Genomic DNA, 71,277 nt, shown 5'->3' on the forward strand with positions numbered 1-71,277 from the left:
AACTAAAACAACACCGAAGACGTACTGTTACTATTGATGACAGTATTCATATACAATATTACAGTTACAATATAAAATACAAATGTGTAAACTTCACGTTGTCAAATAGTTGATCGCTTAGACTATATGAATGAAATTTTGAAATCCAAAACATATTAAAAGTTTCAAGTAAAGTACTAATTCCTGATTCATTAAAACCAATGATTTTTCAAGGCTGTATACTTCTATTCCACATACTCAGTTAAAATCCCGACTTAAAACATTATACATCGTTGTTTTTTTTAAAGATGGTACACCTAGATATAAATATACAGTTCTAGGTAGAGATTCCCCATACTTTGTAAGAAATAATTCCAAATCATCTTCCAAATATACAGAGGAAGATGTTTACAAAATGCTAGAATTTTTAATCGATAACATATTTGTCCAGTGTGGTGGACGTGTTTTTCATTAAACGATCGGCATTCCAATGGGAACAAATTGTGCTCCTTTAATTGCTGACCGATTTCTTCACTATAATGAGGCTAACTTTATAGCTGATCTGATCCGAAAGAAAGAATATCATTTGGCTAGATCCTATAATCTCATTTTCCGCTATATAGATGACGTATAATCTTTAAACAATCCTAATTTTGGGGATTTGGTACACCGCATCTACCCCAAAGAACTTGAGATAAAGGATACTACAGATACTGTGAAGTCAGCCTCATATCTTGACTTACACTTAGAAATCGATGGGAAACTATTGACCAAACTTTACGACAAACGTGATGACTTTTCATTCAGAATTGTCAACTTTCCTTTCATCTGGGGCAACATCCCTTCAGCACCAGAGTACAGAGTGTTCATATCACAACTCATAGGTTATGCTAGAGCTTGCCGAAATTACACAGACTTTTTGTATCGCGCTAGAACTGTAACAGACAGGCTTCTTGAACAGTGTTATATTGCTACAAGATTGAAGTAATCACTACAGAAGTTTTATGGTCGTCATCATGAACTCGTGGATCGTTATGGTGTATCCATCTGCACCATGAAAACTTATTTATTCAACGGGTCATAGTTTTCCTTTCCTCGTTTGTCTACCCCGGATTTGACTTTTTATGAGCAACTCTGCGGGTGTTTCTAGAAAAGCAGAGGACGCTTACAATACATGGTCTATACTCCCAGTTTTTAGTAGAGTCTGAGTTGCTCGTTTGCTTTTGTTACTTTGTATGTATGATTTTAGTTACTTTATGTTCTTTGTTGTGTATTTTGTTTTTCATGTCTGGTCTTTGTCCCTGGATTACATTCTTTTGATTACCGCTATAACCTTGGTTCCCTTGATTACCCTTCCGTATTTTATTTGCAGTTTTAAAAAGTTATGCCATTTTACTATTTTTGCAATAAGGTCCGCACAATAATTTCAAGCTTTCTTTTTGTAATAACAAAAATGCAACGTGACGTCACCTTCGGAGGTTTTATCAACCATAGGATGAGAACCACCAAAAGCGTTATAGTTCGAAACAGTAACATTCCCGTTATCCCACGTGATATACTCGTTGTTCGCTATCATTCCTTTCACCTGTTGGCATCCCGTGGTTTTATTATTCCTTATAAGGTAAAAGGGTGTGTCTCTTGGCAGATCAATTGGCGAGTCAATATCGCCATCACTTCTGTAAAATAACATTTAATACCAAAAAAAATGTATATCATTACATGAAAATATGTTGTTGTTTACACAATTAACATTGAAAAAGCATTAACGCGGTAATCACAGGTAACATAAATTAAGTCGAACATGTAGCTAAAGAGCCGAGCCTCGAGAAAATTGTCCAAATTAATTAACATCTTACTATTGTGTTTACTATGAAAATATATCTCAGATCAGATGTTCTATGCATTTTTTTTGCTGAATTTTACCTGACATTGCATGAGAAAATAAATTTCTGTCTCTTTTATTATGATTTAGAGGCGGACCCTTATTGTTCCGCCCTTTATTTACTTTTGAAATTTTCATTTTCGATCTTTTCGGATTTCCGTTCTTTGCTTCTATCGTTCTGATTCCTTTGTTTAAAACTTGTGTAATGTAACTAGCGTTCAAAAAATTCAAACATGTTGACCACGAAATTAATAAATATATGTATACCTGCAACAGAATTTTAAATCGCGTCCTCCCTTATATGCACTGCCATCCGGGGAATACTGATTACTCTGACTACAACTTGAGTGTGAGGCAGTTGTGTACTTCCACTGAACATAGCCATCCAAAAATCCTTGAAATGAGAAAAAGGATAACACATACAAAACTTAACGCATTTAAGAGTAATCAAGATTCGAGCGATAATAAAAAAGTATATTCCAAGGGTACAAATACTATACAGGGAAAACTTAAACGAACTTGAAAAAGCCCAAATTACTTGTAAAAAGAAACAACAGAAGTAAATCAGCAATCCGAATTTCACTAAAAGCCGGGAGCATATGCGTGTACCAATGAGGTAAGCATCCTATGCTTTTCCAGAACCGTATTGTAAGATGTCTAGCAATGTTTAAAAAATCCGCGTTGTTTTGCAAGCTCTGACAAAGTGCACGATTTGTGGCATTAAACTCCACACGCAAGTGCTGAAAGGATGTTGCCTAAGATGAAAGGAAAGTTGACAATACTGATCGAGATGTCATTGATCTTGTCGTTTGGCCACCAGTTTTCCTTTTTGACTGATCTCTAAATGTATGTCAAGAAATACGATGGAATTTACAGCGTCTGTAGTATTCTTTTTCTCAAGTTCTGTATGGAAGATGCAATGTATAAAATCCCAGAAACTAGGATTGGTTATCGATAATACGTCATCCATATAGTAGAAACTGAGATCAAAGTATCTGGCTAAACGATGTTTCTTTCTTTGGATCACATCAGCTATAAAGTCAACCTCATAAGAGTGATAGAATAAGTCATAGCGTAACGGAGCAACACTTAATCCCATCGTAATGCCGATAAATTGATGAAAAAAAAAACAAAAAAAAAAAAAAAATAAAAATAAAAAAAAAAACAAAAAAAAAACGCGTCGACATACGTATCAAATTTGAAGACCTTACAGCCTTCCCCCACTCAACACTTAGACTGTGAATCAGTGTGTTTTTGTTTTGTTTTATCAGTTTTCGTGCATTGTCCACAGCATCCATAATAATTTCAATGTTATTTAGTTCACATTTATGGAGCGTGGTTCTGGGTACTTACGACCTTAAGAGGGACAAAAAATTCGTTTTCTATGATGTTTAAATCTCATCTTAAAGTAAATAATTAGAATTTGAAATATTACCGTTTGGGCACCCTTGGTATTTAGTTACACAATAATTTCCTTTAGGCCATTTCATCACTTGTCTGTATCCGCCATTGTCTCTTTTAACGCAGAAGTATAGATAAATATATTCTCTTTCTTTTCTTCCTGAAATCATCATATATGATTAGTAACCTGACGTCAGTTTCACAAAAAGTCGTAAGTGTGATATTGATCGTAAATCATGACGTCACAATGCAATTTTAGTTTATGACGTCATTACTTCGATCAACTTTACACTTACGACTTTTTGTGAAATCGAGACCTGGTTTCTGTAACAGACCCTTCTGTGCTAACTGTAGGACAGCCGATGAGCGTGCATTTATGGAGAATGATTAATAGACACATCCGGAATTTATTTTGTACTGCGCCAAGCCTTACCTCGCGAAAAAATATGTACCGCAAGCTCCTCGACTTACCACGAAACATATTACAGAAATATACCTACATGTCGTTTGTTTGTAATACGTTTTTTATATACTCTCAAGAACAAGATATACATCTTCCCAAATGCACTCTTAACCATGAAAACCCGTTCAATTATTCTGTACCTCTGTATGTATTTTATCATCCTGAGAAACCAAATTCATACTTAGCAGAGGAATACTGCCCATATATGAAACTTCAACACTTCAAACTTCTGTCACATCTTTTCCATCATTTTAGCTGACAACACCTCTGTGTAAGTTTCATGGAATTTAAAAACAATACATGTAGTATATACATGTATACGTACATTTTGTCTTAATGAACATTCGTATCTTACAAGTTAACAAGTTGGTGAGTGTATATAGACAAAACCTATAACATCGTCGTAAACCGAAACACATGACATTAATAAATCTATTAAAATAACTACATTTAAACTAAGTAAAACATCAGTACACAGTATTTACATAAACAAAATATTCATTAATAAAAACATAAAACATAGTGGCAGACACACTTACTGACATTTGGAAGCTGTGGACTAGATATCTGGGGGAGTCCGGCAGATGCTACAACTGATTTCTAAATATTGAAAAAAAACTTTAAAGAGGTAAAAGATAACCTGGGGAGAGCCCAGCAGTTTAAGAACATAAATGTATTTGTGCAATCTGAATTGGGGATTATAATTCCAGAAAAATGGAATTGAAAACACCAAGACGAGTATAACGAGTGCCCCCAAGAAGATTAACTGTAGTCATGTTGTCCTTAGCTCTGTGGTCACCGCCTCGTCTGGGCTTCCTGCAGCTGCTGACACGTGTCTGGTGCCTTTAAATGTTTGAATGTCATTCGTAACAGAGTTCATGTCTTTCTCTAATGCGTAGACGTTGGCTGACAATTCTCGAATTACACTGAGAGGTTCATTATTTATATTTTGATTCTTTTCATGCACTACCGAAAGTTCTTTTTAGGCCATGATTATCTCAGCTGTTCCATCTGACGTCCCCACAGGTATAGTTTCAGTCATTCCAATATCTGGCTCTTCAGCTGTTACGGTTACCTCCCGTGTATGACCATATGATTTATACAATCAATGAAATCAAGTGGGATCGGCGCGCATTCCCAGGAAAACTTATTCCAAGTTTTGAAAGTTCAGTTTTAAGCTGATCAGCAGTCCAATTTTCTAGTAATGATAAATTATATCGGTAAAATTACGATGCACATAGCGACCCCCGTTGCTTGCCTTCGGAGGTATCGTTCGTGTGTTACAATAAAAATACTACGTGATTTACGTAACACATGTTATGAATAGATGCACAAAATGAACGTAAAACGGCTATTGAAGTCCAATAAATATGAAGCTTGGAAAGCTACATTCCATCAAGTGAAATTCACTGAAATTTGTTTGGGGTCCAGCTGCCTCTGCCTAAAATATTCCATGACATCATGCATAGGTCATATGACTTGTGCATGTCTATCTAAATATAACTGTGAATTTAGGGGAACCAGGAGGGGAGAACAAACGTATATAAACCAACATTAAAAATGTTCATAAAGTCCACAAATTTTTCGGTTTTGAATTCTATGTACACTAAGTATGTAACTCACAGTAATTGAGTTTAAGTAGCATCGAGTATATATTGAACATTTACAACATTATTGCATTCGTCGACTAACAAAATGTTTTACGGACGATTGTAGTTGGACCATGATATAGAGCAGATTTTACTCATTTAACTGGGGGTTGTCGATGATGTGGACAAATGGTGACACGGACTTTTGATGTATAAATGGGCAACTTGAAGTTCTAGTCAAAATAACTATATATGGCATTGGACCCCTAACCCAAATTCATAAAATGTAGGGACCATTATGGTAAATTTGGGATTGACCAACAACTGTAACTGGACATTATGCTCCCATAGACAACATCGCTTGGTTTCACTATGAAGCATATGGGAATTTGAAGTACAGTCAAAGACCAGTTCGTGACAAGTCGTAACTAGTGAGTGTACATAAATCATATAAAAACATGTACTTCCCAGATATTATTCACTAAGTGTACATTAGTGTTTTCTTACGAATGATTCGTACAAAGTCAACTTTTTTTTTACAATATCACGATCTCACAACAATGGTTTAATTTCCAAACAGAAATCTAACACGGAAAATTTCGATACGATGACAAATCAATTTTGACAATACCTGGATAACTGCATTTCCACAGACAGAAAACGTCGGTTAAACTAATAAAATACGATAATTTTATCCGTAAAAGATTGGATGCATTATTTTATTTCTCACCGATTGTATTTAATAGGACGTTGAAAAAATTAAATCGGCAAAATAAAAATCTTCTAAGTAAACGAACAAATCATTTCACAAATATTTTCGTTTATTTAATTTTCAATACTAATACCTGTAAAATGTCCGCTCTGGGACCAGTCATTCTTACCAGAGTCTGTGCACCATGTTACCTGGACACTATCCCAATGTACACCAGTTGGGCATGTCGAACGACCGTAAGGTTGTGACACTGTTTTCGGCAATGCATATGTACCCTCTGGCCAAACAGTGGGAACTTTGACTTTTTCGTCTAGATGAATAATTAGAGAAAGCAAAATGTCATAATATTTATTTAATGTAAAAAAAAAAACAGGTCTCCTCATAAACATAATCTATGCAACGCATTAAAATAAAATCCGAAATATCATTACAGAATAGTTACAGTCCACCTTATAACCAATTTGATTAAAATAAGACCAACTCATTGTTGAATTCAATAACTGCATGTATGATCTAAGAATACTCCATTCTACTTACTGATCAGGTGACCTTTTCAAAATCCTCAGGTGTTACCCTTTGAACAATACTTTCAAAACCACAAAAATTAAATTCTAATTGGCTGATCAGTAAGGTCATCAAAACAGAAGGTAGAATGGAGTGTTGTTAGATCCTACATGCGGTGACTGAATGGAAAAAGATATAGGTCTAATCTTAGTTAGTTGTGCTTCATAACCTCCTTCAATACGGTTTATGGATCTCACTATATAAAATTATAATATTAAAAATGGATAAAACGATAAACTGATCTCTCTCTGTATGGTGTTTTGGTCTACCTGCACTAACAACGTTTACAAAGTACTTTACAGAGCTGTAATGGGTGTTTGCGCATTTACGACTTTTATGCTAAATACTAATACAATTGAAAGATTTTATATTTAAAACGCCAAATTAAAGTTGTGACGTGGTGCTTTATTTACCTAACAGCGATGATAGTTTTTTTTTCACTTATCTATATTACTTTGTTTTGTCAACTTTAGAAACATCCGATGATTCCACGCATGGTTCAAAAATTGTATGTAGGCATGAATGAAAAAAATCAACATATTTTTTGTATTTTTACAAAGATTGTTTTTTTTTTTTATTAAAATTCTTCATCAATTAAGGAATGGAAAACGTCTTCAATAGTTGAATTTTCTTTAGCATTTTAACAATTTTTATTTGAATTGAATCTAATACTATTTCTTTATACTGAGGATGTGATGCTGTTCGAAAACATAGGGCATGCAGACATCAGTACCACTATTGTAGTGGGAGGTGCTTTCCAAAAATACAAACTACATTTTTTTTCGTTTTTTCTCATTTATTTCACGTTTAGAATGGAAAGAAGTATAAAAAATAGCACAACACCTGTGTTTCTTTCCAATTACATTATAATAATACAATATGACGAACCTTTCGGTGTTTCTATATTTTCAGTATATTCCCGTAGCGCCTGTACAATTAGGTTTTTCTTTTTTATTGTATCCTCAACTGTCGTTTTTTCAGTGCATAAACTCTCCATGATATACTTGTTGAGCCGTTCCCAGAATTTCCGTTGCAGCATCATGTCAATACTAACAAGTTTCATTGAGATTGGTTCGGGATCATCTTTTGTTCCAACATTCAAACGGGACAGATAAGCTCCTACCCGATTTTTATGAGAAGGATGTGAGTTAAATACTCTTAAGTCAATCTGTTGTTCTTTCATATCTGCCGTTGTGAATATTGCTTCCGGAATCTAAATTTCGGATGCATTTATAAAACTAGTTTAAACACGTTAAAATAAAATAGAATTGAATAGTTAAATGTGATTATACATAGTGCAAATATATTGTATAGTTTTTTTTTACAAATAGAAAAGCATTTTGTTTTATTTTTAACTTTCATATAAATGAAAAAAAGCATCAATTATATATGGGTAAGAGTAATCAAGGGAACCAAGGTTATAGCGGTAATCAAAAGAATGTAATCCAGGGACAAAGACCAGACATGGAAAACAGACATACACAACAAAGAACATAAAGTAACTAAAATCATACATACAAAGTAACAAAAGTAAATGCGCAACTCGGACTCCACTAAAAACTGAGTGCACTGGACCAGGTGCGCCGGTATGGTAAGCGGTAATGAAAGAATAGGCAAATCGGACTCACCAAAAACTTTGGCGTATAAACAAATGAATATTGTGTAATTATATCCTAGCATAGCTATGTATGCGAAGTAAAGGTACATCTTCTTAAAGTCGGCATTTCATCTAAAATGATATGATAACTACGGCGATTGTGTTTACATTGGCTTCAAAAGTGTTACGGCAAAATATGGCTGACAAATTTAAATAAACAAATATGGCTACTGGTGGCCGTCTTGAAAATCAGGCAACCTACTGTTTTTATGATTTTCAATAGCAGCAGAAAAATACTGAAGCAACGATGAAAAGAAATAAGAAAACGTACAAGGTCTTAACGTGAAAACAAGGAATAGGATTGATGTACGTACACAATGTAGGAAAGAAAATATAATTCTAATATATACTCAGTTAAACCTTACCGGTGCACCTGGTACATGCTCCCTGTTTTAAGTGGAGTCCGAGTTGCTCATTTGTTTTTGTTACTTTCTATGTATGATTTTAGTTACTTTGTGTTCTTTGTTGTGTATGTCTGTTTTCCATGTCATTACATTCTCTTGATTACCGCTGTAACCTTGGTTCCCTTGATTACTCTATAAAGGTGTTGACGTTTTGCTGCTAAGTCGGTCATTTGTCATTTGGATGCTAGAAACCCGCTCTTGAACAAACATGGAACCAGCAAGTACCTGATCTTGAATGTGTTCAAATAATGCTATATCCGAGATCTGGTAACGTCGAATTTCCTTTGTTCCAACTTCTGCAGCTAATACAACATGCTACAAAAGTAAACGATGAAAAAGACATATGCAATGTTACTGAGATCTGTACTACTCATTACGACATCGAGAATAGCAAGCTTAAAAACTCTTAAACAAAGAGCACAATCCATGTCATGTCAAAACTGCTTTAAAATATATTATTTTAATTTCTATGTGAAGACCTTATGAGCGAATCGATGTTAATACCACAAATGCTATCTTTAACAGTTTAAGAACAATATCATAGCTTTATCCCTTACTAATGAGGCTATTCAACGGTTTAATTAACTTATTGGGTAAGTATCAAGCTTTCCGTGCTTTGTATGGAATATTACCGTAAAACAAAGGGTGAAGATACCCGCTGGTATTAATCCTCTACAAGTACATCTGTATTTTAGAGTGAGTGCCTTGTATCGATTGAAACAAATATCCCTTTGATCGTTAATTTTGAATCAAGTTTAACAATATCAATTGTTTGTAGCGACATTATATACCGTATAGTAAGAATATTGTGCCACATTCCCGTTCGAGAAATCGGTAACACAAAAACTCATCAGATATAAGTCCAGAAAATTTACAATAATTTCCAGTGGAAAGTTTCTATGGACAGGGTTACATGTAGATGAATACCGCTAAGAATCATGGAAAATGTGATACATATTTTGTTTTTATTTTTTTATTTTTATTTTTTTGTTTAAAACGTTAAACTAAATAGAAATTAGCATGTGGTTTTCATATATGCCCTGCTCAAAAGACATAAGAGATATAAATTGTATAGGATGTACTGTAAAATTTAAAATAAGGGGAGATAACCCTGTAAATGACACTAAAATACACTAGAAATCATTGGATTTTCAATGTAAATATCTCATTAGAACACACAGAATGGAACAAATAATTATACTTTTCATCAGATAGACATATAAAGCATTTAAATAAAAAAATATAAAAACGTGTAGCTTTTTCATGTGTATTACATACTACAGAACTTGCATGATTCTTAGCTGGAGTACTATTTAATATGTGAATTATATACTTACAGTCCCCCATTTCTCTATGAACTCTATATATTCATTTTTATCATATGTTGGACTTAAACTGCAAACAGCAGCTGCAAACTCGTCAGTTACTGAATTGTATTGACCGCTGTAAGGGTTATATAAAGGTTGTCGGAACGAATCATACACGCAGATCTTTTGGAATTCCTGGACAATCAGATAGTTAGAAAATACGTGGTCTTCCATGTAAATACGCTCTGCAAAATAATAACTCAGTGAAAGATCTCAAAAAGTGGATTTATTAACAATATCATTGACTCTGATCAGTAATGTAGCTTCTTAAGTTACTACATATACAGTGAAGTTGATATTCATGTGAATATAGGACCATGACACAACCAGCCCAGCAATTGTGGAAATTTAGTAATATACGATTCATGAGACAACCAACACAGCAGTTATAGAGAATATCCTTGATACAATCACAGTAAATGATATAGTTTGGAATGTGGAGTTTTCATATCACACATTATGCGCTATTCAAGAGCTTGCTGTAGCTATGCAGACTTTTTCTACCTCGAAAAGCGTCTCACAATAATGCTTCCGGAACAGGGTTATGCTGTTACTAGTTTGGAATAATCAATACAGAAATTTTATGGTCGCCATCAAAAACTCGTGGATTGGATCGTTTCGATGTATCCATCTGCACCATGACAACCAAATGGTTCAATGTATCAGTTTTTCTTCCTTCTTTCGTCTACTCCGGACTTAATTTTTTATGAGTAAATCGGTGGCTGTTTTCAAAAAAAAATTTGAGGACGCTTACCCTACCGTTGCACCTGGTACATGCTCCCAGTTTTTATTGGAGTCCGACTTGTTCATTTCTTATGTTGCTGTGTACTTATTATTTTGTTTTTTTCCTACGTTTTTTTTATTGTGTGTTACTGTTTTCCCTGTTTGGTTTTTGTTCCTGGATTACGTTCTTTTGATTTCCGCTAGAATTGGAGTTACTTGGAATGCTCCTATATGAGACAACTAACATAGCGATTATCATAATTTGTACATGCGACAACCACCCTTAATAACTGAGTTAAGTATATATGTAGTGAAGGACAACCAAACAAGCATTACAAATGCGTGTCCATATACAACAATACTACAGTACATGTATTTAAACATTTATACAAAGTATTGATCTTACTAAAGGGTTGTATCTTACCTGCACCTGCTACAACTACACAATTACGGTGTATTGATTTGAAATAAGAAAACAATTCATGGTTGAGACATAGAATCTGGGTAAAACGCCAGGGTTAGACGAGGATTTTTTTTCGATTCGTACCGACGTCGCATATCGTTTTATTTCTAGTCAATATACTTTTAGTGTCTTTAGACTGCAATGCTTATCACATTTTCATTCAAGTGTTTTTATACGACATGTTTATTACTGTTCTACCCCATCATTGACTCCGATAATGACGCTACGATAAACATGTAGTGCATGCATGATAAGAAAGTAGGAATAGCCAAAGTGTAATATACTGTCAGTGACTATATATCATTGGTAAAAATACTGCATTTTGGTTTCTCAGATAGAACGATTGTAGTATAAAATTTGAATAACATAAACGGATCAAAAATGAAACAGAAGATAATCAAAATAAGAGAATCAAAACTGCAATGTAGAACGTTCCATGCTGCAGATAGGTTGGTGAAAATACATACGTACTAAAACATGCAGGAGGTTTTTATTCATCGTTTGCTTCATTTTAAATTAAAGAATTCCTGTTATTAATTTCAGAGCAAGCACCTGCGTTTGTATAAACAAACGGCACTACAATGTGATTGTAATGGATCGAGTGTATCAGTTCGGTAATGATAGATTCAAAACAAACTTACGTGAACTAGACATGAAAGCCTTTCTTTCAACCATGTAATTCCCGTCACCTGAAGAAAAATGAAAAGAAATCAAGTAAACATTTAACAAGTTTAACGTTCCAAGGTACTAAAACTTCAATGTTCTGAAATGGGGATACTTTTACCAAGGAAACAGATCTTTACTTTTCTATGTATTACTAGATTAAAAAAAAACAGTTTAATGATTTTTTAATCAATTCTTACCTGAAACTTTAATTGATCCTAACAGTTTGTCTGTATACGCCTTATCCCCATAAAACCACGTGACATCTGATTTTTCTTTGCAATATTGTGAAAAGCGTCCATATTGTTGAGTAAGTTGATCGTTTTCTATGATTTGTCGGTCTAAAATGCCTGGATCCGGGCCTCCAGAAATAGGATTAACACCATCTGGATTACCAAGTACTAGATTGTATCCCTTACCAACGACGTCGGTACAGATTACGATGTCGACGAGGAGAAGAAACGTCCCTGCCCTTATCATGTTCATGCTGATTCATCATAGAATAATAATTAAAAAAAAAGATATTTTTTTGTTATCATACATTTCTTTTGAGGAGAATTTGTGTGCAATTGAGGTAGGAACAAAAAAAAACAGTGAACTTAATGATAATTTTCTGTGTTTGTTATTTCGTAATGTAAATTTAAACATTTATCTGTTGTGTACTATTATGTTTTATTGTGTATAAATCTTATACATATGTATTATGTTTTGATAAGGAGAACTTTTTGTTACACACATTTTTAACTACACAATATTAAGGTATGTTTTTTCGATACCTTAAGACTAATTCTTTAAAAAATCGATCGAAATGATACGCTTGTCCTCAATGACAGATATAGCCCATTTGTAAATTAATCTTCTTCTGCAGTCCACTAAACTAAAAACAAAACAGAGCAATTTGGACTAATGAACATATCAAGAATATGAAATATTATATGCCCTTCCGGTGCACATTGTTCAAGCTCAAATGTCTGAATGAAATGCTTAATTGAACGTTTACGGTGGTTGTACTTTCGGTTTCAACATGGTGTTTTTTTTCCTTGTTGTCTTTGTCCTGCGATATTCGAGTTATCAATGATAACTATTAAGTTTTCAAAAATGATACCATAAAAATCATAAACCACCTACCTTTTTTGTTATCCATTTATCAATATTGTTATCACTACACCTTGTGCTTTTGAGTAAAGTTATATGTCGTATCTAATCAGTGATTTTTAAATAATTATCTAAGTATGTCAATAAGTGTGGAGGGAGAAAAAATATTAGTTAAGATTAACAACAGGCAAATTGTAAAAATAACACAACAAATACATTTACAGGTAATCTATTCACACAAATCGCATGTAATATAAAAGATACTCAAGAATAATATTCATTACTTGTACCGCGCTAGACTTCTTGCAATTAGGCTTCTGGAACCGGTATATGTTGCTACAAGTTTAAAGATATCACTACAGATGTTTTATGATCGCCACTAAGAACGTTACGGTGTATTCAGTTACACCATGAAAACTTATTTGTCCAACGAATCATAGTTTTCCCTTCATCTTTTGTCTACTCTAGGCGACTTTTATGAGCAACTACTCGGCAGGTATTTCTAGAAAAGCAGAGGACGCTCGCCCTTCCGGTGCACCCTGTTCATGCTCCCAGTATTTAATGGTGTCATAGTTACTCATATACATACACGACAAAAAAAAAACACTTATCTGACAAGTTTTTCAAGGATCATTTCTCTATTTAAAACTTATTACTCTCAGCATCACAAGATTTATTAGGAAAATTTGCAATATTATTTTGGAAAAATAAGTTTTTTAACAGAGTTATCCGCCCTTGAAATGTTTATTTTGAATGCGTATCAATGAAATTATAATTCAATTTACCAAAATGATAAGGACAATTATATTTATTACCTTGATTCTGATGGTATAAATAGTCAAATTACACTTTCAAAATATTGGATTTTCCGTACTGTTTCGCCCTCTGCTTTTGTCAGTTTCTACGGAAACTTATACTTGAATTTTATGGGAACGAATATGATTAGAGGCAATAAATGCAAACGCAAAAAGATAACACCAAATTGTCTTTAAAAAGTGTAAAGTATTGTTGACATCTGAAAAATGAATATTGTCACGTTTGTTATTGAGATGTTGAAATATTTACTTTCTTGAAAACTTCAATAAAAAAAGATCAATAAATGGGGCAGGCTACTGCGTACTTTCATGTTATTTTCAGTACTATCAATAATAATAATGGCAATTGTATATCTTAAAGTCAGTGGGCCTTTACAAAAAAAGAACATTTTCTTGTTAAAATGAGAGAGAGAGAGGGAGAGAAACAGAGAGAGAGAGAGAGAGGACGTTATACCTAAAAAAAATGTTTATTTGCTATTAAAGAAAATATACACCCCTAACTGTCATCACTCGTCGATGTCATGAAAGAAAACAGGTCGGGCAATAAAATATAGAACATATCGGTCAAAGATATCGGTACTGTTAATATTGCCATTGTCTCAGGTAATGTATTTTTTCACCAACATTGCTGTTTCTTGTTGGCAATCAGTGGTGTTGCTGTTCCACAAAAGGTAAAAAGGCTTATCTCTCGGAAGAACAATTGACGAAGCAGTGTTACTGTCATTTCTTGTGCGGGGACACATGTTTTCTATAAAATCGTCCTATAAATGAAAAACAATAATATACCACGAAAATGCATTGAAAACAAAAAAAAGGTATCTACTGTATAAAATTTACTTTCACGTGATTGAAAACGTGAAAAAGTGAAAACAGCGACAAAACCATAAACTGAATGAGTAAAATTAATCATTCTGATAATTCGAACAATGTTTGTGTGAACTGACGTTTACAGCATGCTTTGTCTCTAATATCCCCTCCTTTAAGTACACATCATAAACATTCATTGACAATTTCCTTCATCGTGTCCTCAGGAAATAAGTGATTGGTACAAAGGTGGATTACAAATTAAAAAAAAATGTTGAAATGTAGTAGAAAAAAAATATTTTCTCGATGGAAATGTTTATTGATAACATGCTAAACCTTTGTTTTCGATGTACATGAGAACTTGATTTTTTGTAAGATTTTTTATCTTTAGATTTTAACAATATGACGAAACATTTAATGTTAAAAAAGTATTGCATTTCATTTCCAACACTAACAAATGATGTCTGTCGTGATCGATTTGATATAACAGCTTTCCTATGACTTTCCAAAATAAAGGATTAAAATAAAACAAACCAACCAAGACAAAAACACATACAGAACTTGTACATAGCCTCAATATAGTTTTCAAAACTTCTTTCATGCTTTTATTTTGTTCCACAATAAAGCATTAATTGATGACACTTAAATCACTAATTATGGTATTAGCAAATGTAAATTCTGCTTTTGAGGTAATTTGACATAAAACACAGCCTAAACAATTAAAATAAATTTTAGAAAGGAACCTTTTGTGACTATGTTTTGAAAGCTTTTCTGGGAGCTACAAAATTGTATTTGAGCTCTTATCATTACACTTGCAATGCAAAAGGTGCCTCTGGTGGAACAGAGCATGCTATCCTTTTCGGTGCACCTGATAAATGGTGTGTCACTTCAAGTTATTTTCAAATAGTTCAAATAGGTAGTATATGTAGTTTGGGTTTTTTTTGTGATGCCACGCCTTTCCTAATCTTTAAGGTATTTTTTTAGTATATAGTAGCATTTTATTCTGTTCACTACATTGCGTAATTGTAAATTGTCTCTGTTTCCATGTTCAAGCCATGTTGTCGTATTTATGGTGTATACATATGAATTTACCCATTATTGATGCTTCTGAATGTTTCTGAGTTTAACAACCATGGAATAAGTTTTCTTCTACCAGGAACTCTTTATCCTAAATAGGACGAACGAACATATTTTCATAATATGCTCCTGCCGATTTAAACGATAACTGTCATTATGAGATGTTTTTAGATAGATTATAAGTGATAACAGAAAACCCAACTCAGCTCAGGTGCGGATCCAGGGTTTAAGTTAGGGGGGACGTTAATTGAATTAAATGCCGTGCAAAGCAAGGCAAAAACATTATGGGGTGAAACTAGTGGTGAATTATTTTTTCTTACCGATTTGGGGGGGGGGGCGTACGACCGGTACGCCAGTCCTTGGATCCGCGCCTGCAACTATATACCGATTTCATCCGGAGGGGACATTCAAACTTCTTTCAAAACAGTTTGAATCAATCATAAAATTGAGGCAGCGATGGTTGCAAACAATGAATTTGATGAATAGAAAACTATTTTAATGATTAAGTTAAACACTTCCGCTTTGACAAATTTACTGTACCTCTTTTTTATCCACATTTTTTAATACTTTACTTTCTTTTAATCACGTCACAGACAATTTATTGTAAAAAAGACAAGTTCTTAAGTGCAATGACAATTGAGTGACGACTGACTTAGATAACAATGGTAAGATGTGTACAGTGAAACGAATTTAAACGGAACCATAATCAATCCTAAAACATGTCGTAACCCCGACACCTTCTAAAGTCTCTTTACATCGGACCATTAGAAATCCTAAAACTTATCTTAACCCCGACACCTTCTAAAGTAACTTTACATCCATTAATTTGAATGTATTTATTTATATTTTGAACCTCAGTTAACCGAACATTTGTCAAAATTACACACATTAAAAAGTTAAAAAGGATTCGGTTTAAACAGGTTGCATCATGATATGGAAAATCAATATTGGTTCATTTCCGTAAACAGTCAAAGACAAAACAAATATATATTGTCAGGAAACATTTTTTCTTTAAACACAAACTTAAAAAATGAAGAAAAAAAAAGAATGATACACATTTTATAAAGATTTTTGATAATGAATACCATTTTCTGGACAGGGCATGATTACCGTTTTTGAGAACCTGAAGTCACTCCCCTTTTATAATGCTACTGCTTTACTTATTGATGCATTCTTGTTGTCCTTATCTTCAATCTTGATATTTAATATTTTATTCGAATCTCTACATTGTGTAAGTAGATCGTATCTGTTTCCTGTTTTCACGGTTGGTCGTTTTTATGTATTTAAATGATCACACTGCTGACGCTGTGGTATTTCTACCGATATTTATGTAATACTGACTGAATTAAGATCATCCATAACAATACAGGAGGTGATACAAATAATATTTGATAGAGTAATCAAGGGAACCAAGGTTATAGCGATAATCAAAAGAACGTAATCCAGGGACAAAGACCAGACATGGAAACCAGACATAAACAACAAAGAACATAAAGTAACTAAAATTATACATACAAAGTAACAAAAGCAAATGAGGAACTCGGACTCCACTAAAACCTGGGGGCATGGACCAGGTGCACCGGTAGGGTAAGCGTCCTCTGCTTTTCTAGAAACACCCTCCGAGTTGCTCATAAAAAGTAAAGTCCGGGGTAGACAAACGAGGAAAGAAAAACTATGACCCGTTGAATAAATCAGTTTTCATGGGGCAGATGGATACAACATAACGACCCACGAGTTCATGATGACGACCATAAAACTTCTGTAGTGATGAATTCAATCTTATAGCAACATAACTCTGTTCCAGAAGTTTATTTGTTAGATTTCTAGCGCGATTCAAAAAGTCTGCGTAGTTTCGGCAAGCCTGGCATAACGTATGAGTTGTGATATGAACACTCCATACGCAGGTGCTGAAGGGATGTTGCCACAGATGAAATGAAAGTAAAGTTTGTCGTAAAGTTTGGACAATAATTTTCCATTACCATCGATTTCTAAGTGTAGGTCTAAATATGAGGCTGACTTCACAGTGTCTGTAGTTTCCTTTTTATCAAGTTCTTTAGGGTAGATGCGATGTATCAAATCTCCGAAATTAGGATTGTTTAAAGATAGTACATCATCTATATAGCAGAAACTGAGATTGAAGGATCTAGCCAAACGATATTCTTTCTTTCTGATCAGATCAGCTATAAAGTCAGCCTCATAAGAGTGAAGGAATAGGTCAGTAAGTAAAGGAGCAGAATTTGTTTCCATTGGAATGCCGACCGTTTGTTGAAAAACACGTCCACCACACTGAACAAATATGTTGTCGATTAAAAAATATTAGATTATCAACCAACTTACACCAATATTTATAGAAATGCCCAACCTTTATGAACCAAATATTTCGACAACTGGTCATTACGAACTGGAAATTCCTACAGCCGGTCATTAAGACATCACAGCCTTGCATTACGAATTTCAAAACAGGGCATCAATACGTGGCCATTATGAACTAAATCAAAATGCCGTACATGCCTAATAATTCAATTAATTAGGTTAGGATATTTAAGGTTGCTGAATGATGGTGCTGGTACTAGATACACTGAAATATTAGGTATGTTTAATCTTGAGCTTTAAATTTACGATTTGGGGGAAGGGGGGTTCTTGGAAAAAGGCAACTCGAAATGAATTCTCGAAGCGGGAGCAAATACTTTTCTATACAGAAATGCTAAAAAACAAAGGCGACTTCCGTGTTTTAGTGGTTTTCAAAGACGAAATGTGCTGTCAAATCTCATTCTTTTGCACGAATCGAGGTGTTAATCTTCAAAGTACATTTCTTTTCTCTTTTTACTCACTTAACTTGTGCGCTCTCTTAAAAGATTTCCAACAAAAATAGCTTGATTCCAGATCAAAATGCACTTAAAAACACGGTTTTTACGTAAGAAATGGCCAAACCATTTGTTTTTTTTTAAATTTCCTGGGTCCCATACCAGCTATAGGACAGTATCAATAAACCCAAGAACGATGACGGAAAAAACCCAAATATTTCGTAAATTATGGACGTCTGAAAAGTCATGGTTATAGAGATGTCGGGTATCGGGGGACTGGTCATGTGATTAATTAACTCATGATCTTAATCTTGTACTTGTCTATAAATTTACGATTTTTTTTTGGGGGGAAGGGGTGTTATTGGAAAAGACAACAAAACTTTAATGATTTATTTTCATAAATATTTGATTCATTGAGATATGAACTTTTAATTAAAGTGAAATCATATGTATTGACAATAGATTCTGACTATGTCCTGAAATAAAGTTGGTTAATAAAAGTATCAATGCATAGCCTTTTCCATATTAACCCTGTAATATGCACTTCGTATTAATAATGGCCCTCGGCACTGCATCGGTCCATTACAGTCATCCTTGGCCATTATTAATACCTTTGGCATGTTACAGGGCCAATATTGGAAAGGCCATACATTAATATTATATTAATATTCGCTTCCATTATTTTAAGGAAAACTTCAACTAATTATTTGAAATGTTCTATTTGCAAAATTTAAAGCTAAAAATTTATTTTACAGAAAAAAAATAATGTGTCATAATTTGTTCACCATGGGTGCATAAAATAATTACTTCTTCAACACAGGTTCAAAAAATGAATAGATGCAGGGTAGGTTTTTTAATCTAAAAATATAGAGTGCAAGCTTTGTAAAACAAAGTCTTTTGCCAGGAGTTTTGTAATTCAGAATGCTATTTTTGTGTAAATGTTGACTTTTTAGACAAATGTTATTTTTTATATTCTACATAAAAATTCTCATGAAATAAGCTTTGCTTGTTTTTGTCATTTTGCTTTATTTTTATCTACAGTTCAGTACCAAACATGCATTAACAAGACAGAAAGTTTAGAAGGCATATATTCAACATGTAAATTAGGTGGTTGCCAAATTTGTTTTAAACAATTAAATTTTGGGGCTACTTTTGATGTTTCTGGACATTCCCCTTTATTTTACATTCAACTTGTATCTCAATTTTTGATGTTCATTTTGAACAAGTTTGGTTCCTTTGAATATTATTGTATGCACAAATAGATGCTACGTCTGTTAAAAACGATACATTAAGTTGAATCATTTTTACAAAACGTTCAGAAATGTTAAAGATTACACGATCGGTGACTAAACCAATTTATGCTATCCTGTTTTTAACATGGTTTTTCTTGAATTATCTACATGCTAATCTTATAAGTTTGCTATGATCTACATCAAAACCTGCAATACATTATTATAATTTGAATCATGCATAAAAAGATAAGAAAATATTCGGTTGACATGAACTAATATTTTTTGCATGAATATTCTATGATACATTGTGTTTTTTTTACGAACCAAAACCCAAACTTAACATGTATGATTAAAATAATAAATAAATGATACATTGTAGTATATACAAATGATTCTATGATTATCATATAATTAACTTCTTATAATGATGTATAATATTGTTTTTAAGGGGCTTATAAGGATTTTCTTGTCAGTTACTAAAGATTATTGGATTGCCTTAAGCGGACACCTTTCATCTAGGTGGAGTTGTATTTGCTTTGTTTTGTTAGTTTTTGGTTTTATTTTTTAAATATTCACTATTTCCACCTTCGTTAAATAAAAATCGAGCACCGTGTGGTTATCATATGTGACCTATTTAGTGTAAATCAATTACCATCACTATGGACAATTTTAACAATGATTTATGAAACAGGTACAAACGTCCCATGTTCATTTCATCTGTGGTTGAGATAAATACATCATATTGATAAAAATATGAATATCATAGATTTCTTTCATATTTCGTTTAAAATTTCATCAAACATTTTGAATTTTGTGAACGGCGTTGTAATATTTTGTGCGGTTTTGGCGGGAGAAAATCCGGAATTGAAATTACCGAGAGTATTTCACAGTATGCATTATCGACAATTTTTACACATGTTGTCTTCGATCGATTATATATATATATATATATATATATATATATATATATATATATATATATATATATAAATTGATACAGGGAAGATAACGTAAACTCATAGAAGCACTGTAGAGAATAGAGTCGTCACATTCTGAGACATTGTATATGATAATACTAATAATAATAATAATCGTAGATGATTACTTGACACAGGCAAATTTAATAATCAGTATTCAGCAACTTTCGCTTTTCTACCAATACGAGTTTATTTCGATAACAGTGGAACTATTTCTAAATGCATGACAAGCTAATCTTTGCACCCAATCGTATAACTTTAAACTAAAAATAAAAAAAAAACAGTTCAATTCATATTTGTGAAAATTCCCAAGCCTAAGGTTCCACATTACATGGTGTTTCACAATTGCCGTAAACACAAAGAACATATATCATGTCAGTTGTAAGTAAATTTATTTTAATTGGACTTTAACAATTCAATAGGAAATTATATACAGTAAAGCAGATAACACTTCAGAATAGAATTTGCTTGATTAAATGCCCATTACCTGTTGACCTTTCTAAGGTAGTTAATCGGATAATGGACAATCAACAGAAGAATATTCCTTGAATTTGATTATTTTACTTGTGGTAAAAGAAGCCGGTAAATTCAGACTTTCACATCTTTATATGAATTGAAAATTATATTTGTTTGAATTTCTTTATGTAAGAAAAACTTTCAGTTTTGTTTGCCTTTTTTAAGCGAGTTCAATAGCAAAACTAATGCTTCTGATATTCATCTAAAGTGCACCAAAGTAGCCTCTAAAATAATTATGTTACTAACTATGCCTGCTGTTGAATGTATATTGTTTAGAAGAGAATAGTGAAATGTTCAAAGATATTTATAGAAGTTTTAAATTAGGATTTCTATCTCTTTGAAGAACTGTAAAGTTATCAATTGTTTGCTACCTATTATATTAGATCCCCGGCTAAAAGGAGTGTTGAACATTTTAAATTATAATGCTATTCAAACAATAGCTCCGGAAACATGTGTACCATTAACGTTGTCAAAGGGTAAGGGAAATAGCACAAAATAAGCTAGCTCAAACATTTTATGTGACGATAACACTGTCATGTATACGTAATGGTAATTTATAAGACTAAATTGATTCAATAGACACGACAAGACACGTGTAACTAGCCATCTTTCCAAGACTCCTGCTGATCAGGTGTTTGATAGATTAAGATAATTAATATCATAGTAAGGGGTAATTAATTTATTATTATTTCCACAGACAAAATTAGATAAAGAAATTATGTGAGTGGATTATAATATGTATTTTCCATATCTGGTCTTTGTCCCTGGTTTACATTCTTTTGATTACCGTTATAACCTTGATTCCCATGATTATTCTTAAAAAAAGCTAACTCCAACATTTTATGTAAAGAAAACACTGTCATGAATACGTTCAGCCTTAATTGATGCAACAAACACGATAAAAATGTGAATTAGGATTAGAAATAATGTCTACTTCAGCATCCATTTTGTTTGCTTACTAATATTTTGACCCCTAAAAACTTAAAATGTTCATTTTAAACACAACTTTGTTAACTGACCAAAAACATTCGTTGTAACTGACAGTCTTAAAACATCGAAGTATATCTTGTGTTTTGTGCGTTGAGTTGACCACATTTCGTCTACCTTAACCCTACAACACCTTGACATTGACATTTTTGACTAACACAACCTTAACATTGTTTAGATTTTTGTCTGTATCAGTCATGGAACGACCGTGAATGTTCACACAATGTATCAGTCATTATTTGTTTGTAGTGCGTGCGACTAACGGGTTAACCCGATTATCGAAAGACCACAAAGCTACATTCTCGCGTCGATTTACGTGTACAACACCTCGAAGTTATAAAATGGAAAATATTGCATTCAATTCGAATTTATTTCGATAAATTTATTCGAATATGATATAATGATGAAATGTTTTTTCGGAAAAAAAAATTGAAAAGAATCAGTTTTATATCATGCAAACATACGTTAAAAGATAATTTCAAAAATAATCGAAAATGACAAAATTATTATGAATGACAGCAAATTTTGTTTTGATGTTTCTTGTTACTGTGATATGTGTGTTCATTTAATCATTCATTTATTCAGAGACATATTTTATTTGATTTAAATCAAGGTAATATTAAACCAATACTAATGTGTATGAAAATTCCCAAACCAAATATATATATATATCCTTCTTTGTCGTTGAGTAAGGTGATTATATAACCGTCAATGAAAATATACAAAATATTATTTTGGAATAAGGAGTCGTGTCCCATAATATTTTCCAAGAAATATTGTTTGGTGAATTTTCTAGAAAATATATTATCATTATGAGAAAATTTGTATATGCGGGATTTTCACTTTGAAAACGACACTAATACTTATAAACAGGTACAATTACAGAAGTAGAATTAAAGATTAGCGACTACGAAATACAAAGTCATAAACGCTGAAACGCCAAGATAGAAAGAAGACCCTTATAAAAAGATGGGGACAGTTGCAGACATATATTTAAAATTAAAGCAAAGAAATTTACTATGTGCAACAGAAGGTTATGTGTGTCTTCCTATAACGAACATCTACAAGCTGCTCTTGTCAGTGGGGTCCTGTCAGAAAAGTAGGGGTCTTCTTTCTATCGAAAACACCAACAGTTTGCTCGTGTATGTTCGGTTTAGTTCGTACAACGCAGAAGAAAACGAGTATAAAAAAATCAGAATATTCGCGTTTTTCCATGCTCCCAGTTTTTGGTGGAGTCCGAGTTGCTCATTTACTTTTGTTACTTTGTGTGTATGATTTTAGTTACTTTATGTTCTTTGTTGTGTGTGTCTGTTTTCCATGTCTGGTCTTTGTCCCTGGATTATATTCTTTGATTACCGCTATAACCTTGGTTCCCTTGATAACTCTTCCATACGGACTCTGTCGTTGCAAGTCTTGAACCGTCATACGATTAGTCTCGGCTTGTTCCCTCGCTTCAATAAAAGGGTGAGCTCTATAGAAATCTACAAGGCTATATAATTTGAGTTGCGCTGTCATTAATTATTTTATAAAATCACCGGTTTCTGCCCTTTCTTTGATTTTGTGTTTATCTGGAATACCTATGAAAATCATATGTTCTTTCATGGAGCGCGTTTGGAGGCCAATATAGAGCCCCTCGTAGCTTTTGTACTATATTTGTCAGTTTGAATAAATGACAGCACATCATTCTGCTTTCTGTATAGATGACCTTTTTTGAATTATCATGGTTTTCCCTTTGAATAATGCTTCAAAGCATTATGATAATGCAAATCATGAACGATGAAATATGATGATTTGTCGAGAAAGGTAATCAGAGCAGAAAAAATGAATAATGTATTGTTAAACGTAGTAAATGGATGGAACCATTGATAGGCATAATTTGAATTACAAAGGTTGATATTTCTTCTCATTAACATTTACCTGCCATTTAGCCGTATATATCCTTTACAGTGACTGCCTTAAACAATTTTTGAAAACGGCCATTAGAATTACAATGTCATCAATTTTAATTCCTTTGGAACCTAAACCAATAATAGAGGAATACAAGTTAATTGATATGAATCTCATGGACATAGTAAGTAGACGGAGACCCCCGAAGGAGTTATTGCCACTGTATGCAACCGATCGATATCCAATTTCTGAACCAAAACTAATATTCTAACAGATATAAGTAAAACTATCAATATTAAATTCATATAAAACCTTAAGTCTGAAAAAACTTTGTTTAAATGTTTTTGATTATTCCTTCGTGTCATTTAGTTAGTTTTTGTCTGTATGTTTCATTTCGGTTAATTTTAATGAGTTTAGTTTTTTTATTTAGGTTTGCAAATATGCAAACAAGAGTTTTATTTTTCCTAAATCTATTAAGAAAGAACAACGTTGTAATTATTTAATAACGCAGAAGACGAAAGTTCAAAACCTTCCCTCCTGAAAAGCGTAATGTTTGTGACCCGATTAAAATAACCTGACAGAGTCGATTTCGGTTTACTGGGAACATATCAACTTTTCGAAAGTTAATCTACTTTCAGTTTTATATTTGTTATCGTTGGTTTCTGTATCATATTCATTATCGCTGTATTAATTTATTTTTATATGTGATATAAAGACTTTTTCATGTTTTCAGGCTCAGCCTATAATGTAATATTTTGGCTATATAAATGACATTTCGGAATTTTAACCCATATTTTTATTTGATTCCGACCTGTTGATTTCGACAAAACCTAACTGTTTTAAATTATTCCCGACTTGCGGACCAACATTTTGTCAACATTTATCTCCCTTTGAGTAGGTGTTTATTCGGAACACATTAGGTTTTCCATCCGATATCGACGATACTTTAGAAAATCTCGAAAGTCAAAAGGGAATTTCTCTTTCTACTGACCCTACTGACCCATAAATTTTCTTTACCCGGGATACAAATGAAATCATCCTTATGTAACCTACCAACAAAATGAAACACCCTGTAAATTTTAGAAACACCGTTGTGTTTGTTTGCTGGGGATGCCATTTTCATTCGAGTTACCTCTTTTTCTGCACCCGAATCCGAACATCGATTAGAGAGACTTCGAAAATATACCTGCTCTTACGGGAGGTAACTCTGCTAAAACAAGATAAAAAATGGCTGCATCCCGAGCTGCTCAAGTAGGGAATAGCGTCAAACGATTATGAGGCTGTCCATGTGAAATTCAAGCAGATCTTATGATATGGGTGACACGGGGTAAAGTTTATCCCATGGTTTTTTGTTTTGTTTTCGTGTAATGTATATATATTATATGTATGTCATATAAGATACAGATTTTTAATAGGCAATGGATGGACCAGAAAATGATTTTAAAGTTTCCTAACAAAGCATTAACCAACCAAATTTCGCTCAAATTTAATTTATTCCTTTTTTAAATGAATTTCAATGCTTTCTGAGTAGTTTATTCCTCTTTTAACTCTTGCAGTTAATAAACATAAATCATCTTAAAATATGTTACAAGATTTTACAAGGTTTTGGCACAGAAAATATGAAAATTACCAAGGAACATATCGATATGAATAGGAAGAATGATAAAATACACAAACATACTTTATGTAAAGTTTTCCTCGAAAATTTCCATCTATACTTAGGTGAATACTCAGTAATACTAAACCGTACTACTTATGACATGCACACAGATACGGAAAATAACATGCCACTAGATATCTCCACGAAAGATTCAATTGTACATGTACAAATAAATAACACCAAAAGGACACAAGATACGATGATAATGTAAGTTAGTATCAAATTACGACAACTCTACGAAGAACAGTACTGTTTTTGTATTTTTTCTAATGTAATTGATCTGTACATATAATACAGTATATTTTGTTCTTAATAATAATTATTTAACAGAATATCACAATGTTTTACTTAATTTGCTATCATATGTGTTGGAAAACTGATCAAAAGGGTTTTCAAAGGCTATAGAAATAAGTTGTGTAAATATGTCGTCTACAGTATCGTAGAATGTTCCATCGTTGATGCATTATGGCACAGGTAGGCTCTTTCTTGTAGCTGTTGGAAATAGGTAATATAAGTATATTGTTTTCTATTTCGTTTAATAAAAACTTGAGATTTGTATATACTTTAGGTCTATGTAAATGTGTCTTTTTAGCATGGTCGATAGTTCGCATACCACTGGACCTAGATCAGCCTCGTTTTGTGTTTTAATTACTCTCCGATTTGCTTCAGTTGTTATAAGTAAAGTATTTATGTAACAATATGATTGTTTGTATCCCAAAAGACGTTTTTGTCGTGCAAACTTCCTCCTTTTTTAATATTACCATGAATTTACAACCGTTTTTAGATATGAAACTGTCCAATTAATGCCGGCTAAATCTCAACTACGATATTATGTATTCATAGGTGGAAACAGGAAAAGTGCACGAGGTATACCCTCTCATGTTGATAAATTTGTGAATTTGAAAGCAAAATTTTCCTTTTTAATGATATAATCGTTTTGAATAATTGTTTATGCAGTAACGGATGCCTTGTTTTGCGAAAGTTTATATACGATTCAGTAATGTTCATTGCTTCGCTTCTAGAAGCGATTGAAGCATTGTGTTTCATGTGATATACACGCCATTTAGAAAAGTCTAAATTACGTACATGCAATCTGGAGCTGCGACTTAAAAAATAATAATTTATAGCACGGCATCTTTGGTCAATCGCTTAACACCAGTGTCGGGGCAGAAACGATCCGATTCACCAAATATAAGCAAACATAAAATGAGTATGTCAGTCCCTCGTGAAAAAGGAAAGAATATGAACTTTAATCTGCAAATTATAAGGATAAGGTCAAATTTCCCAAACTGTTACAAAAAAATTCGAACTTGATGTATCAAATTATGCTTATTGATATGCAGCCGACTTTAATACTTTTATAGTTTTTTTTATATGGTCTGTAATAACATTAATCAGGTAGCTAAGAAAACTATTCAGTTTAATAAATTTAAATGCATTCACGTTAAAAAAATAGTTTGTAGTGCAATTGTATGACGAAAATTCTATGAATAGAAAAACACAGTGTGGATACTGTGTGTTGATCTTTATATAATAGTTGTTTTTCAGCCAACATCAGTATTTTTTATCTTATACAGTCGTTTACATTGAACTGCCAAAAGAAATAGCATAAATTAGAAAAGATAAGAATGAAATTTATTTCATGCAAAATCAATTTTATCAGCATTATAGCTTTTTAAAAGCGAGTACATTCGCGTGAATCAAAGAATGATTTACGAACCAACAACTACATATATGACACAGCAAAGCACTTAGAAATATTTTACTTTCTACTATTTTACTTTTACATGTGTTAACATTGATTAGGTGCTGATAGGTGTCATAATTGTCATCTGGGTTTCCGTTAACCACAATAAATTTTACAAGTAGATTTAGGGCGAAAAGACACGTTAAAATCAGGATAGGTTGATTTTATAAAATACAATAATGTCCTTTATTCATTTCAAATACATATGGGCTTACCAAAACAAATGTCAAAAAGGTATAGAAATTCATAATAAGTAACTTTCATCATTCATAGTAAGTTCTACAAATAAAAAAGCCTATCTAACCCCCATCCCCAACCTTTCCTATTTTTAAGATTATTTATTTCGAACTATCCTACTTAAAATCTACTATAGATACATTTTTGTACACTTTCTTTACAATTTTTATTTTCAGTATATATGACCAAAATAAAACAAAAACAGAATCAAAAACAAAAATAAAAGAAAAGAAACAAATACAGCTTTAATGTCAGTCTCTGTAAGAATCGGGCAGTGGGTGAAACATGGTTTGAGAAAGCCCACTGTTTTGATAGTTTAATTTGACACTTTCACCACCCGAATCTATGAAAAAAGACAATAGTTTTCATATCATGCTGGACCATTGAGTTATAATTTCATTGAAATGCACTGAAAATGAACATTTCAAGGACTGATAACTTTGTCAAAAATGCTTTTTGTTGAAAATTTTTTGAATAAATCCAATGATGCAGAGATCAAATAATGTTTTGTTTTTTTGGTTTTTTTTATTAGAGAGAAAGCATACTTGAATGATATTTTATTGTCAGATCGGTGGATTTTGATACATGCATATTTCTGATTTTTCCAATTTTGCCTGTTTCTTACATTCACTTACACTAAAATACACTGATTAGACCGATCCATTGTTTGAATCTCTTGAACTATAACAATCAATGTTATTCATACTATTTTATCATATAAATCTATAAATAGATGGGAATTTTCAGTGTAATTTCTGTAAACAGTCGGATCAAATTACTTCCTTGCCCATTACGCGAGACCATATTTTCTGTGAGTATGAATAATCATACAATCATTGCATTAATAATCATATGCTTCTTGATGTGTATCAAAATAACTTATTTCAGTACAGAATAATTATTCGGACAGCACACTGTTATTTGATTTCTTGATCTTTTCTGTAATCATCCACGGCATTAGCCTTATGGTAGCAAATACTGCGCAGTAAACATGGTAAAGTAAACAATATTCCTAAATTACCATGCATAGACGATTAGCGACATATAAAGAAAGATAAATACCAATGATGTGCAGATTTTGTTTACTCTTTGTTAAATTTTGATTTGGGTTCATGTCAAATGATCTTTTCAAAAGATATCATTCAAGTGATTGTTCGTGCATAACGCTAAATCATTACAGTCATTTAAACTGTACACATTATAATAACTTCCTTTTTACATTTGAGCACCCACTAGGTAAGAAGTAAAAATCTATATGGATGGTAACTAGGTGTATACATACATTATCAATTCACTTAAATACGCCTGTCCGTGTGATAACCGGAAGGGTTTAGTCAAGGAGGTTGAAAACAACTTAGGTAGTTACTGATATATCAAATTCGTTCTTCCTTGTAGTTTAAATATATGATAAATAAATTGACGGTGTAGATAATAGAACAGATTAGTATAACTATACCCATTTTGCAGTTCGATTCTACTGAAGTTACATATGTTAGCTTAACGTGCAATCGACAAGGGATAAAGGATAACAACAAAATTACCGAATACTTATCCAATTAATAATCAAGTCAAGTCCAAAATAATTATGGCAAAATATATTTCACACCACCGAAGCAGCTTGTACATTTGTACCGCTATGGTCCTAACTTGGTACAGGCATTTCAAACGATATAGTGGGTTAAATCTAGGTCTAACAGCGCGCTTAACCACCTCTTCCATTGCGGCATGACTATATTAGTGGTGATTAAACAGCATTTGCATGCTATTGTCATAATTGGTAAATCAGACCAAAGAACAATTTACCAAAAGAAAAACAAACAAACAAACAAACAAAACCAAACAAACAAACAAACAAAAAACAAACAAAAAAAACAAACAAAAAAACAAACAAAAACAAAACAAAACAAAACAAAACAAAAAAACAAAAACAAAAAAAGCAAAAAACAAAAAACAAAACAAAAACAAAACAAAAAAACAAAAAAAAATTACCCATTGGTTTAGAAGAAACTGAGTATTTTCAACCAAGGACTGATATAAAAAAAAATTGTAAGTGACCTCTAAGGAAACAGTTCTTGATATCCTTGATTCAGGAGTCTGATATGCAGATATTTATAAGGTTCAAGGACATCTGAGTAGTTAGTGCTTGCTCTAGCGTAGCGAATCTATTGTAAACTATAAACACCATATGCAGCAGATGCACAGGTAAGGAAAATTTGCGATATTAAAATTGAAGTCGTCTCTTTTATCATACATTTTAGTGCTGAGATGACCTATGTTGTCAAATTCGAGATGTAGGTGAACGGACTGTTTTTGTTGTCTCCTTCATCTCGAGGTCTGGTGGATATATTGACGGTATCCCTTTACCAAAAGAAGGATTGTTGATGGACAATATATTATCAACATATCTGTATATAAAGTAAAAAGGATTTAGCATATTTTGAATTTTAATTCTTTACGAGAGTTTAAGAAATTCAGTCTCGTATGAATGTAAAAATAAATCGGCAAGGAGAGGAACACAGTGCCCATGAAAATGAACTAATTGTTAAAAAATAGGTCCTCCAAATGTGAAAAATGTGTTACGAATGAGGAAATCAATCATATCGCAAACCTGCTTTTTTGTGTAGCAAACTTTGCTCTTCTGCCATGTTTAAAAAAGTATATGTGGAATTAAAACCGAGAAAAACATAATCTTTTTTTACAGAAAAAAAGTACGAAAAAAATCCTTTCAAACGAGATGTGGTATGAAACCATATGAAAACATATTTCCGATGTAGACCCGGGGTTACGGGAGCAGATCAGGAAAAGTATTGTTTTAATGAGAACTGGGGTTAAAAATAAAGTATGTGACTATAATTATGTGGGAAGTTATTACACATAAGAATATTTTAATTTGATGAGACACCTGCCATTTGATTGGTTTGTTGACAAAAATCAACATTGTTTCAATTGTATGAACAAACTTGCTAAATAGGCCGCGCCCACCTTTTACGGAACTACTTTTTGTTTGTCAACATCCGAAACAACGTTTTCAGTCACATTGTAACGTTGAAACGTTTTTGTGACAATAAATTATTAACTAACTTCATGTCCGCCGGATTTATGTCAAATTCCTGCTTTAATAACTGTGTCTTCAATTTTGGAAAACAACTGAACATTTCCCAGTGATGAAATGACAGCGTCTTGCCGCTGATTTTAAAATGGCGGCTAATTTGTTTACTAGAATTACTACACGGCGGCAAAATTAAAGTTGCTGATTACTCAGTCTTAATAAAAGTGATGGACATATCATTTTTTTTTAATTAAAATATAATGAATGTATTCAATTTCTGATTAGTTTTTACGCTATAACCTAATTTGGGTCCGTTTATGCTGAAACATATTCCGCTTCGCGTTCCTCGTTCTCATATTATTTTTATTACTCTGAAAGGACTAATGTCTTCATATATTTGAAAAGACCTTGTCTATGTATTGCATGGGATGGCGACGGTTATTGAGCAAATAATGCTGCAACGTCTGTAAATTTGGGTAAATTTTATTTATGACGTCACCAAAAAAAACGTAAAAGACCGTCATACGTTTATGACCATGTTGATATTTTTTTTTAAAACGTTTGTAGTCTAACGTGCTTTGAAGCCCGTCATATTAGAAGATGTGATTTCATATCATTTGTCTTTCGTTGAAACGCACAATATCAGCGTTGCAATGACCGTTCGTTTAAACGCAGTGTACGAGCGTTCGAAGAAGCACTTGATAGCTATAGAAGCCTTCGTTTACTTTTATGAACTCATTTTGTCTCTGTTCTTTATTCCGTTATTATTCTTATATTTTATTTTATAATTTATTGTTTTCCCATTAATTTTCTTTTCTATTTTTTCTTTTCTTTGTCCAATAATTGTTAATAATACAATTTACATACACTAGAGTGATAACATAGGTGACGGATTTATCCGGGACTTACAAAGATTGAAGGCTACAAATAAGTTCTTCTGTCACGAAAAATGAGCTAGATTGCAAATCGCCGACATAGTGCAAAGCAATAACACATTTTTTCATATGCACAAAATGTCATTTTAACCAGGTCGATTGTACCTTTGGTAAAACCTCATACTATGTAGGTTTGATTAGCTTTTATTCTGTTTTTATTTGTTTTCACGTTCACGTTATCAGATGTCAGCTGAAAATGACGTCAATTTCCTATTTCATTCATACAGTACAAATCACAGTGTAAATGTAAGACATACTATGAGCAACGTCTCAATATTAATAATAAAGACAGATTTGGAAGTATTTCCTTATGGAAAAATATGCATGGATGGACACAAGTTCTTTTTAAAATAACATTTACATGCCATTCTGTACAAACAATACGCACATGACGTTAAACGTGCAGTTACGAGACACTTTTTCCTGTGCAGATCTCGATTAACATATAATACACCAGCTTTCACCTGCATATGGTTTAATATTTCTCAGTTGTAATTTCTTTGTAAGAGCTAGTGGCCACTGTTCTGACTCCTTGATGCACCGTCTTGCCCGAGAGACCAGGTTTAGACCAAAACTACGAAAATATGTCCCATACGTTGCCTGGAGGGTTTCCTAGTTCTAAATTTTGTTAAGAAATATACTGTTTCTGATAGATGGATTGCAGATGATAGATTTTCATAATACAATTATCATCATAACCATTTCGACTACTTTCACCTGATTACAATTATATGCTGCCTGTTTGTATTCCAGTATACAGGAAACAGGTAATCGTTATGGAAACAAAGGTGTAGCGTTAATAAACATGTTATAACATTTTATTTTTATCAGAAATACATGTGCTGAGTCACGATCAATGCGATTGTTTCCAACTTGTGCCTTGATTTTGCCGTTTTTGTTTTTTGACTATTTCCCTAATATTGCCTAGAGTTTACCTATCCTTCAATTTTGTTACTACAGTATACCCTTTGTTAATACAACCAACAAAAATAAAAGGGTAAGAATGTTAACCGAGGCTTGATCAATATTTGAAAGGTTACATGCGTAAAACTATAAGATCTACACTAGACAAAACCAAAATTAAGCGGTCAACTCCGAACCCCCTAAAAATTGTAAGAACGTTTTCATGAAAACATATTTATGCAATTACGTGCCGATTGAACTTCAACATTTTTTTTTATTTGTTGCCACTGATTTGAAAAGAATTTATTAATATCAAATGCAAGTGATACGATTCAACATTGACATACTATATAAATAGGTTTGAGACAACGTCAAATGGGAATAGTATACATCATGTTTTTTACCAATGAATAACTATTCATAAAATATTTTCAAGTCTTAGCTTGCAAAACACTTTGTAAATGATTTGTATGACTACATGTATCGGTCTTTGGAGTTGGGTTTTACTTTTATATATTCATACCCTGTTTACCATAAATGCAGGTCTACAGGTATAGTTGAGATGTCACTACCTAAAAATTTTACATTTTACTCAAGGCGAATTTCCATGAGTTCCGAACAAAATACTAGATGTATTATATTTAAGATGTAAATAAACAGCGTCAGTATTGAACAACATTCCTTATCGGTATTGTGGTTTTGATAATACTTTTGGAAGACTACATACACATGCAAGTAGCCGTTCCATGAGCTTTCTTGTAGCATAAACATCTCGTCCACTATTATTTCTTTAACTCATAGTAGAGAAGATTTCGCACTCTATTTTTTTCAATTGAAGTGTTATATGAACACTCAAGTATTCATTATTTTATTAACGATGTTAGCTGGTCAAGTTTAGCCAATGTTTTCCAATTTTTACTCCTCTGGTTTTATCCATTTTGATAGCATTTATACCTTTTGTGCAGTTAACCCTCCTTTTTTCATAATATCATTAAACACAGTCACTTTACATTTTTTTTCGAGAATCTTTTTATGAAATCCTTATTTTTTTCTTTTCATTGTTTTTAACACATAATGGTTTTTAAGTTATTTTTGTGTGTCTATGTGTGTGTGTCTGGAAATGTTCTGGCGTGAAATATCTTAACATATTTTGCAATCCTTGTCATTCTTGAAGAGAACTACCGTAACATGATCAAACGTAATGTCCTCATTAATAGTAAAGAAATACCAGATAAATGACATTTCCCTTCAAAATTATCATGTGCCTGTCATTTGTATTGTTTCAGAGAATTTTGTAAACAAGTTTGGATGACCGAATGCAGATGAAAAGTTCAAACCACAAGAACAAAGACTTTTTATCGGGGAGTGCTTGTGGCGTAAATTATGTTCTATTAGACTTTTTGAATAATTTAAAAGGACCCAATTATAGTACGAGAAGAGGATACAGCAATACACAAACGAAATGTAGGATACATTTGAAAACAAGACGGGGTCGGGGGGAAAATATTTTTATGAATACTGATGCGGTATCGACAATATTTGATTTAAATTCACCAAAGAAGAAAACGAAAGACTCGGATCATGATTTGTACCAACAAACGGTTGTATTTATCGATTTTATCTACAATTTATCAGATGTAATAGGTTATTGCTTACACTTATTTCAAAACAATCTTAGACCAAAATTGGCATATATGTGTGATGCTTTACTAGAAAATATAAGTAGATCTAACTCATGCTATAGGCATAGGAATTCGTCTTTAGCACAAAATCCACCAATAAAAGCAATTCAATTGTGGAATGAAATAATACACCTTCTTGAAACATACGACAGTTTTGTTGATTTAGCAGAGATGCTCGGTGAAGATCAGATTGAAAAAGGTTTTTCAATTATCCAACGACGAAAACAAATGTCCTCAAAATGCAAAGTGCATAAAAAGCAAGGCGATGTAAGTGCTAATTGGTCGGTTAAGCTGTCAGCAAAGACAAGCCAGCTCCCTAATGATATCCGAATTTTAAGACAGTTACCAGATGGTGATCAACAAAGGGTTTTACCTTCAGGCGGAAGAATATGCCTACCAGTATACCAGTTACTAAATAATCCAAACCACCGTTTACAGACATACAGCGCATGGCCTACGAGTACAAAAGTATGGCCAGTCCAGCTTAATAATGCAGGTTTTTATTTTACAGGCAAAGGGACAATTGTCAAGTGTTCATTTTGTGGGATCGAGACTGCAGTAGGTTCATGGCCAAAGCCAGAAAAACCGGAAGTAGTTCATTTTAAATTGAATAATAATTGCGAATTTTTACGAGGTAATTTTCCAAATTTAGAAACAGAAATTACTAAAAATTGCAGTGCTGTTGGAGAAAACCGCAACGCGCTGTGCTTGGCTCCTAACTATGGCAAATCAATTATTATAAAAGAAAGTCATGAATATACCGCTCATAAACAAAATGGTCAAATGGACAATACTTACGACGGATATGCTACTGAAAGACCGATATCACTTGCAATGTCTCATGAAACACCCGCTGATTATGATCATAATGATCACAGTGGCAATACACAAGCGAGCAACAATCCTCAAATCATAGACCGTGGAGTAGAAAATATCTGTTTATCTGAACGTGATACGGAATCACAGTGGCAGGACAGAAATATTGATACATCGACTAGCTTATTGCTACCTTCCCACAACGGCTTTCAAAGCAATGATGGCGGACTCAGCCGCGTTGCAATTAACACTTCACACTCGTCTACAATATTTATAGATTATCCCTCTTCTACTGATATCCCAAACAGAGAATATGAACCGGAATTCAGTCATCCAGAGTATCGTTGTTCAGAGCAGAGGTCAAAAACATATCAACATTGGACAAAAGAAAATATACAACCTTCAAACAACCTTGTTGATTGTGGGTTATTCTTTACCGGTATGTGTGGTTATAAAACAAATGAGTGCTTTACAATGTCACGTTCTATTTTAGACTCCTTTAATTTACAAAAAAAAATATGCAATGTATACAACGAGTTAAGTATCATCGTGTTTTCTCGATGGAAATCGGAATTGCTCGATTATTTTCGCTTCATTTTGGCCGTACGTTTGACCGAAATGGGAAAGAACGAGCATATCAGATTGTTTTCTTGGCGTGAAAGACATAATATTTCCAACGAAAACCATGCATGCAACTTCGATGTATCGTTTACTCGCAATACTGGAGTGCGGTCCAAGTAACATTATAAATGTTCTTTTCTGTACGTTTTCATTCGTCCGCACAAATCATGTACTTTTAACGTATGATCGAATTTAACAAATAAACCCCAGCGCTCTCAAACTAATGTATATTTCAATGTTATCGGATGTTGTAAATGCGACAATAGATACAGTGCCAATTCAATAATCGGTCATTTTTAGGTTTTTGCTGAACTAGATAACAGTCAGAGATATTTTAACTAGATAGGCATAAATGCTGATAAAGCTAATTTTTATTTTATGCTATTTTTTAACGATTTCAGGCGAGGATGACATCGTCCGTTGTTTCTGCTGTAATCTTGGACTCTCCGAATGGGCAGCAGACGACAACCCTTGGACAGAGCACGCAAGGCATGCGCCAAGATGCTGGTTCTTACGGCGACAAAAAGGTCACGACTACATCGACAAGGTTCAAAAATCCTGGCAAAAAGTAAGCACTACGTTAACAATCGACTAAAGAGCAGACAAAATAGATAGGAAATTATGTTTTAAAAGTAGTTTAAGTGATTCAAAACTAAACGAATTATAATAATATAGTGTATGGGAGAAAAATTATAATTACATGTATGTTCTCTATAAAGTAAAGCCAAACTTTGTGTGGAGATTTCTTCATAGGAGGTTTTCTTTTAAATATATTAATCAATACAGAATGTGTATTCGACCAAATAAACTAAAAAAAAACTTGATTTCGCAATATACTCTATTAGAGGAAATATTGGTAACACGCATCAAGAACTAAAATACCCTTACTTAGAAACCATACTTTATCAGAACGTGCATTTTCACTTTGCTCGGCATTTGATACTAGTAATTACCCAGCCCTGACCCGATATCCAGGATCCGCCAAGTGCACTCAACTATTATCTGAAATAGTACCTTGGCGTTAGACTGAATGTTTTGAAGTACGAAGCTTTAATTGTTTAAAGGTTTGGGTCCGAAGGCTCGTTTCTCAAAAGGATTTTTATTCTGAATGTTTCTTAGTCCGTCTATATCTTAATATACATGGGCACAGCGAATGGGTGATACATGTATAGATGTATTTAAATCCTGATGCCTGTTCGTCAATCTGACCACTTGCATTTTTGGTCAATTAATTAAAAAAAAACAGTACCTGCTTATCCAATGGTTTTTAAATTTGAAAAGCTCAAAGTTATCTTATGACATAATTGTATCACTTTTGGTCTTTTTGTCTGCTTTTTTACATGATTAACTATGTATACTTTTATGGATAGTCAAAACTAGTCATTTTGAGATGCAGACCATTGAAATTGAGGCAAATGACCTTCCAATGTATAAACTTACGAAATAGATTTGTGTATGTACAAGTTTCGGATTATGGAACCTTAGGACTACAAAACTATGGGACAAATGTTAACTTTGGACCAAGAAACCTCTGAAGGAATTAACGTTTGGGCTAATAACCGATTTTCAGGCTATCATGCAATCCCAATTTATGACAAGCTTATGACGTTAAACTAAATTGTACATGTAATAAACATTTTGAATCTAGATCAGGTTTTCTTTTTAACTTTAATACCGGCGTTTACCACAGGAAAGCAGATACTGTTTCCTCTCGGCTCCGTCCATCTGTCACGTGCCATCTGTCCATCCATCCGTACCCCCATCTGTAACTCAAAAGTGTTACTATTATAACAATTATATTTACATGTATGTATTTTTAGAAATATAAACCAATCAACGCAGCGTTCGATGATTATCAATCACGATTAGCAACATTTGGTGGATGGCGGGAAGACATTGCACAGACACCGGCAGATCTTGCCGATGCAGGATTCTTTTTTACAGGTTTGGGAAATAATAAGGTTGCATGTTAGTAGAAAATTAACACGACCAACTTTTTCCCCATATTTGGATAGCAGATTTTTTGCAAGCCTAAGTATGATGCAGTCACCTTTGTTTGAATATACATGAATTCATCTTTAACTAGCTTATTGCTGCTCGGACGTTAAACCCCAACAAACAAACAAACAAACAAACAAACATCTTTAAATAGCATCCCTACCTGGATTAACCATACCTCAAAATGTGTGTACATTGGAGTCGATCATAAGAAGAACTTCACATCGAACTTACGTAACAAAGCAATTAACAAGCTTAGTCAGTGGCTGATTCAAATATTCCGAAAGGGAATGGGGCACTGACTGACCTAAGAAAAAATATGTCCTAGAAATTCAGATTACTAGTAATGTTCTTCATATTCATGAAAAGTCTAGCATAAGGGTGGAATGTCCTCCAGAAAGAAAAACGAAATAATTGAACAATATATATATAATACAAACAAATCTTAGATTGGCTTTTGTTAGGCAATGATGAGTCTAATGTGAGTAGATATATTACACTACGCCAGTCCAGAACAAAACAGATTTTGTGTAAAGTCAATGTGTTCGTAAAATATTGTATGCACACTTCTGGGTCTGCTGATAGATGTACAACTACCGTAATTATACGTCATTTATCTCAGACGTTGTGAAAGAAGAACACTTACGTAAACAAACACGTTCAAAGGTATTGAAAACAATCTAAAATTACATGATATCTCTACATCCAATTGCAAGCGATGTTTGAGCGAACTAACATTGTACTAAAATGACATTGGTGCTCAGTTAATTTACTTATTGTTAAAATATGAAACACAATCTTGACTTCGGTTTATTACACAGGAGAGGAGGACATTGTACGGTGCCATTACTGTGATGGTGGACTCAGGAACTGGGAGTCAGGTGATATACCGTGGGAGGAGCACGCGAGGTGGTTCCCCAGATGTAAATACCTCGTAAAAATGAAAGGGTTGCGGTACATTGAAAGCATAAAAGAAAAATACGAGGTTAGCATTCATGTATGTACATATACTATGTACTATTGTTGTAAAGTAAAATTCAATATACGATCGATAACCAGCGTCTTCAAATTTGGCTCTCTCTCGATACACGAATTATTTTTGTCCATTTGCATAACCATTTTTTGGACAAATTTCAAAGATCTTGCCAATAGTTGCAACTTACTAAGCTTTGAAAATAAGTTTTACGACTATTTTAATATATCAGGACCTAGAAAACTCCATGTAATCCCGTTAGAATAAGAACGTTGTGAATTTAGGGTCAGAAATCGTAATAGGGAACATGCTAGCATACACAATCATGTAATTGTATCTGTATCATATCGGTCATATTGTTGTAGAATGGCGTTCCTACAGCTGCCGCTGAATATAAGGAAAACACTGGAGGTAAAGTGTCTTGTAATGATTTATTATATTATCTTGTTATGATAACTGTTTATAAGGATTAAAATTGGTCACTGGCTGATTTTTTATAGGCACTTATCTTCCGATGAGATCGGGACAAACACTGAGCATGTTCTCGTTTTCGTTTATAGCAAAAAAATATAGTAATATAGCATGCATATATATATATATATATATATATATATATATATATATATAGAAAGGTCTGAAAAAATTCCCAACGATGTTAGAACTGTCAAATTTGTGATGCAACTTTTTGGTCGTTCCCTCCGCGGGACTCGAACTCGTACTGCTGTGACATCTATGGCAACACCGCCTGCACAAAGTCCAGCGCCCTAGACCACTCGGCCAGCTAGGCTATATAAAATATAGCTTTCGCTGGCCGGGTCATTCCTCCTCGTAGGTTTAATCTAGGGCTGTAACTTAGTACACGATGTATGGTGGTACGGGACAATTCATTTAGATGTTAACATGTAGGATAGAGGATCAAATTAATGATGCATGTCACAACAAATCAATATTATACAACGTTTCAAAATGTGACGACTCTATATGCTACACTGCTCCATCGTATATATATATGTACGACAGATAAAATACTACAAAACTCCAAACAAACTACATGAACATGTCATTTTAACAAGCTAATATTATATTTATAGAAAACAGTTTATTAGAAACAGAGCCTGTGAAGAGCGTACAACGTATGGGATTTTCTTTGACAGTAATCAAGGCGGCCGTTAACAAATATGTACAAACTCGGGGTATGATACTTACAACTGTGATCTATTAGATTAAATTATTGCAGGAAAAATAATTCCATTGAAAATCAAGTAAGGGAATATTGCCCAAAGATGTAGCCACATGCAACTATATTTAAACAAACTAGAGAGATTTCCCGTTTGGTACTAAAATACAAATTAAAACGCTCCACAGTCTCCATGAAACTTTTATAAAATCAATATTTACTTATGTAAGCTCCCTTATGTGGTACATCTCTTAAATTACCTTCATGGTCATCCTCGGACTATATTTTGTAGAAGAAATATAATCTAAATCTAGTGCGCAGACCTATAACCGCTCAATGATTTACATTTAATGATTTATTGTGTATCACTCCCCTAACTGAATACTGGATGTAAAAAAATAGAAGGCATGAGCACTACTCAATACACTCCGCGCACAATGTTTTCCTTTGTACTGTACTAATTTGCATAAAGGGGAGGTGTTAAGAACTGATTGCCGCTTTGAAAGGTAGCCGACCAGAATCCGATGAATTCTTAAATTCAAACTAACATGTAGATTATTCTTAGTATGCGTCGTTTCGTTCTTTATACGACGGCAAAAAAATGCGTTCGTACAACGTCATGGCTCAGTCATCATTCTCGTTGTCTGTGGACACTTCGTTGCCGTGCCAAAAGTTTAGTTGTGGTTGACCAATTGTTTTGACATTTTGATATGATCTTACTGACCACAAATGGGGTTAGGTGCACCTACCGTTTTAAAATAAAGGGTCGCAATGGATAATTGTAGGTGTTGTATTAAAACCAATGTAGATTGTTCGTTTTTCTTGCAAGTTCAATGTTCCTATATAACTCTGGTAACGAAAGTATCAGAAGATATGATGCATTTTGAACTGTTTTCGAACTATAAGAGGTCAAAGAGACCCCCCCCAACAAAAAAAAACAAAAACAAAAACAAACAAACAAACAAACAAACAAAACAAACAAAACAAAAACACAGAATCAGATATCTCTGAGGTTTACGAAGTATAAAGGGTCAAACGGACCACATCCCAAAAAATGGACTTTTTTTTATTTTATGGTCTGGTTTTGAATCTTTTCCTTTTTTTGAATTTCAAATTTTGTATGAAGTATTGTTTCAAAACTAGTTGATGTGTGTTTAATAAATTGTAAGTCCCAATGCTCAACGGTGTCAAAAAAAAAAAAACAAAATTGTGTCCACACTTGTCTCAACTATTCATGGTTCGATCACTGTGGTTGTATCATGCTGCGCTCCGCGAAGATTTTTATTTCTAACGCATCAATTCGCAACATGGGTCGACGAAACTTTGGCGGCAACTGGGTACAGAATTATCGTTTTACATGTATGCATGCAGACGAATGTTGTCACATCAGACTTGGAAAACAAAGTGAAATAAAGCGAATCGGGAATATTAATTGAAAAGGGCAGATTTAGTTTTTATATCCTTCCGGTTATAACATAGCCCGTCTTCATTTTTTAAATGTTAATTTTTAAGAGGAAATTAGGTACATGTAGTATCGAATTTCAAAATATTTTAATTCTTCATTGAATGCTGTTGTTTCTTACTCAACCCGTCGATACATGTATGTGTACATGTATATTATGGGATTCATTTATAATACATGTATTTACTATTTTTTCATTTATTTTGAAGATGAGATTGAAATAAAAATAAGGAAACAGGACGTTGATTTTGAGTCAACTAAATTACGCATTAAAAATAGTTCAGGAAATAGAAACTATGTGTTTCTAACACTTGAATCATTTCAGGAAGCAGAAATTTTTCAGAGAGCGATTTAGTTGACATTATCTTTAAAACTCAGACGTCTTCATGTACACCAAATAGAGGTATGATTAAATCTAACGACAACTACGTTGCAACGAGTTATTAATGATTTTCTTTTAATGAAAAAAGAATGTTGAGATGAAAGAAAATCACCGAACCGTCACAATGCACACCCAATATTCAGTTAAGTGTAAAGTAAAGTGTATTAAATCAATCAACAAAACCAAAAATACACGTACAACAAAAATGAAAGTAGGAATTAGGACAAGTGCTACATGTAGTAAACTATGATGATAAATCCTTTAATTCTATTTCAAGCATTATGGGAACACGAATGAGACCGTGGATGAAACAGAACTAAGAAAAATGTGTGGGAATAGAAAAATTCCACCACGCTTAAGGTTACTTCAGAGTCTAGTATAAATACAAGTCATTACACAAATTGTGCAAACATAACAATTGTTCATACATATATATTTATGTTTTTATGTATCTTGTTTAAGTGTATTGTAAATCCTGCAGCTTTGGTTAATCTATACTGATCAACATACTATCTGTTTATTCCAATTCCAGATGCATTGCAAACATACCGACCTGTTCCCGAAGAAAAAGGTAATATACGTATGCAGTTAATTGTTATCCGCTAGAATTATGGTTCCTGGACAGTAATGCAAATTATATACAATCGCCTCCGTTATTGAACGTATTCTGAGCTGTTGTTCGCATGCATGTACATTGTTATTTTCAATTTTCAAAAAATACATAAATTACGGACTGCTCCCAGTTGATCTGTTTTTTGCATGGGATTCACAGAGATAAGACATGTAACATTGTTGATTGTCTTATCTCGTGGGAAAATTTATCGAAATTAATTAGCCTCTTATAATACAATGTTGTCCATAATTATTCGAAGAAATATCGGGAAGCAACCGCTGATAGCGGCAAAATAAACATACAGGGATCCTAGATTCTTATACCAGTACCATTGTTCCGCCATAAGTTCAGACATGTATACATATCCATATAAACTATTTACCTGGTAATTCTAAAAACTAGTAACGAGAGACTATTGCAGTAATTTAAAATAATAAATTTTGACCACAGTAAAATTTCTATTGATCCAACTGCGTATAAACCGAAAACCCGTCTGCAAAAACGGTTTAAGTCCCAACGTTCCAATTCAATTTATTTATTTTAACCTGTGTAAATCGAACACCTGATTAAATCGAACAGTTCAAATTGGGTTCGGTTTGAACAGGTTTTACTGTTTATATAAGTCATGCCGATGAAATATCATATTAATTCATTAAAACTTCATATGCGTCAGTTAAGTTTAATTTCGTTACTTTAAAGTGCTTTATTTTTTTCCAGATATAAAGAAATTACGGGACATCAACACTGAACTAAAAACCAAACGCCTATGTGTTCTCTGTAAACAGAATGAGCGCCAAATGTTATTTGTCAACTGTGGCCATAGAGTCACGTGTGAACAGTGTTGTAGATCCATAGATTTCTGTCCTACATGTGACAAACGTGTCAAGAAAGTTGTCAAAACATTTTTGTCATAAATAAAACAGTTGAATTATGTATATAAGTATCACATATGTTTATCCATACGACCTTAGAAAGGAAGAACAGCGCGTATTCATAGGTTTTTAAACGATGATTCGTGTAAAAAATGGTCTCCAGGCTATTGTTCACTCTTTTCTCCCCAAAGTTTGAACATAAAGTTTCAGACAAAAAGGGATAGTTTTTGAGCCATAGATATAGTAGGAGCACTACTGCGGAAACATCATGCATCTAATTATGATATTTGAATGACAACTCGTATCTTCACTGTCGTATTCTAATTTGGAGAGCTTCATATCAATATTTTTAATACGCATACTCATATAAGTAAAAATCCATTAACAAAGCATTTCCCTGAATTTCAAAACCAGCACTTCATTCTTGCCTCTACATGTTTTACAGCATACTTTATAAAAAAAAATATATTGACTAATACCTTATTCCTCTTTTGTATGAGCTGATTTCAATGAAAGCTCAGGGTCTGTGTTCATTTTTCCTCAAATTAATACATATGTGTTTCTATGGTACAGCTCTTTTGTCAGATTTATAACGCAGCTTGTCATTTTTGTCAATAATTATCACAGGATTAAAAACTATATTCCCAGACTTTAAGTATCAGTCTTTCTAAAATTAACACAGAAAGTGATTCATGCATGACAAGGAACCCACCGAATTCACTTTTCTTTCTTATTCAAAATCAGTTACAGACCACGTAACCAGTCATAGTTTTTCAGTTGGGTGTTATACTTTTGAGAAAAAAAATTATATAGATTGTATATGAAATAAACACTTTGCAAGAGTTATCGTTTTTTTTTCGATTTGGATGATTTTAGTGGGAGATAAATGTATGATAAATGTATTTTTTTCAAAAGTAAAAATATAGCATATGTATATTGAAAAAGCGTTGTTTGTTTGATGGGTTTTTCTCCGTCATGAGTATTTTTAGTATGGACAGTGTCTGAATTTTGTATGGACTGGTACTTAAAGACTCGCATTCAATGCAATTGACACCGTAAATTTGAAATTTCAAATGGCGGAATTCAACAATACACGTGATTTCGTTATCATATTGCAACTCGTACCTTATGCCAGAACTTGCCATAACAACGCAGACTTTTTGTATCGTGCTAGACGTCTTATAAGTAGGCGTCTGGAACAGGGTAATGTTGATACAAAATTGAAGTCATCACTACAGAAGTTTTATGGTCGTCATCACGTTATATCTATCTGAACCATTGAAACTGATTTGTTCAACGTGTCATAGTTTTCCTTTACTCTTCTAACTACCTGTACTTGACTTTTTATGAGCAACTTGGCGGGTGTTTGTAGAAAAGCAGAGGACGCTTACTCTACCGGTGCACCTGGTGCATGCTCCACTGTATTTAGTGAAGTCCGAGTTGCTCATTTGCTTTTGTTACTTTGTATGATTTTAGTTACTTTATTTTCTTTGTTGTGTGAGTCTGTTTTCCATGTCTGGTCTTTGTCCCTGGATTGCATTCTTTTGATTACCGCTATAACCTTGGCAACCTTGATTACTCTTTGATATCCGAAGTATATAGGATGTACTGACATACACATTTTTAAAATTCTTGTTTTGAATATACGATACCGAAACTGACAGGAATGAAGCAAATAATATAGTTTTGAAACGAGTTTGTTAGTTTTCTGTATTTTTTTTCTTTCTTTCTGTATTATTTCTTCTTTCTTTTTTTTTTTTTGTTTTGATAACATTTTATATAAGTTTTTAAACACTACAATTCAATAAGCAAAAATGAGAGACAGATAAGTTGATCGACTAGTTGGTCGACCAATAATTGTCGCAAACACACAATTCTGAAACCTTCGAGGCGATACAGAACAAAAGAGGTAGCATCACCGAATATACAGGAAGCGTACACCAAGTACATGTATACCTTGTTGCCATGCTAACAAAGATAATCTTATTGCTACTGCAGCTATGAATATGGCATATTAAAAGTTATGTAAGGCATTGTCTTATTTTTTTTTCTATATTTCAAGATTTTTTTACAACTTATTATACAATTTGATACAATTTAATACATAATGAACAAGATATCCGTCCTCGCGTCCGTTCATTCATTCGTTCACAGCTTTTTTAAAATGGTTTTCCCTGCGATTTCCAACATGAAATTCCTTTTTATATGTTCAAGTAATCCATATGCATATGGTTCCTAGAGTTAGGAACAGGGGTTACCTTGTTTAATTTGCTCAAAATTTATTTTTGTTTTTGGTTTTACACATTATGTAGACATTAAAGTGTTTTTTAAACACTGTTGTCAATGCACTGATAATCAATCTTAGTTGTTGACTTTTTGTAAAAGGGATATAATTTTATATTATTTTCTGAAGTCGTCTCTATGAACAAACAAATGCAGAAAATATACTCTCCTTGTAACTTGTCAGAAAATATTTCAATAGAGCCTGTTTATTTGAAATGAAGGTGAAAGCATTGTATGCATGAATCTTAATTCAATTCTTAAACGTACGGGTATTGAAAGAACTGAAGCAATAATTAACGATTCTGTGTCGTAAATGATCGCAACTCTTTTCGCCGAGAAGCTCTGAGGCTAGAAGCTAATAAATGTGATATTGGGCATCGAGTCCGACTACCGAGAACTGAGAAATCTGGATCACTGCGTTTAGTTGCCTGTCCTATATGAAATCAGTCAAATTCCAAATGCTTTTGTTTCAAAGTATAATAGAAATATAAAGTACAAGTAGTTTTCAAAAACACGTCTGCTCACGATTGAAGTTCCAACGGGAGTAATTTAACATGTAATGACGCAACTTTAAATAGGTAAAATATGTTGTAAAGCCAATAAGATTTGTTTTGGTTACTATGTTATTAGAAAGATATAACGGAAAATCCAGTTATAGTACACATGGACCATTTAAATAGAGAAAATGCATAATGTTTAAAATTCCATAGCCATAGCTTCAACAGATTAGAGTTTCTATAAGACAATATTCTTAGTAAGCTTTACTTTGATAACTGTACTATAATGAAATGTTCTTTAAAAATGTATAAATTGACTTTGAATTAAAATAACCAATTTATCTTTGTCTCACATTTGACGGAAACACTAGGCCTATTCGATACACAGTAGATTATCCGCTGCCGGGTGCATTTTCGAGCACTGACACTTTGTTTTGTCGATAATGGTCCATTCTGGGAAACACAGACAGACGTACACTAATGGTGAAGTGATATGAACGATGTCACATTCAGTTAAACAGTTTTATCACACTTCCTTCCAACGCTGAAAAAACATCGAAATCTAACTTAAATATAAACCTTTTACCACTTCTTATTTACATTTTGTCAGGGGAATTAACTCGGGCAAATTGACAAGAAAATATTACGGGATAATCTATTTTATATTTCCTTTTATGACCCTAAGTTTTAATTTTGAAGAGATCAAAATGGCGTCTTAAAAGATAGTTAAGTATTTGTTTGTTTACAAATCAGGCACGGGTAATTTATCATACATCAATAAAATCAATGAATCTATTCGAACACGTTTGTTACATCCAAAAACATTTCTTCATACCTTAATTTCCGTGGATCTGCTATACATCGTGAAATAATCTTCGACTTGTTAATAGTGTAAATTTTCTGGTGAGAAATTGTCTCTTACTTTTTCTTTTTTTCTAATAGCAGAACGTATCCAATTCTTATATAATCTTTAGTGACCAACGATTTTCAATCAATAATTTTTGGGATTAAGATATGCATGAATCATTAATAATACGCTTCTGCCTGGTTTTAAGGCAGAGTTACACGAAATACTCGCAAATTCAAAGGTGCATCAAATCAAACATGATTTTTTCAAAGTTCAAAATTCAGAAGCTCACACTATTCACTGGCAGTCCTATACAAATAGTCGAGCAGATTTAAGCAATAAATAAAAAACAAATTTCGTACGGTATGTACAAGAAGTGTTCTAAGATGAAATCGGTGCTGGTAACAAAAAAAACCATGACGAGTTGGAAAGTATGAAAGATGTGCAACCCAGTTGATTTCAACATTAAACCTTGATATTTATACATTTTGATTGCTACATGTATGCGTACCCCCCCCCCCCCATCAAACCGCAAAAAGATGACAGGCAAACGTCTCATATCTCGAATCAAAACTACAGAACAATATGATTGCATATTGTGACGAACAATTTTTCAAAGTTAAAACAAAATTGTTGAGCGGTTTTGAAGAGTTAATCCACACAGTCAAGAGTGACGGACGGATGCACGGGCACATGATTGTATGTGCTTTGTGTCCGCGTTGCGACGATGGACAAAGATACAGCATAAAAAATCTGTTGATTTTACCCTTCAGTAGAAGGAGACTTTTTTTAAATAGTGAACGCAGATTTATTTAGTTAAGTTTTGAAATATGTCTCTATAAGTAAATCCGAATGATATATGTATGTTTCAAAATCATGAGTTGCATTCCTTGAATTAATCGACATCGCATAGTGTATAGTACATGAAACACAGAAACTATAATGCGATATTCAAAACACGGAGGCTAAAAAATATAGTGCGCTTTCGTTTCGCCTTTTATCATTTTTTTTTGTTTTTGTTTGTTTGTTTGTTTTTTGCAAATGATTATAATTTTTCTGTTAAAGTACAGTTTAAATATTAGACTAAGGCAATACAAACTTGTTTTCAGGAAAGGGGTCAACCTTATGAATTCGAAAAAAAGTGAAATTAGAAAAAGTCTAATATTAGTTCGACCTTTTCTAATGTGCCATAGTTCGGTTTTAAAAATGCACATAAACTGATTTTTGACACTTCCTTAATGGTTATTTTTTTTTAAAAAATAAATATTGTTTGCTTCTTTAATCAAAGTTAAACACTGAATAACATTTAAAAAATTAAACGAGCCAAATTAAGTCCGATTTCTTCCCATACATCCATACTCATGCATATTTCCCATAGGCAGTAAAAAGAGAAGTGAACACACGTCACATATTAAAACCTAACCATTACAAACTTTTAGATAATTGCAAGATCTCTCTGTACTTAGAACGAAACGTCTAACTCCTGCTGCGCCATTTTGACATGTTTAGAGTTGTCGTAATGATCTCTCTATGTACTTAGACCAAAACATCTGACACCTGCTGCGCCATTTTTACATGTTTGGATTTGTTGCAAAGGTCTCGCTGTTCTTAGACCAAAACGTTTAATTCCTGCTGCGCCATCTTGACATGTTTAGAGTTGTCGCAATGATCTCTGACTCTCTGTACTTAGACCAAAACGTCTGACTCCTGCTGCGCCATTTTGACATGGTTGGAGTTGTCGCAATGACCTCTCTGTACTTCTCTGACTCATGCCGTGCCATTATGACATCATGGTTGGAGTTATTGTAATGATCTCTTTTTTCTCCTAGCTGTAACAAATATTTCATTCCAGTGAAGTTTTACGAGGTACTATGTAAAAACCCAGGCCCTGAGTTGCACATGATAAATATTGTTTTGTTTTTTTTTTAAATCATCTATTTCATATCATAAATGAATCCTTTCCTGTATGCTGGTTTTTGATTAACTGCAACGGTTTAAGAGGAAGATTTACGCTTCATGGAAAAGTGGAGATAACTTTTAATTTTGTACAAAAGCTGATGGCTTTGTTGGGGAACTTTAAAATCGTTTTCCGAGCCATCCATTGTCGCTTTAAAGAAAATCTTTTAGTTTTTTTATAATTTGACATAAAATAATATTAACATTACATTGGAACATTCAGTGGGATAAATTTACCATGTGCTACCCATACCATAGGATCTGTCTGATAGTTACATGGACAGCCTCTTAAAAGTTTAAAGAGAAGTATGAATAAACTTAGAATTATGGGTATTACTTTGAAATCTTCTAAAGTACATTTCTATCATTTTTAATGCATTTACTGAAAAAAAGAACAAAATCAGGTGAAACTCATGTGTAATACGTGTGAAAATTATGTGAAATATGTGAAATAATTTAGCCTTTGCATGTTCTGTTGCGTCTTTCTGAGTAACGTTTTACAAAAAAAAAAATACTAAAGCAGGTTTCATAGTGTTATATGGTACCGTGGCATAATTATCCATTTTATAGGTTTTTACTATGACAGAAAGTGCTTTTGATCCTTTAACTAAAAGAATTGTCTTTTTTGGGGTGAATTAACCAATTTTTATTTCACATTCGAAAATCTGTCAAACGGAGTATCCTTAGTTTCATACATGTACACGGGCGACATTTCATTTCAGAATTTTTTCTTTATTATCAGCTTCAAATTAAGTTTCATTTTGAAATAGTAATACAAATATTATCAAGAGCAGTCGTATGAGGCTAATTATTAACTTACATTAATCTAAATTATTCAGAAAGCAAAGTAAATCAATATATCAAATGTAAATATTTCTATGTGTTTCTGAGGGTTTATTTATAAATACAGTATACGCAAACTAATTCTCGTAAAATTGGTGCAAGTTTTCTCCGAGCTGTGCTGTATTTTTTACTTCCTGGTTTTCAGTATTGTACATTTCATTGATTACTTTGCAGTGTCTATTATGTTTCTCTTTCTGAAAAACAGAAGTTGCTACAGTGTGTCATATATTAAAAAAATACTACAACGGGTCATGTATTCAAAGAAATACTACAATGGGTCATGTACTCAAAAAATACTACAATGGGTCATGTATTCAAAAAATACTACAATGGGTCATGTATTCAAAAAATACTACAACGGGTCATGTATTCAAAGAAATACAACAATGGGTCATGTATTCTAAAAATACTACAATGGGTCATGTATTCAAAGAAATACTACAACGGGTCATGTATTCAAAGAAATACTACAACGGGTCATGTATTCAAAGAAATACTACACTGGGTCATGTATTCAAAGAAATACTACAATGGGTCATGCATTCAAAGAAATACTACAATGGGTCATGTATTCAAAGAAATACTACAATGGGTCATGTATTCAAAAAATACTACAATGGGTCATGCATTCAAAGAAATACTACAACGGGTCATGTATTCAAAAAATACTACAATGGGTCATGTATTCAAAAAATACTACAATGGGTCATGTATTCAAAGAAATACTACAATGGGTCATGTATTCAAAAAATAGTACAATGGGTCATGTATTCAAAAAATACTACAATGGGTCCTGTATTAAAAAAATACTACAATGGGTCATGTACTCAAAGAAATACTACAATAGGTCATGTATTCAAAAAATACTACAATGGGTCATGTATTCAAAAAATAGTACAATGTGTCATGTATTCAAAAAAATACTACAATGGGTCATGTATTCAAAGAAATACTACAATGGGTCATGTATTCATAAAATACTACAACGGGTCGTGTATTCAAAGAAGTACTACAATGGGTCATGCATTCAAAAAATACTACAATGGGTCATGCATTCAAAGAAATACTACAATGGGTCATGCATTCAAAAAATAGTACAATGTGTCATGTATTCAAAAAAATACTACAATGGGTCATGTATTCAAAAAATACTACAACGGGTCATGTATTCAAAGAAATACTACAACGGGTCATGCATTCAAAGAAGTACTACAATGGGTCATGCATTCAAAGAAGTACTACAATGGGTCATGCATTCAAAGAAGTACTACAATGGGTCATGCATACAAAGAAGTACTACAATGGGTCATGCATTCAAAGAATTACCAAAATGGGTCATGCATTCAAAGAAGTACTACAATGGGTCATGCATTCATAGAAATACTACAACGGGTCATGTATTCAGAGAAATACTACAATGGGTCATGCATTCAAAGAAGTACTACAATGGGTCATGCATTCAAAGAAGTACTACAATGGGTCATGCATTCAAAAAATACTACAATGGGTCATGCTTTCAAAAAATACTACAATGGGTCATGCATTCAAAAAATACTACAATGGGTCATGCATTCAAAGAAATACTACAATGGGTCATGCATTCAAAAAATACTACAATGAGTCATGTATTCAAAGAAATACTACAATGGGTCATGCATTCAAAAAATACTACAATGGGTCATGCATTCAAAAAATACTACAATGAGTCATGTATTCAAAGAAATACTACAATGGGTCATGCATTCAAAAAATACTACAATGGGTCATGCATTCAAAAAATACTACAATGGGTCATGCATTCAAAGAAGTACTACAATGGGTCATGCATTCAAAGAAGTACTACAATGGGTCATGCATTCAAAAATACTACAATGGGTCATGCATTCAAAGAAATACTACAATGGGTCGTGTATTCAAAGAAATACTACAATGGGTAATGCATTCATAGAAATACTACAACGGGTCATGTATTAAAAAATACTACAATGGGTCATGCATTCAAAGAAATACTACAACGGGTCATGTATTCAAAGAAATACTACAATAGGTCATGTATTCAAAGAAATACTACAACGGGTCATGTATTCAAAGAAATATTACAATGGGTCATGCATTCAAAGAAATACTACAATGGGTCATGCATTAAAAGAAATACTACAATGGGTCATGCATTCAAAGAAATACTACAATGGTTCATGCATTCATAGAAATACTACAATGGGTCATGCATTCAAATAAATACTACAATGGTTCATGCATTCATAGAAATACTACAATGGGTCATGCATTAAAAAAATACTGCAATGGGTCATGCATTCAAAGAAATACTACAATTGGGTCATGTATTCAAAAAAATACTACAATGGGTCATGCATTAAAAAAATACTACAACGGGTCATGTATTCAAAGAAATACTACAATAGGTCATGTATTCAAAGAAATACTACAACGGGTCATGTATTCAAAGAAATGTTACAATGGGTCATGCATTCAAAGAAATACTACAATGGGTCATGCATTAAAAGAAATATTACAATGGGTCATGCATTCAAAAAATACTACAATGGGTCATGCATTAAAAGAAATACTACAATGGGTCATGCATTCAAAGAAATACTACAATGGTTCATGCATTCATAGAAATACTACAATGGGGCATGCATTAAAAAAATACTGCAATGGGTCATGCATTCAAAGAAATACTACAATTGGGTCATGTATTCAAAAAAATACTACAATGGGTCATGCATTAAAAAAATACTACAATGGCTCATGCATTCAAAGAAATACTACAATGAGTCATGTATTCAAAGAAATACTACAATGGGTCATGCATTCAAATAATACTACAATGGGTCATGCATTCAAAAAATACTACAATGGGTCATGCATTCAAAGAAATACTACAATGGGTCATGCATTCAAAGAAATACTACAATGGGTCATGCATTCAAAAAATACTACAATGGGTCATGCATTCAAAGAAATACTACAATGAGTCATGTATTCAAAGAAATACTACAATGGGTCATGCATTCAAAGAAATACTACAATGGGTCATGCATTCAAAGAAATACTACAATGGGTCATGCATTCAAAAATACTACAATGAGTCATGCATTCAAAAAATACTACAATGGGTCATGCATTCAAAAAATACTACAATGGGTCATGCATTCAAAGAAATACTACAATGGGTCATGCATTCAGAGAAATACTACAATGGGTCATGCATTCAAAGAAGTACTACAATGGGTCATGCATTCAAAGAAGTACTACAATGGGTCATGCATTCAAAAAATACTACAATGGGTCATGCATTCAAAAACTACTACAATGGGTCATGTATTCAAAGAAATACTACAATGGGTCATGCATTCAAAAAATACTACAATGGGTCATGGATTCAAAGAAATACTACAATGGGTCATGCATTCAAAGAAATACTACAATGAGTCATGTATTCAAAGAAATACTACAATGGGTCATGCATTCAAAGAAATACTACAATGGGTCATGCATTCAAAGAAATACTACAATGGGTCATGCATTCAAAAATACTACAATGAGTCATGCATTCAAAAAATACTACAATGGGTCATGCATTCAAAGAAATACTACAATGGGTCATGCATTCAGAGAAATACTACAATGGGTCATGCATTCAAAGAAGTACTACAATGGGTCATGCATTCAAAGAAGTACTACAATGGGTCATGCATTCAAAAAATACTACAATGGGTCATGCATTCAAAAACTACTACAATGGGTCATGTATTCAAAGAAGTACTACAATGGGTCATGCATTCAAAAAATACTACAATGGGTCATGGATTCAAAGAAATACTACAATGGGTCATGCATTCAAAGAAATACTACAATGGGTCATGTATTCAAAAAATACTACAATGGGTCATGCATTCAAAAATACTACAATTGGTCATGCATTCAAAGAAAAACTACAATGAGTCATGTATTCAAAGAAATACTACACCGGGTCGTGCATTCAAAAAATACTACAATGAGTCATGCATTCAAAGAAATAGCACAATGGGTCATGCATTCAAAGAAATACTACAATAGGTCATGCTTTGAAAGAAATACTACAATGGGTCATGCATTCAAAGAAGATCAATTTGGTTGCATACCTAAATTATTGCCTCAATGTAGTCTTTATCAATGTAGTCAATGCTTATTAAAAGTTTCCGAGTTCTGATATTGTTTAAAGACCAAGCAAATGTAGGTTCTAATAGCTACACCACTTTCACATTTGCAATTTATTTCGAATTTGGTTGAAACTGATTTACGATTTGTTACTATACAAAGAAATTAGGTCGGATTTAAAGACTACAAGAAGAGTAATGTTTGTGTGAGGTACGTCTCCAAACATAAGAAATGCTTCTGTAATATATTTATCCTTTCAATGTTCTTGATAATGATAAATTCAAGTTTCTTTTCCCATGACTACTATTGCAATATTTCTGATCTTACGACTGTTGACCCTATTTGACCTCGATATAAATGAAGAACTGTTATCGAACGAACATAATTTGATAGTCATCTATATATAGTTCATGTATGGTGAATCAAAACGATATGTTTTTGTAGACAATAAATTCATAACATCTTGTTAAATGATACTTTTTTATTTAAAATCATAAACACAACTGAGTAATTGAATACTCACCCAACTGTGAACAAACGACTCTACAACTGTTCAAGGATCTTCAGATAGTTCTGTCGTATCTAATTCTCTCAATCGACATTGTTTTAAAGAGGGAAGGCGGCACGTGATTTGCATTTACTGCAATGAAATGATAACACGACACTAAATCCTTTAATCTCAAGTTCAGCTATATAGATGATGTATTATCTTTAAACAATCCTAATTTTGGGGATTTGATACATCGCATCTACCTCAAAGAACTTGAGATAAAGGATACTACAGACACTGTGAAGTTAGCCTCATATCTTGATCTACACTTAGAAATCGATGGTAAAGGAAAACTATTGAACAAACTTTACAACATCATGAATCGTCAACTTTCCTTTCATCTGTGGCAACATCCTTTCAGCACCTGCGAATGGAGTCTTCATATTACAACTCATACGTTATGCCAGAGCTTGCCGAAACTACGCAGACTTTTGTATCGTGCTAGAATTCTAACAAACAAGCTTCTGGAACGAGGTTCTGTTGCTACTAGATTGAAGTCATCACTACAGAAGTTTTATGGTCGTCATCATGAACTCTTGGATCTTTATGGTGTATCCATCTGCGCCATGAAAACTGATTTATTCAAAGATTCATAGTTTTCCTTACCTCTTTCGACTTCTTCGGACTTTTTATGAGCAATTTGGTGGATGTTTTTAGAGAACGCTTACCCTACCGGTGCACCTGGTCCATTCTCCAGTTTTTAGTGGAGTCCGAATTGCTCATTTGCTTTTGTTACTTTGTATGTATGATTTTAGTTACTTTATGTTCTTTGTTGTGTATGTCTGTTCTACATGTCTGGTCTTTGTCTCAGGATTATATTCTTTTGATTACCGCTATAACCTTGATTCCCTTGACTACTCTTTTAAAAGACGGAATTTGGCCACGTCGATAGAATGCTGGACAATCTGTATTGCATCCGAATAGTGGAGAATACCTTCGACAAAGCAATGCTTTTACAATAAAACACTTAGATATTTAAGCACCTTTGTTTTCCATAATTCATTCTTTCAATTTAAGCACTGCTAGGATGTGTACAAAGCAGACATTTTCACGTCAAACCTACTGAAAAATAAATAGCCCATTTTACTGTTTTAATATACATACTATATCAACTATAGTAACATAGTAAACAAACATTGGACGTAGAGAAACGAACAACTCCTAGTCTACTACAATTATTTTGCAATTAACGGTATTTTTTTCTTCAAATGACCATCTGTGGTCTAATGCCAACATGAAACCTTTAAAGCCTGATATTTCTGATAACGAGTTAAAACTAACCAATTTCAATTTACCCTACAGAAAGGACAGAGCTGGAGACAAGTTGGGTGGTGGTGTATTAATTTATGTTAAAGATTCAATACCAAGCAAACATAGACCCGATCTAGAAATAGTTAACTTTGAATGCATCTGGGTAGAAATTACTATTAACAAAAGCAAAATATTATTTGGACTGTTTTATCGACCTCCAGATTCGCACGCCTATGTATGGGACAGAATAAATTTGTCTATAGAAAATGCACTAGCCACAGGAATAAGTAACATTGTAATTTGCGGGGACTTAAACGAGAACGGAAAATATGGGACTATAAGCATGTAAATATCGAACAATTTAAAAACGATTGAAATCAAGTCAATTGGGAAAATATAACGTTAAAAAACGATATAAATGATGTTATATATGAATTCTCGGAGAAAATAACATACCAAACAAAATAGTTAAAGTCCATTCCCAAGATCCACCGTGGATGACTTCCCGTATAAAAAAGTTAATTCGCAGACGTAAGCGTTTACACAACAAAGCTAAACATAAGAATACTATAGAATCATGGGACCGTTTTAGGGCAAGGAGAAACGAATGTGTCAACGCTGTTAAATTAGCTAAAGAAGACTATATGAACAAAACAAATTGAAATACTTGAAAATCCAACTACCACTGAAAAATATTGGTGGAAAATATTAAGGAACTTATCAGGGGCGCCTAACAAATCCTCTAACTATCCTCCCTTATTAAAAAATGATGAATTTATAGAAAATGACCGAGATAAGGCAAATAATTTTAATTTGTACTTTAGCCAATAAGCTCAAGTCGACGACTCTGAAGCGACATTACCCGACATGCCTCCAGACATTGTCCATTTACTAAGTAATATTAATATAACAGAGCAAGAAGTATTTGATCATTTGGGTGCATTAGATATATCAAAGGCAACTGGTCCAGATAATATAAGCGCCAGAATTCTAAAAATGGGCGCAAGAGAACTCTTTGTTCCCCTTGCTCGTATTTTTAATAAGTCCATACAGTCAAGTTCATTCCCAAATAGTTGGAAAATTGCCAATATTATACCAGTATTTAAGAGTGGAGACATGGAGTTGCTGAACAACTACAGACCGATCGCTCTTCTCCCAATATTAGGTAAAGCCATGGAGAAATGCGTCTTTAAACATTTTTACAACTTTATAAGTAGAAATAATCTTATAACTAGTGTACAGTCTGGCTTTAAACCTGGCGACTCTACAACAAACCAAATATTACACTTAACAGAGTTGTTTGGTAAAGCGTTAGATGCAGGGAAAGAAATTCGAATAGTTTTTTGTGACATAAGCAAAGCGTTTGATCGACTCTGGCACGCAGGTCTCATTTTCAAACTCAGAGCAATTGGCGTACGTGGTAGTCTTTTAAAATGGTTCATGAGTTATTTATCGAATAGGACGCAAAACGTTGTTATATCTGGACAGTCATCTGATACTTTTAATATAGAAGCAAGAGATCCCCAAGGATCAATACTTGGGCCCTTCTATTCATAGTATATATAAATGACATTGTCCGTGATACATTATGCAATATAAGATTGTTTGCAGACGACACTTCATTATTTACAGTTGTTGAAAACCCATACGCAGCATCCGAATTACTTAAAACTGATGTTGAGAAAATTCATCAATGGTCTAAACGATGGCTTGTAAACTTCAATCCAAAAAAGACGGAAATGACCATCTCCCGTAAGACTAGTAAGCCACGCCATCCCCCTATATATATGAACGATGAATTGATAAAGGAAGCCGAAACCCATAAGCATCTTGGTTTAACTTTTAGTGAAGACGGTACTTGGTGTTCACATGTAAACTCCTTAATAGATAAGGTTACCCCTCGTATTAATGTTCTAAGAAGTCTGAAGTTTAAATTAAAACGTAAACATCTCCAAACCATTTACGTTAGCTTTATACGACCCATCTTGGAATATACGGACATAATTTGGGACAACATTCCTCAATATCTTGCTAGTACGCTAGAAAGTTTACAAATTGAGGTAGCCAGAATCGTTACTGGTGGAACAAAACTAGTGTCTAAGGCTAACCTTTATGAAGATAATGGTTGGGAACCATTCTCAGTAAGGCGTCAAAAGCACAAAATTCTAAAATTTCATGAAATGTTTCATAACAAAACACCCGAATATTTAAGTAGCTTAGTGCCCCAACAATTATTACAAATTCACAATTATAATACTAGACGGACGACATTCAAACTGTTAATAGCAGAACGGCGTTTTATCAAAATTCATTCTTACCGTCGGTAAAAAAAGTTCTTCATGCCAGGCTAAGATTAAACTGTAGCGCTCTAAACAAACACTTGTTTAATCGGAATATTACTGATAATAAATTTTGTTCTTGTGGATCTGTAGAAAATAATAGACATTTCTTACTACAGTGTCCTAATTATACAGCTTTACGACAAAGAACTATAGACACCCTTAGTAATTATAATACCAAAATTCTTCTTTTCGGTGATCCTTCAAAAAACGATCGCGAAAATGAAAATATTTTCGAACAAGTTCAGAATTTCATTACTGAGAGTAGACGGTTTGCTCTGTAGATGCTTAGCAACATTGCTTCTCCACCCTAATATTTACGATTATGACTGCCTATCTTTGTTACATGTAGTTAACTGCATCTATTATATCTCCAATTGACCGGACTATAAACATAGTCATAGATATACTTCTCACACAATCGCAGCAGTTAGAATTACTTTTAAACCTTAATTTAGCTGATTTTTGCATTGAAGTTATGTTCTTAATATATGATCACGATTTATTGATGTTATAATCACGTTCTATCTGATTTTTTCTTCTGGGGGAGACGGATTAATATAAGGAAACTTGTTTCCGAATCCCGATTTCTTATTTATGTTTTGTTTTCTGTTATGCATTTTCTAATAAAATATGGTTTACACTAACATGAAACTACTAACCGTGGTTTTTTTTTCAAAATGTCATAAAGTGACAACACCTTGACTGTTACCCTTCCCTCTAAAAACAAACAGATAGTAGGCTGTAGTTATTGGATGACCAACTTGATCTACGGCAGACAACAAGTAAACATGGCCGTAACATAATTACAATTTATTTTGCCTCTCTGAAAGATTCGATTGGAAATCAAAAGAATGTTATATAAGGATAAAGACTATACAGGGAAAAAAGACAAGCACGACAAAGAACATGAAGTTACAAAGGTATTACATACACAGATGAAACAAACGTAAATGAGCAACCCTAGATATCAAGTACTTTCATATTAAGTACCGTATCTAAAATTATTTGAAAAATTCGAAAGTAAAATCTCTTCTTTTCTTCAAAAAAGTCCATTAATCATACGAAAAATGTTACGTTTATTGTTGTAAAGACCATGCATGCTGTAAATGTAACTTTTTATTATGGGAATTTCAACTGCTAATAAAATTGTTTTGTTTTGTTTTCACGAAAGCTTTTGATCAACTTATACCTTATTTGAAAGAAATTGATCAAAGCATAAAGTTACCTCGTAAAAAACATTAAAGTTGTAGCAAGGAATTACCGATTCAACTCGCCAACTACAGCAGACGCCAATGATGAGTTTTTATATATTGTTTTTATTGGGAGTGTCGACTCAAATGCTACAAAAAATGATTTTATGACATATGGCATAGCCGATATACATGTATCACTAAAATGATATGGTATGTTTTTATTAATAAAAAAAAAGCATTCACACAAAGGTAAACAATTCTGGAAATCCCATTTTCCCCATTGTTACATACAATGAGGTACTTGTCGTTATGCCAAACCCGTCCAAGCCAAACCGACTAAAATCATGAATAAGAAGATGATCCAGCCTAATCCTTAGCTCGATACATTTGTATTCTTGTTATGGCTGATTAATTTGTCTTTGAGGTTAAATCTACATATAAGATCTAGATTCGTGAGATATTTACAAATTGCGAAAGACTTTGATAAAGTAACCATGATCTTCAACAGAACATGTACGCTAAATGTTATAGCATGTTAAATACACTTTTGTCTTCTATTTTTAAACTATCTCACATTATTTCTGCACGAATTTCGCGTGCATTTCACCTGAATTTCAAGCAAGTATAATGTTTTTTATTAAAGATTTTTGGCTTTTTATATGGAATACGGGTTTCAGCGCATAAATTACATAATTAGGCCATTCAATTTTTAAAATTTGCTTTATTACATAGAGCCTGCGTTGTAAACCATATGCTTTTCCTAACAATTTTGTAAAAATTGCATCGGAATTAATAAAGTAATGAACACCAGCAATTCTAATTCAAGTTTATTTTGATTTACAAAACACATATAATGCCCAAACCACAGTGATAATAAACAGGTTTAACCTATAGCGGGAGGAGGAGCTAGGAGCTAGAGATAGATATGTCACTTGTCATATACTTGATGACGCCCCATGTCCAAGAATACTTATTACGACTTATCTGTAAATCGAGGTTGAAGGTTGTGAGGTCTTTAATTTTGAAACGAATGAAAGTTTTAAGTATGTCAATGAGTGCCAAGGCTATATCAGTTTTCAGAGACCCCGATGTAGCAAAAACATTGTCTACTATACATGACAAAGCCCAAAACAACATTGTTTTTGTCTGCAAAACGTTTTACATCCAATGTTTATTATCAGAGGTAGACGTAGAAAATAATAGCAATGATAAGACATGTACTGCTACCACACTCTCCAAAGAAGAGATTGTGGAAAACCATAAATCTGTGCTATCCTCTTTTGGTCTCTCTACCAAGGACGATGATTGTGATTTACCGTAAATATACTGGATTCCTAAACTCCACAAGAATGCATACAAACAACGTTTCATAGCTGGATCTGCAAAATGTACCATCAAATCTGTTTCAAAACTTTTAACTTCTATACTCACAACTGTCAAAGAGGGTCTGCAGTCCTACCACAACACTTACTACTCCCGTAGTGGTATTAATTCAATGTGGATCCTAAAAAACTCGAAAGATCTTTTGGAGACAATCAGTTCAAGACTATTATCTGAATATAATATCTGAATTAAAACTATGATTTTTTAACTGTATTTTTCTATTCCCCATACTAAGTTAAAATCCTGACTTAAAACCATTATACATCGTTGTTTTTTTTTTTCAAAAAAGATGGTAAACCTAGATACAAATATATAGTACTTGGTAGAGATTCCTCATACCTCGTAAGAAATATTTCCAAATCATCTTCCAAATATACATAGGAAGATGTTTACAAAATGCGGGAATTTTTAATCGACAACATATTTGTCCAGTGTGGTGGACATGTTTTTCAACAAACGGTCGGCATTCCAATGGGAAGAAACTGTGCTCCTTTACTTGCTGACCTATTCCTTCACTCTTATGAGTCTGACTTTATAGCTGATCTGATCAGAAAGAAAGAATATCGTATGGCTAGATCCTTTAATCTCAGTTTCCGCGATATAGATGACATATTATCTTTAAACAATCCTAATTTTGGGGATTTGATACATCGCATATACCCAAAAGAACTTGAGATAAAGGATACTACAGAAACTGTGAAGTCAGCCTCATATTTTGACCTACGCTTAGAAATCGATGGTAAAAGAAAATTATTGACCAAACTTTGTATATTTGGAAGATGATTTTGAATTATTTCTTACAAAGTATTAGGAATCTCTACCAAGAACTATATATTTGTATCTAGGTGTACCATTTTTTTTTTAAAAACAACGATGTATAATGTTTTTCAGTGGGGATTTTAGTATGGGGAATAGAAGTATACAGTGCTGAAAAATCATAGGTTTTAATGCTATTCTGTATCCATCTGCACCATGAAAACTGATTTATTCAACGGGTCACAGTTTTCCTTTCCTCGTTTGTCTACCCCGGACTTGACTTTTTATGAGCAACTCGACGGGTGTTTCTAGAAAAGCAGAAGACGCTTACCCTACCGGTGCACCTGGTTTTTTAGTGGAATCCGAGTTGCTCATTTGCTTTTGTTACTTTTTATGTATGATTTTAGTTACTTTATGTTTTTGTTGTGTGTGTCTGTTTTCCATGTCTAGTCTTTGTCCCTGGATTACATTCTTTTGATTACCGCTATAACCTTGGTTCCCTTGATTACTCTTCCATTTACAGTGTAACCTGTCTAAAACGAACCTGTATTATTCCAAAAACTGGTCTAAAACGAAACCCTATTTTTCCGAAAACCTGTCTGAACCATATAAAGTCCCTTTATAAGCATGCCTTTATGTGATTTTTTTTCTGCTAAATCCAACGCTTGTCTACAGTGAACCAAGTTTAAAGTCCTTAAAGGCATCGTTTAAAATACATTGCATTACATGTTTGTATGGCAAAAGTTTCACATAGTTTATATTGACAAAAAATGCTGCATTTATTTTATTAAGAACTAAAACAATGCATGTGTGTGTAACAGTAACTTATAACTACTAAAATTGGAAAAAATGCTGTTAAGTTACACTAACTTTTATTACTACTAACATTGGCAACATTGCTGTTGTTTTACAGTCACTTTTATTTCTACTAAAATTGAAAACATTGCTGTTGTGTTACTACTAACATTGAATACATTGCTTATGTGCTACAGTTACATGTTACACAAACTTTTATTACTTCTAACATTGTGAATATTGCTGTTGTGTTACAGAAACTATATTACTAGTAAAATTGCAAACATTGCTATTGTGCTACAAAAACTTTTATTACTACTAACATTAGAAACATTGTTGCTGTGTTTCTACTAACATTGGAAACATTGCTGTTGATTGACAGTGTGTTACAGTTAATTTCATTACGGAACATTTGGAACATAGTTGTTGGGTTACAGAAATTTTTATTCTGATAACACTGGAAACATTGCTGTTGTCTTACAGTAACTTTCATTACTGCTAACTTTTGAAACATTAATGTTGTGTTATTACTAACACTGGAAACATTGCTGTTGTGTTACAGTAGCTTTTATTACTACTGACATTAGAAATATTGCTGTTTTGTTACCATAACTTGTATTGCTACTAACATTGGAAACGTTGCTTATGTGTTGCAGTAACTTCTATTACTTCTAATATTGTAAACATTGCTGTTGTGTAACAGTAACTTTTATTACTATTACCATTGAAAACATTGCTATTATGTTACAGTAACTTTTATACCTACTAACATTGAAAATATTTTTGTAGTGTCATTACTAACATTGGAAACATTGTTGATGTGTTACATTAACTTTTTATTACTTCTTACATTGGAAACATTGCTTTTGTGTTACAGTAACTTCTATTACAACTAACATTGTAAACATTATTGATGTGTTAAAGAAACTTTTATTACTTCTACATTGGAAACATTGCTGTTGTGTTACAGGTGCTTATATTTAAACTAGCATTGGAAACATTGTTGTTGTATTACAATGTGTTACAATAACTTTCATTACTGCTAACATTGGGAACATTACTGTTGTCTTACAATAACTTTAATTACTGCTTACATTCGAAACATTGCTGTCGTGTAACAGAAACTGTTTGTTTCTGCTATTATTGGAAACATTGCTGTTGTCTTACAGTAACTTCTAACATTGGAAACATTGATGTTGTATTAATCCTAACTTTGGAAACATTGCTGTTATTTTACTACTAACATTGAAAACATGACTGTTTTGTTACTGCAAACATTGGAAACATAGCAGGTGTGTTACTTCTAACTCTGAAACATTGCTGTTGTGTAAGAGTTACAGGTTACACTAACTTTTGTTACTTCTGACATTGAAAACATTGCTGTTGTGTTACAGTAAATTTTATAACTTCTAACATTGTAAACATTGTTGTTGTGTAACAGTAACTTTTATTACTATTACCATTGAAAACATTGCTGTTATGTTGCAGTAACTTTTATACCTACTAACATTAAAACTATTTTTGTGTCATTACTAACATTGGAAACATTGTTGATGTGTTACAGTAACTTTTTATTACTTCTTACATTGGAAACATTGCTGTTGTGTTACAGCAAATTTTATTACTACTGACATTGGAAACATTACAGTTTTGTGACCTTAACTTAAGTTGTTTTTAACATTGGAAACATTGCTTTTGTGTTACAGTAACTTTTTATTACTTCTTACATTGGAAACATTGCTGTTGTGTTACAGCAAATTTTATTACTACTGACATTGGAAACATTACAGTTTTGTGACCTTAACTTTAGTTGTTTTTAACACTGGAAATATTGCTTTTGTGTTACAGTAACTTCTATTACAACTAACATTGTAAACATTGTTGATGTGTTGAAGAAACTTTTATTACTTCTACATTGGAAACATTGATATTGTGTTACAATTACTTATATTTAAACTAGCATTGGAAACATTGCTGTTGTGTTACAGTAACTTATATTTAAACTAGCATTGGAAACATTGCTGTTGTGTTACATTAACTTATATTTAAACTAGCATTGGAAACATCGTTTTTGTAACACAGTGTGTTACAGTAACTTTCATTACTGCTAACTTGGGAACATTGCTGTTGTGTAAAAATAACTTTAACTACTGCTTACATTCGAAACATTGCTGTTGTGTTACAATAACTTTTATAAATGCTAACATTGGAAACATTGCTGTTGTGTTACAGAAACTTCCATTACTGCTACCATTTGAAACATTGCTGTTGTCTTACAATAATTTTTATTACTGCTAACATTGGAAACATTGCTGTTGTCTTACAGTAACTTTTGTTACCGCTAACATTGGAAACATTGCTGTTGTCTTACAGTAACTTCAATTACTGCTACCATTTGAAACATTGCTGTTGTCTTACAATACTTTTTATAAATGCTAACATTGAAAACATTGCTGTTGTCTTACAGTAACTTTCTTTACTGCTAACATTCAAAACATTGCTGTTGTCTTACAGTAACTTTCTTTACTGCTAACATTGGAAACATTGCTGTTGTGTTACAGAAACTTCCATTACTGCTACCATTTGAAACATTGCTGTTGTCTTCCAATAACTTTTATTACTGCTAACATTGGAAACATTGCTGTTGTCTTACAGTAACTTTTGTTACCGCTAACATTGGAAACATTGCTGTTGTCTTACAGTAACTTCAATTACTGCTACCATTTGAAACATTGCTGTTGTCTTACAATAACTTTTATAAATGATAACATTGAAAACATTGCTGTTGTCTTACAGTAACTTTCTTTACTGCTAACATTCAAAACATTGCTGTTGTCTTACAGTAACTTTCTTTACTGCTAACATTGGAAACATTGCTGTTGTGTTACAGAAACTTCCATTACTGCTACCATTTGAAACATTGCTGTTGTCTTCCAATAACTTTTATTACTGCTAACATTGGAAACATTGCTGTTGTCTTACAGTAACTTTTGTTACCGCTAACATTGGAAACATTGCTGTTGTCTTACAGTAACTTCAATTACTGCTACCATTTGAAACATTGCTGTTGTCTTACAATAACTTTTATAAATGATAACATTGAAAACATTGCTGTTGTCTTACAGTAACTTTCTTTACTGCTAACATTGGAAACATTGCTGTTGTCTCACAATAGCTTTATGCACTGCTTACATTCGAAACATTGCTGTTGTGTTACAGAAACTTTTATTTCTGCTAACATTGGAGACATTGCTGTTGTGTTACAGAAACTTCCATTACTGCTACCATTTGAAACATTGCTGTTGTCTTACAGTAACTTTTGTTACCGCTAACATTGGAAACATTGCTGTTGTCTCACAATAGCTTTATGTACTGCTTACATTCGAAACATTGCTGTTGTGTTACAGAAACTTTTATTTCTGCTAACATTGGAGACATTGCTGTTGTGTTACAGAAACTTCCATTACTGCTACCATTTGAAACATTGCTGTTGTCTTACAATAACTTTTATTACTGCTAACATTTGAAACATTGCTGTTGTCTTACAGTAACTTTTGTTACCGCTAACATTGGAAACATTGCTGTTGTCTTACGGTAACTTTTACTACTAACATTGTAAACATTATTGTTGTGTTACAATAAATTTTATTACTACTTATATTGGAAACATTGCTGTGGTGTTACTACTAAAATTGGAAACATTGCTGTTGAGTTACTACTCAAACTTGAAACATTGCCGTTGAATTATATAACCTACTTACCGGTTATTGGACTTGCTCCCTCTATGGTCGTTTAGGCGTGGCTATATTCCGTATGGAACTTGTCTTAACCTATTTAATCTAGAAATACTATAACTCAGGTTAAACAAATAAATCCCCGCTTTTAATGCTTATAGACAAATTTAATTTCTGCACTATCATTACAATTGCAGTAATGTGGTCCTAATATTTAATATTTACTTATGATAGATATCTACAATGTCCTCACTAACTGTACGGAAGAATGCCACACAACATGTAAAAATATTAAGTGATTTTAACAAAACAATTGTATTTTTTTTCATTTGTATTCAACAACGCTTTTGATAATAACATGATTTTTAAGGCAGAGAACAAACATATCATTTCATCATTAATCTTAGAATATGTTTTATAACAGTTGGCCGTGGGCACAGTGTATGGCTGATATAAACAGAACCAACTGTAAAATGCAGGGTAGTTGAAAATATTGAATTTGGAAATATTTAAAGCAAGGATATCTTTGTCTTAATTAAAAGGATAATTAACATATCACATGGTCTGTATGCATAAAATCCAGACCCCAATTTTGGAGAATGTTGAATTCGCACCTAGCATTTGCAATAATCCGCATCACTCTTACTCATTTTAATTCCCTTTTTATAAGTCTCACGATAGTTTATTAACAACTGAAACAGAATAGATCAGAAACGACCTTATTTAAAAATTATTTGCATCTTGTCGATAATCTGGTTCTTATATTTGTTATCAATCGAAATTGATATGAAAAAGTTATATGTTAAAAAGAGAATGAATTAATAAGCAAGAGACCCTTTACCGATTGATTTGTCACGAATTTAAGTTGAATTTTCCTTAAATGTTAGTAAACATATGAATAAGGGTATTAGATCTAGAGTTTGTTTTAGTTCTACGTTAATCGTCCTTGACACAAGTACAATGTATGTAGCAGTCTGGTGGGAAAAGCAAAATCACACTGTTTGACAATCTTTATATCACCGGATCTATGCATTATATACATCATTTGGCAAAAAAAAAAAAAAAACAGACATATGTTGTAAAAACTAAAATGTTTACTCTGTATATAGTCTTGTCTATTTTCCCGTTCGTGCAGACCACATCTGCACATACCATGTTTAGAAAATATTTTATGCAGTAGCAGAATGCAATATATAAATATAAAATATATGTTTTAAGTTATTTTAGAAAATCTCACGCTTTGACGTAACATAAGATGTTTGTTGTTCATACATTGGAGAGAAATATGAGATAAATTACAATAATTCATATAATCTTGAAGACTTTCACGCACAATTGCCATGTGAACAGAAAGAACCTTAACCCACAATATTCACGTAACCTGGAATAACCTTCACACACAATAGTCACATAACCAAGAATAACTTTAATACAAAATAGTCACGTACCCAAGAATAACCTTCACATAAAAGAATCACTTAACCTGGAAGAACTATAAAAAACAAAAGTCGCGTAAGTTATCTAATAATTTGAAAATATATACGATTTTAATCCAGAAAACTTTTTTTTATTATAAACTTAAATGAAAAGTCATAGCAAAATTATTTAACTGACAAAATCTAGGCAGCAGTTAAAATGAAAAATTTAAAACAAAATTCCGTATAGCAAATGGAAAAATCAGGGCAAAAACCGGAAAGTTGGAAAACCATCGTAATGGTCCGTGATTGGAACAGGATTGACAAGTACATTAAGAGATGATATTGTGATTTTAGTGGATATAACTGATGATTAATTTCTATTTACTTTTCCGTATTTGACAAATCTAAAAATATGTCCGGAACAGTAAGGAGAGATTACACTTAAGGATACATTGAACTTTTCCGGTTGTTCGTGTAAGGGAATAACACTAAAACAATTCTATCGTCTTTATTATGCGTAGTGATAGTTTTAAAGAGCAACCAAGGGAGCCAAGGCTACAGCGGACATAAAGTAACTAAAATCATACATACAAAGCAACAAAAGCAAAGAAGGCATCTTATATACCAAAGCACTTGTTGTATACTTGCAACAGTACAAGTTCTACTGATTTTGCTTTTACGTGTATATTACATAGTGGTATATCTACGAGGAGAAAAGGCAATATAAATTACTGATGTATCAAAGAAAATGTTAGCCGCCAAAGAGGGTAAATCTATGAGCAAAAACAAACTACTGTCGAGAACATACTAACCGGAAAGGACAAACATCAAGAAAGAAAAAATATAAACACATGCAAATAATTAATCAGGTTTTAATCGAGAGACTTTCTGACATTTGATCATTTCCTGCCAAAATGTGTATTATATTTAATATTACTAAGAATCATCACAATGTTACAACGCAAACGAATGTTTTCCATCAGTTTTAATCAGTGATTTTTTCCAGCACGATTATATTTGCCTTTGATTAAAAAAGAATTCTGAATCTTGCCGTGGTAAAATTTCACAAGAATCGATTGATTATGGTTGTATTTTTCCAGCTCAATTTTGCATTAGCAAAAAAGAATGGTGATAACTAATATCCCCTTGATTTGTGTTTAAAGGCTTAAACGCAACCTCCTGTAAAGTTACAAGTGTTTTATCATTCTTTTCCTCTATAACATGCTATAATTTAGGAACATTGCAGGATATTGGGTGATTCTTTTTTTTCTACTTTGACATAAAATGGCAAAAAGAGGAATGCAAGGTAAAAAGTCTTAATTTTAGAGCTTTTGATTTTTTTACACTGAAACTTGCGGTACACTTCTATTAACAATGAAATAATCAAAATTTAGTACAAACAAGTTTTATGTCAATCAATAATTTTACAAAATTTGATATGATCTTTATGATTCATAATAACATGTCATTACAGCCAATCAAAGGTTTTAAAGTACAAATGTTTCATCGAATATTTAAATATTTAAGTACACTTCTTTCTACGTATCAGGCTGAATGTGCATAAGGTTTTACAAACGAAGAATTAAAAGAGATTTTATTGCATTATTCAAGGAGTTATACCTCATAACTTCCTGACTTTATTATCAAAGTGTTTGTAAACTTTGACTTTTTAAGATACTGTTAGGTCAAATTTAGTGGAAATGCACTAAGGAAAAATGGCAGACAATTTTTCCCGAAGTCTTTCCCTATAAAATCATTTAAAACATATCTATGTCACAGAATCTTCAGAACAGAATTAAATAACCTTTTTGTTGTTTTCTTGATGTAATGAATATATTATAGTCATAAAAGACCAAATCAAGAGCAATGATGTGCCACCCATTGCCCGATTCTTACACAGAATTGTACTTAACATTTATGAGCTCACCCACACAACAGTATAAAATATTAGATTAAAATATACCGGCGACAGTTGGTCAGCAGTTGGTAAGTATACCCCTTCTTATTAAATAATAATTGAGAAACTTAAATATTTTTATATAGTTGACTTTGCCAGAAAAAAAAGCTAAGCTATAAAAGAAAAATGTAAAAATGAATTTTAATACGACGATTTCATGATACTGTTGTAAAAAAAAACAAATCAAAAAGTGAATCGTATTCTTAAATTTTTTTATCTTGTTTTATTCGATTTTTGTCTCAAACAATTTTATGATTTCAGTTTAAGGGTTGTTTACCAATATGTCTGTTATGATTGTTGTTCTCACTATTCTGACTTCTGCTTTAGCAAATGACTTGGTAAGTACGATCATACTTGTACAGATAAACACATGTTGTTTAATGTTAGTCTTTGAATGTCTAATTTGACAATTTACAAGAAAAATATTAGAAGATTTTCATGATGGAAAGTTGAATCATAATTTCAATGAAATACACTGAAAATGAACATTTCAAAGGGATAACTCCGTGAACAATCTTATTTTTCTTACATTCTATTGAAGCATTTTTGAGCACATTCATTGATACAGAGATTTAATAATGTTTATGAATATTGAACGCATCCTCGATTAAACTTTTATATTGTCAGATTGGTTGGTTTATGTACCTTATTTTTCCCATTTTGATTCTTACAAAAAATTACTCTTAAGGGCAATTTATCAAGTGAATTAATGAAAATGGATATGGTGAGTGAGTATGTCGAAGAGGCAACAACCTAAACAGGATAAACATTTAAGCTCAAGGACATCAATTGATCTTCAATGAATGACGAGGAAACCCTTACACGAAAGGGCTTTCAACAGCCTGCTCGAAAAACCTTCATACATAGGTACAACGAAGTTAATTTTATATTCACAACGACAATCATCTTCATTTTATTTTTGTTGGTTTGTTTGTTGGTAGGATTTTATTTTATTTGTGAATTGAATATTGTCTTGCCTTTTTAGGAATTTAATTACCAAGTAAGAGAAGGTCAGGCAAGATTTTCAGAGAAAATCAAAGCCAATCTGGAAAGGAACACTGTTACATACCACACTCCTCCCCACAATGACGTTGTGGAATCCTACAAAATTATGGACTTTAATAAGGTATATTTCAGTCATAAAGCAAACTAAATCGCAAAACATATTTGAAAGTATAATACAGTTCTTTTTTATATTGCAAAATATTAATATTCACATAAAAGAAACTTCAGGTCGACCAGACATACCGCAAACTGGAATTTGAAACAATATGGCTGCTATGCTATACTCCCTCTTGATTTTATTTAGATAATATAAACCAACGATCATCCAATTTTCATACATGTCCAAATTGTGGCACATCTGTTTGTAAAAATGCGATTTCTATTAAATTGCGAATGTTAGGAAATTCCGTTACAATGTACGTGCATCCTTTTTTTGTTGGGTGGGGTGGGTCTGTCCTTATATTTTTATTTTACGAACTGCTAGTGTTATATGGTATCTACTGGTGTTCCAAACACAATTAAGTCCACGTTTTATATATCGTGTCAAAAACCTGCAACAATACTCACATCTTAAACCATATCAAAATGACTGACCTGGGGATTTTTGGTTTACCAGGTAACTATGTTTTAGAATAATCCTAAGTAATACTTAAGTAGGACTCCAGCTAAGGATCTTGCAAATTGTGATTCATGGGTAAAACGTCTACATATTTTTATTTTTGATATTTTGTTTGAAATGTCATTGTAAACAGAAATTAACATGTGATTTTTCATATAACTCGTGCTCTTAGGAGATAAAAACTATATAGAAGGCACTGTAGATTTCAAAATGAAGGGAGATAACTCTGTAAATGACACTCAAATACAATAGAATCTACTGTATTATCAATGTAGATTATCTCCTAAGAGCAGGCAGATTTAAATGAATAATTACACATTTCATAGTATAGACCTATAAAACAACCTAATTAAAAAAATAAAAATATGTAGCCTTTTTGAGGGTGTATAACATTTTTCAGATTTTGCATGATTCTTACAAAGGCAGCTACTTAACTAATAAGGCATTTGATCATCCTATTTTCTTTATCTGGTAATAGTTTATCTTATCAAGACTC

The 71,277-nt window shown here is 32.8% G+C and overlaps 3 protein-coding genes across 11 annotated transcripts in view; 2 read left to right on the plus strand and 1 right to left on the minus strand.

Annotated features, from left to right (window-relative positions):
- Positions 1-379: 379 nt before the first annotated feature.
- Positions 380-13,110, minus strand: LOC148613234 (uncharacterized). 3 transcript variants are annotated; one of them, XM_088586494.1, is made up of 11 exons: positions 12,996-13,110; positions 12,068-12,354; positions 11,846-11,893; positions 9,989-10,203; positions 8,877-8,966; positions 7,479-7,803; positions 6,160-6,336; positions 4,265-4,318; positions 3,297-3,422; positions 2,129-2,255; positions 380-1,655 (listed from the first exon to the last, which is right to left on the minus strand). In XM_088586494.1, exons 2-11 carry the CDS (start codon positions 12,351-12,353, stop codon positions 1,406-1,408), a joined length of 1,698 nt encoding a protein of 565 aa, XP_088442620.1. In that variant the 5' UTR covers position 12,354; positions 12,996-13,110; the 3' UTR covers positions 380-1,405. The 3 variants fall into 3 exon arrangements, with proteins under 3 accessions (XP_088442620.1, XP_088442621.1, XP_088442622.1); XM_088586495.1 differs by lacking the exon at positions 12,996-13,110 and adding an exon at positions 12,644-12,768; XM_088586496.1 differs by lacking the exon at positions 4,265-4,318.
- A 12,694-nt stretch (positions 13,111-25,804) lies between these two features.
- Positions 25,805-43,256, plus strand: LOC148613235 (E3 ubiquitin-protein ligase XIAP-like). 7 transcript variants are annotated; one of them, XM_088586499.1, is made up of 10 exons: positions 25,805-25,928; positions 33,879-35,529; positions 36,113-36,279; positions 37,532-37,655; positions 38,531-38,706; positions 39,048-39,093; positions 39,774-39,875; positions 41,647-41,724; positions 42,236-42,274; positions 43,034-43,256. In XM_088586499.1, the coding sequence occupies exons 2-10, from the start codon at positions 33,909-33,911 to the stop codon at positions 43,228-43,230; spliced, it is 2,550 nt and encodes an 849-aa protein (XP_088442625.1). In that variant the 5' UTR covers positions 25,805-25,928; positions 33,879-33,908; the 3' UTR covers positions 43,231-43,256. The 7 variants fall into 7 exon arrangements, with proteins under 7 accessions (XP_088442625.1, XP_088442624.1, XP_088442628.1 ...); XM_088586498.1 differs by lacking the exon at positions 25,805-25,928 and adding an exon at positions 28,374-28,516; XM_088586502.1 differs by lacking the exon at positions 25,805-25,928 and adding an exon at positions 28,375-28,516 and having other exon boundaries at positions 38,531-38,694.
- Positions 43,257-69,162: 25,906 nt separating this feature from the next.
- LOC148613236 (uncharacterized) overlaps positions 69,163-71,277 on the plus strand; it is an 8,660-nt gene continuing 6,545 nt past the window's right edge. Inside the window, exons 1-3 of the mRNA XM_088586504.1 lie at positions 69,163-69,186; positions 69,419-69,495; positions 70,143-70,283. Of these exons, the coding sequence (XP_088442630.1) occupies positions 69,439-69,495; positions 70,143-70,283 (198 nt within the window). The 5' untranslated portion in view covers positions 69,163-69,186; positions 69,419-69,438. The remainder of the gene's footprint in view (positions 69,187-69,418; positions 69,496-70,142; positions 70,284-71,277) is intronic.

The sequence above is a fragment of the Perna viridis genome, chromosome 6 (assembly GCF_037379345.1).
Source record: "Perna viridis isolate PV_CMFRI_1.1 ecotype Kerala chromosome 6, ASM3737934v1, whole genome shotgun sequence".
In the NCBI taxonomy this organism is placed as follows: domain Eukaryota; kingdom Metazoa; phylum Mollusca; class Bivalvia; order Mytilida; family Mytilidae; genus Perna; species Perna viridis.

Coding starts and splice junctions, on each gene's coding strand:
- LOC148613234 (XM_088586494.1), bottom strand. CDS start 12,353: ATGAACATGATAAGGGCAGGGACGTTTCTTCTCCTCGTCGACATCGTA. Junction 10,204..11,845: donor GGCTTTCATGTCTAGTTCAC/GTAAGTTTGTTT, acceptor ATTATTTTGCAG/AGCGTATTTACATGGAAGAC. Junction 2,256..3,296: donor ATACCAAGGGTGCCCAAACG/GTAATATTTCAA, acceptor TCTCATTTCAAG/GATTTTTGGATGGCTATGTT.
- LOC148613235 (XM_088586499.1), top strand. CDS start 33,909: ATGCAGATGAAAAGTTCAAACCACAAGAACAAAGACTTTTTATCGGGG. Junction 38,707..39,047: donor AATACGAGGTTAGCATTCAT/GTATGTACATAT, acceptor ATATTGTTGTAG/AATGGCGTTCCTACAGCTGC. Junction 42,275..43,033: donor ACCTGTTCCCGAAGAAAAAG/GTAATATACGTA, acceptor ATTTTTTTCCAG/ATATAAAGAAATTACGGGAC.